Source organism: Astatotilapia calliptera, chromosome 2 (assembly GCF_964374335.1).
Source record: "Astatotilapia calliptera chromosome 2, fAstCal68.1, whole genome shotgun sequence".
NCBI classification, from domain to species: domain Eukaryota; kingdom Metazoa; phylum Chordata; class Actinopteri; order Cichliformes; family Cichlidae; genus Astatotilapia; species Astatotilapia calliptera.
The window spans coordinates 38,268,765-38,325,071 of record NC_137423.1 but is presented as its reverse complement, the minus strand read 5'-3'; the positions used below and the strand labels follow the sequence as shown (position 1 = coordinate 38,325,071).

The 56,307-nt window shown below is 40.4% G+C and overlaps 6 protein-coding genes, 1 long non-coding RNA gene and 1 other non-coding gene across 9 annotated transcripts; 6 read left to right on the top strand and 2 right to left on the bottom strand.

Moving 5' to 3' along the window:
• Positions 1-1,823: 1,823 nt before the first annotated feature.
• LOC145432124 (uncharacterized) lies at positions 1,824-5,402 on the bottom strand. The gene is made up of 4 exons (XR_013912399.1): positions 4,691-5,402; positions 3,496-3,548; positions 3,143-3,238; positions 1,824-2,605 (listed from the first exon to the last, which is right to left on the bottom strand). It is a non-coding gene; the product is annotated as an uncharacterized LOC145432124 (long non-coding RNA).
• A 1,466-nt stretch (positions 5,403-6,868) lies between these two features.
• mcm7 (minichromosome maintenance complex component 7) lies at positions 6,869-15,127 on the top strand. 2 transcript variants are annotated; one of them, XM_026146987.2, is made up of 15 exons: positions 6,869-7,152; positions 9,203-9,282; positions 9,762-9,926; positions 10,031-10,155; positions 10,242-10,422; positions 10,770-10,907; positions 10,991-11,140; positions 11,233-11,347; positions 11,435-11,566; positions 11,803-11,886; positions 12,148-12,359; positions 12,474-12,739; positions 12,861-13,029; positions 14,092-14,201; positions 14,529-15,127. In XM_026146987.2, the coding sequence occupies exons 1-15, from the start codon at positions 7,122-7,124 to the stop codon at positions 14,740-14,742; spliced, it is 2,172 nt and encodes a 723-aa protein (XP_026002772.1). In that variant the 5' UTR covers positions 6,869-7,121; the 3' UTR covers positions 14,743-15,127. The 2 variants fall into 2 exon arrangements, with proteins under 2 accessions (XP_026002772.1, XP_026002763.1); XM_026146978.2 differs by lacking the exon at positions 6,869-7,152 and adding an exon at positions 8,166-8,569.
• A 721-nt stretch (positions 15,128-15,848) lies between these two features.
• On the top strand, positions 15,849-18,567 carry and4 (actinodin4). Its single transcript, XM_026146954.2, has 5 exons — positions 15,849-16,241; positions 16,561-16,624; positions 16,720-16,764; positions 16,859-17,019; positions 17,589-18,567. The coding sequence occupies exons 2-5, from the start codon at positions 16,570-16,572 to the stop codon at positions 18,369-18,371; spliced, it is 1,044 nt and encodes a 347-aa protein (XP_026002739.1). The 5' UTR covers positions 15,849-16,241; positions 16,561-16,569; the 3' UTR covers positions 18,372-18,567.
• A 438-nt stretch (positions 18,568-19,005) lies between these two features.
• cops6 (COP9 signalosome subunit 6) lies at positions 19,006-23,925 on the bottom strand. The gene is made up of 9 exons (XM_026146966.2): positions 23,608-23,925; positions 23,369-23,500; positions 22,336-22,424; positions 22,017-22,079; positions 21,882-21,929; positions 21,661-21,775; positions 20,788-20,880; positions 20,471-20,571; positions 19,006-19,486 (listed from the first exon to the last, which is right to left on the bottom strand). Exons 1-9 carry the CDS (start codon positions 23,717-23,719, stop codon positions 19,346-19,348), a joined length of 894 nt encoding a protein of 297 aa, XP_026002751.2. The 5' UTR covers positions 23,720-23,925; the 3' UTR covers positions 19,006-19,345.
• A 1,374-nt stretch (positions 23,926-25,299) lies between these two features.
• Positions 25,300-29,529, top strand: LOC113008959 (uncharacterized). The gene is made up of 3 exons (XM_026146941.2): positions 25,300-25,550; positions 25,686-25,761; positions 27,272-29,529. The coding sequence occupies exons 1-3, from the start codon at positions 25,450-25,452 to the stop codon at positions 28,313-28,315; spliced, it is 1,221 nt and encodes a 406-aa protein (XP_026002726.1). The 5' UTR covers positions 25,300-25,449; the 3' UTR covers positions 28,316-29,529.
• Positions 29,530-31,506: 1,977 nt separating this feature from the next.
• Positions 31,507-37,134, top strand: aurkb (aurora kinase B). The gene is made up of 9 exons (XM_026146930.2): positions 31,507-31,635; positions 33,049-33,087; positions 33,342-33,420; positions 33,788-33,833; positions 33,925-34,113; positions 34,689-34,827; positions 34,927-35,075; positions 35,160-35,334; positions 36,409-37,134. The coding sequence occupies exons 1-9, from the start codon at positions 31,630-31,632 to the stop codon at positions 36,580-36,582; spliced, it is 996 nt and encodes a 331-aa protein (XP_026002715.1). The 5' UTR covers positions 31,507-31,629; the 3' UTR covers positions 36,583-37,134.
• Positions 37,135-39,077: 1,943 nt separating this feature from the next.
• Positions 39,078-39,159, top strand: trnal-aag (transfer RNA leucine (anticodon AAG)). Its single transcript has one exon. It is a non-coding gene; the product is annotated as a tRNA-Leu (tRNA).
• A 594-nt stretch (positions 39,160-39,753) lies between these two features.
• Positions 39,754-55,645, top strand: bod1l1 (biorientation of chromosomes in cell division 1-like 1). The gene is made up of 30 exons (XM_026146924.2): positions 39,754-40,003; positions 40,602-40,726; positions 40,803-40,993; positions 41,106-41,600; positions 42,358-42,507; positions 42,620-42,786; positions 42,952-43,048; positions 44,382-44,508; positions 44,607-44,667; positions 44,762-47,378; positions 47,453-47,523; positions 47,644-47,749; positions 48,760-48,870; positions 48,950-48,993; positions 49,108-49,159; positions 49,252-49,316; positions 49,403-49,472; positions 49,660-49,718; positions 49,827-49,902; positions 50,144-50,175; positions 50,297-50,447; positions 51,075-51,163; positions 51,331-51,442; positions 51,782-51,840; positions 51,926-52,004; positions 52,119-52,198; positions 52,325-52,421; positions 52,601-52,748; positions 53,059-53,130; positions 54,791-55,645. The coding sequence occupies exons 1-30, from the start codon at positions 39,887-39,889 to the stop codon at positions 54,918-54,920; spliced, it is 5,850 nt and encodes a 1,949-aa protein (XP_026002709.2). The 5' UTR covers positions 39,754-39,886; the 3' UTR covers positions 54,921-55,645.
• Positions 55,646-56,307: the final 662 nt, after the last annotated feature.

The window sequence follows — 56,307 nt, the reverse complement described above, 5'->3', positions numbered from 1 at the left end:
TGTGGTGTGCCTCAAGGGTCGGTTCTAGGCCCTGTACTTTTTAATTTGTATATGTTGCCTCTCGGCAGTGTCATCAGGAGGCATGGAGTGAACTTCCACAGTTACGCTGATGACACGCAGCTGTACATCTCCGTGTCTCCTGATGACACCAGACCAATGGATGCCCTTTTTAACTGTATCTTGGATATAAGATCTTGGATGGCAGAAAACTTTTTACAGCTTAACCAGGACAAAACCGAAGTTTTAATCGTCGGTCCTGAGGCTCAGAGAGAGAAACTCTTGTCTAAATTAGAGGCATTTTCACTATGTCCTTTGCTACAAGTGAAAAACCTGGGTGTTATTTTTGACTCTGAGCTTGGTTTTATCCCACATGTTAAACATGTAACCAAAATTGGATTTTATCATCTAAAGAATATAGCCAGAGTCGTCCTATTCTCTCTCGGGCCAACACGGAGATGCTGATGCATGCCTTTATTACCAGTCGCATTGATTACTGTAATGCCCTGCTCTCTGGTCTTCCTAAGAAGAATATTTCAACTTTACAACTCTTGCAAAACTCGGCAGCTCGTGTGCTGACGAAGACCAGAGGGCGGGCCCACATTACACCGGTTTTAGAATCGCTGCACTGGCTCCCCGTGTGTTTCAGGATCGATTTTAAAGTTCTTTTATTGGTTTTTAAATGTCTTAATGGTCTTGGGCCTTCTTATCTCTCATATCTGCTTTTACCATACGAACCCTCGCGGACCCTGAGGTCCTCTGGTACTGGCCTTTTGATTGTCCCTAAACTCAGGACACATACTCACGGAGAGGCAGCTTTTCAGTGGTATGGTCCTCGTCTGTGGAACAGCCTGCCGGAGGAGCTCAGGGCCGCAGAGAACGTACATGTTTTTAAGAACAGGCTCAAGACCCACCTTTTTAATTTAGCTTTTACTTAGCGTTTATTTATTTTTTATGCTTATTTATTCTATCCGGTTATTCTATTATTAATTTAGGATTTACCTAATATTTTTTGATTTTATTCTTATTCATTTTTTAATCTTCTTACTCTATTTATATTTATATTTATATTGTATCCTGTTCTTATTTATTTTATCATTTTACCCTGTATATATCGTATTGCGTCATATCTCCAGTGTTTCCTCGGAGGGCGCTCTCTGCACCGGGGCTGTTATTGACCGTGGCTGCTGGGTCTCTGGGGTCCTCTCAGCCTGGTTGGGGGTCTCCTTGGCTTCCCTCCTGCTGTGTGCCCAGCCCGGAGGCTGCGGTCTGTGACCGGCTCCCGGTGCAGACGGCTCTCTGTTATAATGTTTCCTCACTTGGCTCATGCGAGCCCAGCCCAATTTTTACTCTTTAAGTGTGCGCGTGTGTGTATGTGTGTGCACTGTAAAACCTAATAAGTTCACAGAACTCAAAAATTGTTGTGTAACAGATTACACAACAATTTTTTAGTTGTGTTTTTAAAAGTTTTAAGTTTAACTAAAATAAAAATTATAGTTGCAGTTGCCTTAAATTACCTCAATGTTAACTCATAAATGTTGATATTCCTCAACTTATAATTAGGGAGTAATAAACTCAAAATGTTCAATATTTTTCAACTTAATTAAGGTGGGAAATACACTCAAAATATTTTAGATATTGCAACTCATACGATGTGGGAAATAAACTCAAACTTTTTCATATCTTCTAACTTATAATATGGGAAATAACCCTTAAAATCTTCAATATTTTTAAAATACGGTGTAAAATACACTTATAAATAATTCTAAACTGCCCAGTAAATTATAATCAGCTAAAAGTGTTAGAAAACATGAAATTACACATACTAACAATTTAACAACTTTTTATTAAACACAATGTGCTTTTAAAAAGGCACAAACAACAGAGCTCACTCATAAAAAAGTGCTTCATAAATAAAACAAGAGAAAAAGACTCCAAGGGTCTCCATCTCAATTCTAAAATTCAATAACATTTTCAGTATTAACAGCAATTGCAGCTATTAGAACATTGAGGCATTTAACACTTACTGTACCTTGACAGCTGCAGCTCACTTTCTTTTTTAAAAATACATAAAAACAAACAGTACTGTTTCCACTGCTGTACTTATAGGGAACAAACATCAAGGCAGTGCATTTACGTGTTAGGCAACAGAACATTAAACATGAATAGTGCATGAACTGAACAGTCATTCATCTTAAATGTGAGGTAGAAGAGGCAAATGATTAGGAAAAAAACAAACAAAAAAAGCTTCCTCAATACTCAGCTCAACAAGTAGTCAATTCTGAGTGATTCACTCATTGAACAAATCATTCTTCAGCATCAGTAGATGCCCTTTCAGTGGTTTGTTGTCCTCAAGGCACATCACAACCTTCTGGATAAATGTGAATGTAAGCTCAAGTTTCTTTGGGTATTGTAGGTCTAGTGCATAGATGTACCCAAAGAGCAGGAGAAATGACTCAGCCAGATTTGTGGGACCATTCACAAGTATTTCATCCTCAACGACAATGCAGATGCTTTCGGGACTGAAGAGGGCCGAATCAGTAGAGTCATCCGTGACAACTGTCAGCAGAGCCACAGGAGTGTCAGTGAGGTCTGGACCATCTGCTGACTGCAAAACAAAAATAATACAAGAATGAGTTCAGCCCCACAAGGACACAAATCATGCTACTGATTAGAGGTGTGAATCTTCAGAAGTCACACGTTTCTTTTAGGATTATAATGTCAACGATTTAATTTGATATTGCGATACATCATGATGCATTACAATAATCTTAATTTGGGTTTGGTTTTAAATGTTTTCAATAAATATATGCCAAGATATTTGTTTTTGTTATTTACCAAACATTTCTCTGACCACAACATGGCACCTCCAAAAAAATAGAACACTTGAATTTTAAAAGGGAGATAGTTTTTATCTGTGGATTTGTTTTTGTTTAATAATCTTTCAACTATTTTCATGTTTTCTGGTTTATGCGTAACAATCTTATTCAACAATAGTTGATATATGGGAGAAAACAAGTCAAATGAGGACTGTGTTGAACCTCCTTCCTGATATACACCCTGGTTCTCCTTGAGTTCTGAGTGATGTCATATGTTTGACTGAACAGCTAGGCAAAGGGGTTGATGCTGAGGCCAGTACACTTACATCACAAGTCCTGAATAACGTGGAGGCATCTTCACGCAGGTACACAGGAAGTGCACGAAGGACGAGGGCCCGTCTTGTATTTACATCATGCTGTTCCTAGATGAACATACAATATCTATTAGAATAGTATTTACACAAATGCAGAGTAAAAACAAAGTGTTGGATAGCCATGTTCTGATTGTCATTGTTATAGATCAGGGGTGTCCAAACTTTTTGTGTAACGGGCTAAACTTGTCAATCTAGAAGGGTAACCCAAAAAAATCTAAAAAATTTGAATTTTTAATTCAGGGCAAAATTCTCTAATTTCTTTGTATTTATTTTTTATTTAAATTAGGACAAATTATAAAACTCACCCACTGACAACTGGTGAAATGTTGACTCTCTGTAGCTCTTTGCAGTCTGATATCTGTAAACAATATGTGCACAAAGATGACTTATTAATGTTCAAAAACATTTTTTGCACAGCACACACGCATGTAGTCAGCTGATCTCATCTGATGCAGATCTGCTCCTTGATCAAGTGACATTTGTCCGGATTTTTGGCACGAGTGACGTCGAATCAGCATCGCAGCTGGATGGCCCGATTTACATACCCAGCGCAGCTGATACTCACCACAATAATTTACTAAGATTATATGCACTCCTGTTATTAAGTCCAGTTCAGTCTGTTAATGTTAACCGTTTCGAACTAATGTTGATAGGTGTGTTGCTAAGCTTAATAACTTAAATAACAAACTTGAAATTTACCCGTCCTATTTTCCCCTTTATTGTTTTTTTCTCTGTGCTGTAAATCTTCTGTCTAAGAAGAAATCTGAGGCTGCTGTTCTGAAAATAAGCTACCAAAGCTTTTTCTGAATGAATCAATAAAGATCCATTTATGGAAAGCTGTGATGAAGGCAGTTTTGTCTTTAATTATATTCAACAATATAACATATTCGACCACTTTTAAGTGATTTTGTGAGCTTTAATACACTAAAGTTAAGGGTATTTACCTAATTTCTAGTAAGTGGCCCTCAGTGAAAAAAGTTTGGACACCCCAGCCTTACAGGTTAGGGAGTATTTGTGATCCGCACAGTCTGCATCAATGATTCTTTCTTAGCCTGGGAGCAGAACGCGGCTCTTTATTTTCATTTCAATTTATCTAGCAAAGATCGATAGGGTCTGGCTTAAAGGTGTCAAGGAGGCGCCTCAGTCTGGTTGAGCCTTGTCGAATTAGCGTGAACAATTTAGCTGAACTTCGTTCGTAGCACCGAGTTCGACCAGTGTAAAATGTTAGGCTGAATCAGGCGATGCATTTTTCCGCAAGCCTTGACTTGTAGAGCTCGCTTAGTGGAATACCCCTCTAAACTGTTAAAAGGATTTCGAGATTATCTCACAACCACACATTTGAGACTACGAAAAAATACAAACGTGTCTAATTACCATAATGATAACACACTCACGTTGTTTATTATTGTTCGCTTCATGCTAGCACACACACACACACAGCTCAACAGCGTAAACTACTGACTGTGTAACACGGACACTTATTGAAATAAGTATACTCACAATACGCACGTGCATTACCGGCGAATACGACAACCGGTAGAAACGGACAGTAGAAAGTTTTAGTAGAAAGTTCAAACGCATGGAGCTAGAACTGCCAACCGTCAACTTCCCGGGCAAGAATACAATGCATTATGGGAAATGTTGTCCCCCACGGAAAACCGCCAAAACGTTACACCATTCTAATTTGAAATAACATTACGTATTTGTCACATTCGAAAACTTCTAAAATTACAATTACTTGGATTCGAATTCATTTATAACAAACATTCACTGTGCACAAAGTACGAATATATTTCCAGTAAAAAATTAAAAAAGAATGTTTATCTACATTAACTTTAAACAAAACAAAAACACGTAGACTTACCAAATTTAGGGCAGTTGATGAAAAAAAATAAGGTGGTGGGTTGAAGTTGGGGACTCTTAATCCACACGGGCTGGCCAAATCTTCCCCGCATCAAGGTAAATTCAAGATGGCTGACTCAGCTTTCCTGAGGGAGCGACAAGACTCCACCCACCAGAACGTCACTAAACTAAGCTTCTTAAACTTTTTGAGCTTTCCAAAAAAATTAGCTAAAAAATATTGAGCCCTATTCAATTAAAGCTGCATAAAAGCCAACAGAGCTCAATACTTTATAGTTTGCTCAACTACAAAACGACATTTGAGTGTTATGAGCTTATTAGTTATGAGCTAGGACAACTGTTAGGGATTACAGTGTGTGGGTGGGGGGATATATGTGTATTGAGAGTGTGGGGAGTGAGTTGGAGGGTGGGGTGGGCTGCTTTTAACTATGTAAAGCACTTTGTGCTACATTTTTTCTGTATGAAAAGTGCTTTATAAATAAAGATTGATTGATTGATTGATTGAAGATATACGGTGGTATTTTACAGTGATCAAAAACCTTAAGAATCAGCTTTAGGTTTTCTCTATTTAATTAATCAAAACTTGAGGTTATTTATCTAGAAATTTTGACTTTCTCTGAAATGGCTTTAAAGTACTTGTCTGTCTTCCTCCCCTCACCCTCAACTGTTGTGATAAATGGCTAATTTATATAACTACTGTTGTGATTCAGCACTGTATACAGAAAATTAATTGGGAGGGGGGGTGATTATTAGGCGTCTCAAAATTTATTCCTAGTTGTAAGTAACTTAAAGTTGAGCTGCTCAATAAGTCAAAGTTTTAAGACTCATCAAAATGTTGACTTGGCTATGACAGGCACTTTTAAGCCACAAACAAGCTTCCATACAACCTAATGACAATTAAAATGTGCGACATTTTCATTATATTTCCATATGTGAGAAAATGTCAGAAAAACATTTGCACATGTATGTTATAAAATGGGGAAATACTACTGAAGCGTAGAGCTGCCACCCAGGCAAAAGAAAAATACAAGTGTATCACGTTATAACGTGAAAGGTTTATTGTTCTAACAAGATACTTTTCCTGTTTGTACAATATACTTTTCACGTTTGAACAACATAATATCACGTTATTACAATATACATAATTATCACGTTCGTACAATATAAATATTATATTGTACGAACGTGATGATTATGTTCGTACAATATAATAGGAGATAAGATGTACCACAATGTAAGGAGTGCTCTGACACGTTGATAAATATGTTTTTTTTCCTTTCTCGCAGTCGATTAGATGAGATGATAAGGCTGTATGAAAAAATGTTCCTATTAAGTTTTGAACTGAACTGCCAGTAGCTTTTGGTGTACAATTCAAACACTGCAGATGTATTTGCTAAAAACAAACACAAATAATCTGTCACTAGAACAAACAAACAAAAAAGAATGACCATTCATATAAGGAAGGAATCAATTATCACGTTCGTACAATATAAATATTATATTGTACGAACGTGATGATTATGTATATTGTAATAACGTGATATTATGTTGTTCAAACGTGAAAAGTATATTGTACAAACAGGAAAAGTATCTTGTTAGAACAATAAACCTTTCACGTTATAACGTGATACACTTGTATTTTTCTTTTGCCTGGGTGGCAGCTCTACGCTTCCGTAAAATACAGCTGTAAATCATGACATTATGTTGGGTTCATTCGTTCCACGCTCACCCTGTTGACACTGGGTTGCGCATGAATCCAATCATCGCATTTCGCGCCATTCCTGACAAACGGGGCGGAAGTTCGCACAGTCAGGTGACACCAGACTGCCCGCAGTTTTCGCGCCACCACCGAATCCCGCCTCTCCCCGCCGAAAGAAGCGACTCTATTGGCTGAGGGAGACGTCAGACTCGCGCCACTTCTTGTACAGAGATAAGGGAGAAGCGCTGGCTGCTAGTGTCCGGTGTTAGTGAATTTTTTTTTTTAAAAAGACCGAGCTTTGAGATAAATTGCGTTTCTCCCCTCGCGTTTTTGGAAGTAAGTTATCTTAACTGAAGCGCAATACCTGCAATCATGGCTCGCAAGGATTACGAAGCAGAGAAAGGTAATGTTTCATCTTTAACGTCATGGCAGCAACAGGTTGGCCGTTTTAGTCAACTTTTTACCAAATGACTTCTAAAATCCCACACGAAAGCTTGGTGAACGTATATCACGGGGTGTACTGGCTATGAAGTTGGATATAATATAAAATTTGATTTCATGTGCGAAAGCGCAACATTACCGCTTCGTTTCATTACTAACTCAACTTGAAAGAAAACAATGATAGAAAATAAATGAGTGCTTGCACATGGTGTCAAGAAACGCGCGACACACGGGAGCAGTGTTAAGAATAAGTTGCACAAACTTGTGTGAACATTAGCTATCCTCTTGATAACGACTTCGGTACTGTGTGTGTGTGTGTGTGTGTGCGCGCGACCGACAGAGGCTGTTGGCTCCACGGTGACCCGGATGGATCCTTAAACAAAGGAGCAGGCGCCACTGTGCAGCAGCAAGCACATGTCTCAACAGTTACACGAGCTGTTCGACTAAAGATAATCATTAATGTCGCGAAGTTTTTCATTTTTAATGTGTAACATTTAAAGTCAAAGATAAAGCACTAGGCTGAAAAGTTGATCATCTTTTCAGATAACTTTATAAAGGCCACTCAAATGCTAGCTAAGTTCATATCAAACGCGAGCGCAACCTTAACATTTAATGGTACACAATGGCAGTAAGTTAACCCCTACTTCGCTTTTTAATAACTGAATTTTATAATGTCCACATTTAGAGTTTAGTTGAGGTGTTTAAACGTCTTCAAATCGGGTTAACTAGTAACCGCGAGCTAGCTGCTGTCAGTTAACCTGTTAACGTGCTGTTCTGTGTTTAGCACGTTTACGCTGAGGGTCACTATGTATATATATTTCTAAAAACGTAAGAAGACTCTAAATGATTGTTTACTTTGGGTAAACAAACTTTATTTCTGTTACACAAACATCTAAAAGGGCAGGGTTTTACTAAAAATCGACCATTATAACAACACCATCAACGTTACGTTACGGTAAGTTTAAATTTGCAGCGGTGCTTGAGGCACTCTAAAGGTCCGAATAAACTTCACAAACACCCGAGTCATCATTCGTGAATCTAACCGACCGCTTAAAGGCTGAAGTTTGTGGTGCATGAACCATCGATAGCATTAAGAAAGCTACTTCCACCGCCAAGAGATTAAGAGCAATAAGCTCGCAGTGATGGGGCTGCCTGCGCCTTGTGTTCAGTACACCCCGGCTAACCCTAGGCTAACATTAGAAGATGGCTGGCTGTGGTTTGAAAACAACAGCCGGGACTGTTTTTAAGAGCGGAGGGATGGCGGAGGGATACCGCGAGTGACTGGGCACAAAAAGCCATGTGCTGCTTTGTTTACAATAACATCCTCGAAGAGAGAAATAAAAAAAGCAGAGGTGCGGATTTGCTGCTACCGCGTCAAAGTAAGTGGAGTATTTTATTTATCACGGCCAAGAGTAGTTTCGTTTCTCGAAGCGCTGAATTAAATATTGTTAACAGTTGTGGCTCTTTCGAGAAGTGGGGGATATTTTCAAAAAAAAAAAATGGACCCTGAACTGAGCGCGCCTGTTGTTGTATTTACATTATTGCCCAGAAGCTATCTGCTGCGTGTCGCCAGTTATTTCGCTCTAAAACTATTATGTGGAAACGTCAGAGCGGAGTTGGCATCATGTAACACATCAGTGGCAGTTTGTGCTTTACTGTAAGGCAGTAGTGACTCATCGAGATTACAGGATGCCATGTTACTCAACAAAGGGGGTCGTCGCAGGACAACAAATTAGCTCACAGTGTGTAGGCCCATTGCCGGTGGTGTTAATCAACAATTTAAACAGATTTTAAGCTCAGAAATAAGATTTATTGTTTAAAGGGAACTAAAGTAAACAGCCTTTTCTTTGTGTGTGTGTGTGTGTGTGTGTGTGTGTGTGTGTGTGTGGGGCTAACAATCAATCTCCACCTAGTGTTTGCTGCATGTGGCCTGTCTGGGTTTTTTTGTTTGTTTGTTTTCTCGTCTCCCTCCTGTTAAATTGTACTGAAGGTATTTTTTGGTTGTTTTGCAGAAAAATGCAAAAGGTTCCTGCAGGAATTTTACACAGAGGATGACAACGGGAAGAAGCTGTTCAAGTATGGAGCCCAACTTGTGAGTATACTACAGAAATAATGAGTATAGATTTAGTTTTCAGAGTTGGTTCATTGCAGATTTTTGATATTATTGCACTTAAAAGAAAAAGTACAAATCTGGTGTGCTAATGAGCGCTGATGCGTCACTGGTCAGTGAATAAAACATTTTAGCTACACTGTTCTTTGACACCATTTGTTGTCTTTACAAGCAGACATTTATGATTTGACAAAATCATAAATGTAAATGTTTATTTGAACTAGTTATTTTTGTTATAAGTAGAATAGTTTTGGGTGGATTGCATTAAAATGTAAAAGTGAAAGCAAAACTAAATGGCTCTTAATCAAGCTTCCATGTGAAAGATGGAAAAAGGCTCTTACCTATTTACGAAATGCATAATTCCCTTTTTGCTTCTAAATGTAGATGAAGGTGTGTTTGGCGTTAGTAGTAGCTGCAAAGATGGTTGTGTAATTGTTGGGTGATCATCTAATTAATTGCAGGTGGCGCTGGCCCACAGGGAGCGGGTGGCTCTTTTTGTGGATCTGGATGATGTGGCTGAAGAAGACCCCGAGCTGGTCGAGAGCATCTGTGAGAATGCTAAACGTTACACAGCGCTGTTTGCTGATGCTGTCCACGAGCTGCTGCCAGAGTACAAGGAAAGAGATGTATGTTGATCAGTTTAAGAAGTGCCAAAAATGAATTGCTATTGTGATTTTTGCCCAGGATTAATGCGTCTATTTTTTATTTTATTTTTTTTTTAAATACATAGATTATTGCCAAAGATTCTCTGGATGTGTACATTGAGCACAGGCTGATGATGGAACAAAGGGGTCGTGACCCTGCAGATACAAGAGACCCTCGTAATCAATACCCGCCTGAACTCATGAGGAGATTGTAAGTTGAATCGGATTCAGAGCTGAGCTTTTACTGCATGTCTTTATTTGTCCTTTGATTATACAACTGTGAACTTCTTCCCACAGCGAGCTTTACTTTAAAGCTCCAAGCACCTCTAAACCCAAAGTGGTGCGTGATATTCGAGCCGACAGCATCGGTCACCTGGTTGCAGTTCGGGGTATTGTGACTCGAGCGACTGAGGTCAAACCGATGATGGCCGTGGCTACATACACATGTGACCAGTGTGGCGCTGAGACCTACCAACCAGTAAGACGGTTTTTAATCATCTATACCATAGGTGTCGAAGCCATACCAAATTACTATCAGAGCTGGCCTACTGGTATTACACAGCTAATGTATATATTGTTTAGTATTAAGCTTTGCTTGTTCCATATTCAGTTTTTCAGCAAAACGTGTTTTAGTCCATAAGAAAAGATTCATTCTTATATCTGGAGGAACAAATATATTTCAATAAATATTAACGTTAGCCCGCGACTTGGTTCCAGTTTTGAATTTTGGCCCACTGTGTGTTTGAGTTTGACACCCCTGATCTATACATCTATATGCTTTCACAGGAACAAAGTTTTTCATCGTATCCTCTCGTTTTCCTTCAGATCCAGTCTCCTTCCTTCATGCCGCTTGTTATGTGTCCCAGCCAAGAGTGTGTCACCAACAAATCTGGAGGGCGACTGTACTTGCAGACGAGAGGCTCCAAATTCATCAAGTTCCAGGAACTGCGTATTCAGGAACACGTAAGAAACTCCCAAACTTGTTATGTTTGTATTCAGTTGTTTTGGTTAACATTAGCTCACAAGTTTTGTCTGGTATTACACAGAGTGACCAAGTACCTGTTGGAAACATCCCAAGGAGCATGACGGTGTACGTGCGTGGCGAAAACACACGTCTTGCCCAGCCAGGAGACCACGTAGCCATCACAGGAATCTTCCTCCCTCTGCTGCGCACAGGCTTCAGTCAGGCTGTTCAGGTATAATCTGCTTGTCAAAGTACACATGGGCTACTGCAATAATCTCATCTCCAGAAAGAAACTGAAATGTATTGTGGTTTTGCTCTTTTCAGGGTCTCCTGTCAGAAACCTATCTGGAGTGTCACAGCATTACACTCATGAACAAGACTGAGGATGATGAACTAGGTAACGAGGAGCTGACCGATGAGGAGTTGCGAAGCATCACAGGTCTGTTTGTTGGACATCACTACAATAGGAACACATAAACTGAGACCTTGGTCTTTAGTGTCTGAGGTGAATTTTTTTTCTTTATAGATGAAGGATTTTATGAGAAGCTAGCTGGCTCCATAGCGCCAGAGATCTATGGACACGAAGATGTGAAGAAGGCTTTGCTGCTGTTGCTGGTTGGAGGAGTGGAACAGGCTCCCAAAGGCATGAAAATCAGAGGTGAGGACAAACAAGATTATAACGGCAGAATCCTTTTCTTCTGTTTCATCATATTGTAACATAGCTTTCTAATACTAATTTGAATGTATAATTTTAATATAATTTATGCTCCTTTATCACGCTGGCACAAGACCAAACTTTTTTATTCCATAGGTACATTTCTTTGAAGTTGTTTTTCCTCATTAAATGTTGTAATCACTGCAGTGCTCTTACTCCGTTGTCTCTTCTTCCTCAAGGCAACATTAATATCTGCCTGATGGGAGATCCAGGAGTCGCCAAGTCCCAGCTGCTGTCCTACATTGATCGTCTGGCTCCTCGAAGTGAGTCCTGTTTGTTGTCCCCTATCTGGTTTAATGCTTTATCTAGTATGGCGTTTACTTTCCATTAGGTCCTACACTGTGACGGCTTAACTTCTGGTGGGATAGTTTGATTAGAGCACTCACGTTTTGTTTTAATGCAAAGTTTTGAATGCCAACAGCCTGTCATATAATTGGAAGTTTTATTCTGAGTGAAGCTTGAAGTAGTAACCGTTTGATCAACAGCTAATTGTAGCTTTTTCTTGTTCCCTGTCTGCTGTTCAGGCCAGTACACAACAGGTCGTGGTTCATCTGGGGTCGGTCTGACTGCGGCAGTGATGCGTGACCCCCTAACCGGTGAGATGACTCTAGAAGGAGGAGCCTTAGTTCTGGCTGACCTGGGCATCTGCTGCATTGATGAGTTTGATAAGATGGCGGATGCAGATCGAACCGCCATCCATGAAGTCATGGAACAACAGACCATCTCCATTGCTAAGGTATCCTTAATTACTGCCAGTACTCGGGGGGGGGAAGAGTATTAGGGGAAGTATCTGGAAACATTCAATGCCTGTTTAACATCCACACTCAAGTTGATTTAATCTCCCTTCCAGGCTGGCATCATGACCTCCCTCAACGCCCGCTGCTCTATTCTAGCAGCAGCTAACCCCGCCTATGGCCGCTACAATCCCCGGAAGAGCATCGAGCAGAACATTCAGCTGCCAGCTGCTCTGCTCTCCCGTTTCGACTTGCTGTGGCTCATCCAGGACAAACCAGATGCTGATGCTGACCTGCGTCTGGCCCAGCACATCACCTACGTGCACCAGCACTCCCGCCAACCGCCCTCACACTTCACCCCTATTGACATGAAACTGATGAGGTGAGAATTTGCATGTTTAAAAATGAACACATGAAGGTTATTGTTGTAGCTCAGATAATTTACTTCAAATAGGTCTGCGTAATAGGCAATATTAACTAATGACAAATGTAATTTCCATCAGGCGTTATATATCTCTGTGCAAGAAGCGGCAGCCTGTGGTGCCCGAGTCACTGGCCGATTACATCACTGCTGCTTACGTGGAAATGAGAAAAGAGGCTCGGGTCAGCAAAGACACCACCTTCACCTCTGCTCGTACGCTCCTCTCCATCCTGCGCCTCTCCACTGCACTGGTAAGAATTCCACATCCACTTGAGTAGTAGTGGGTGGCTGGAAACATTTAGAGGCCAATCTCACTGATTGAACTCCTGCAGGAGGGTTATAATTTTGTCAGACATTTGTTTTAAGAAGTGAAACAGGGTTACAATTGTTTTTCATCAAACTTCAGTGGAACTTACATTTGCAGACAAGTGTCGTATGGGGTTCGGTTGCACAACTTTTGTGGAGCTTTTAATGGAATTAAATTGTCTTGATCGATCGTCCAGTGTGGGATAAAGTGCTTACAGTGCAGGTAGTGATGATAATCTGGCCTACTGCATTGTGAGCACTTCTTTCCCACGCTGGACAAAAATCTCTGACTGCCAAAACCAGTCCCAGTAGCAAAAACGCTACACCCACTCACAACATGAATATTATTAAAAAAGCTTGAATTAAGTCTGTCTTGTATCATCTCTGCCTCTGGTTGTCAAAAGTGCTGTTTGTGCAGGTAGCAGTCATCCACCTACTGCAAAACCAGCACTTCAGGTTAACAGGTAGGCAATATGCTGCACACAGATGTCCACAAGGGGGCAAAACACAGCCACAAGCAGTATTGGTGCCACAGCTGCACATCAGCTTATTTGTGTGTTTTCAGATGACTCATTTGGTATTTTCCTCTTCATGACCACGAGGGAGCTGCTTTAATGTCTTTGCTGATCCTGGCCAGCTTTGCAGGGTGGGCAGTCAGCCTGTGTGCATAAGGACCAGCTGTGCAAACCCATGCAAAACTGACCATGGCCAGGACTGTCATCAGTGTATTCTACAAAAATCCCAAATTGATCATAACAGTATTCAGATGGGATCTTTTGTGTGCTGTTTTGATTTCATGCTATAGAGAGACTAGCTGGTGTTGAGAGGCGGAGACTTGGGCAATTGCCGGGCATCCCAGAGGGCATTGCACTTGTCTCGGTCTGACAGTGCCGGCACAGCGCAGCCTAAGTTGAGATGGATATTGTAGGATTATTTTTAACTCTTATTCGTGCATTCACTCAAACTACAGTCTTAGCATTATCTTCACCTTTAACTCCCTACTTCAGGCTCGACTTCGCATGATGGACACCGTAGAGAAGGAAGATGTAAACGAGGCCATGAGGCTGATGGAGATGTCCAAGGATTCATTACAGGCTGACAAATCCAGCACCACAAGGTTAGAGCTAAAAACCAGGCCTGTTTTTTAAATATGGCTTTCAGTGAGCTCAGACTAACATGACTGGATGTCATCTGATTCAGAGCTGTTTTATGAGTTTCTTGCATGTCCTGAAGGAAGCTGTAAAACTTGCTTGATTTTTATGGAGCTCTGTTCACACGACAGCATGTTCAAAACGAGCAGGAAATGTAGTTTGTGCATTCGTACGTGTACATGTAGTATGTTTACATGCCTTACTTTGTGCCATTTCTGAGTAGGTTTATTCAAAATTCCTTGAGGCTTTAAAGTTAACTTTTTTTTTTTTAATATCTGCTTTCTCATCTGCAGGACGCAGCGACCGGCCGACGTCATCTTCTCTCTGGTGCGCGAGCTCGCCGCAGAGGGCCGTGGAGCCGGTGGGTTGGTTCGCATGGCTGAAGCAGAGCAACGTTGCGTCTCTCGTGGCTTCACGCCCGCCCAGTTCCAGGAGGCCTTGGAGGAGTACGAAGAGCTGAACGTGTGGCAGGTCAACCAGGCCCGCACGCGCATCACTTTCGTCTGAACAACCCGGGACACGCCTTCATGCACATTTTGTTTCAGTCACCTGAGGGAGGGTGGGGGACTCTTTGTTGTGGGTTTTCTACAGACTTGTAATGAGGTTAAGCATTTTGTAAGTCCAGCAGATGGAAGATTCTTTTTAAATATGACTCTTATTGCGAGAATTCCAGCTAATGGAAACCCAGAACTCCCGAAGAATCCTGTTAACAGTACCTTGCTTGTAAATATGTACGTCAGAAGTTAGTATTGTGAAGTATTTCCTGTGGTTTGGCTGCAAGCATCCGTTTAACATTGAGCATTTCTGTACATTTTATACTTGATGATGCAAATCAGACAAATTTATATTGAGCCTTGTATTGTGAGAGTTAAAATAAAATGATGGTTCAATACTCTGCCTGGTGCCGAGTCTTCTGTGCACATAATGTGGGATGAAGAAATGTGTATGAACACCTGGTTTCACAGTGGGGACGCCTCGCTAATCCTTTGAGTAACGCCTGCCCACAAAACATACAGGTCTGCAAGTCACAATTTTCATGTTGAAAGACAAAACCCGCACGACTTTGGGTTTGTGAGTCACTGAACCAAAGATTTCAAAAGGCTTGGATATTCAGAAAAGGCAACAAATGTTTAATGCTGCCAAATCTAGCTTTCAAAACCGCAAGCTTCCAGCTGTATGATGAATGATCCTGTAACCCACTAACACATTGTATGCACTGTCTCGGTAGAGTAACTAGTAATCATGTGTCACCTAAATGTTTTGGTCTACTGATGACATGTATCTAAATAATTGCATCTAATACAGCAAGAAGCTAAAACAATGTAAACTTGGAAATTATATTTTCATCATGGACATTATTCACAATCTATTTATCACATTTGACATCGTTATGATTGGGGAATGTGGGAGAATAACATTAAACTGACCAGTGTGTGTTATTGCATGTATGTTTAGTATGACGGCCTTCAGTAAGAATGCAGTCTGAGTATTGAACATGCCGAGACAAAGGCGGCTTTTTCTGTAGATAGCTGTCCTGTGTTCAAAAAGCAGGTGTTCACTGGGTAAAAATAACCTTTAGAAACCGGTGGTGTTTCAGAAATCTGTGAAGTCTCATTATGAATGTATGTTTAAGGCAACATGGGTTGTCATCTATGTTTTTTGTAAGCTTTTCTGGCATGGATATTGTGTTAGTAGGCAGCATTTTCACTACGGTTGCAGTTGCCCCAGCAGGTGATGCTTCACTTCCACACTTAATGGGGAGTTTCCATTTGAAGTCTGTTTTGTTTTATGGCTTTGCTGCAAAGGTCCTGAGGCTTTCTGTTCTTAATTGGCGCCAAAGGCCCCACATTAAAGTGTATTAAAAGGAAGGTGGAGACAAGATTTCAGTCTCAAAGTCGGTAGAGTCCGATTGGATAGAAGATAATGTTACAGGGTAACTGACGCTGAGATGTGTATTTAACCCACTCAGCCTTGTTCAGACCAGTGAAGACTGCCTCCCGAGTCAGGTGAGTAAAACGGGCAGATGTGTTTTCTTTACAATATTGGGTCGTGCAATAAGAAGCAAAAATATAATTTGAATTAATAAAGTTATTAATTGCAAGCCACATTTATATTCTACAGTCTATATTAATCTTTGCATTTAGCGCATCAGATTGCAGAACAGTTTTACCTGAAGACATATTTTTATGTCTTACAATTGAATTTTGGTATTAGACACATACCTTTGTTAAATGTGTAGATGTGAAATGTAATTGATTCAGAGTTATTTTGTACGAACTAACAGTTTTCCTCAAAATGATCATTTCCTTTTCTTCATGATCACAGAGGTTCAAGATGATTTCTTCATCGTGCTTGGTGGGGGCACTCTTCTGTCTTGTGTTTCTCCCAGGTCTGCTCTGCTTCTTTTACTTCACAATGTCACAGGTTCACCTCTCAAAAACAATCAAAATCAACATCCACAAATTATTTTTCATCCTCTTTCAGGCCTGCTGGAGGCCAAATCTTTGTTGAATGTCATAAAGCAGGAACGTAAGTTAAAAAAGAACAATTTTCTGAGGCTTTATGCAGCGGTGCTGTTTTTCCAACTGTTTTTGAAAGACTCAGCTTCATCTCCTCTTTACAGAGATGGTCCCTGTAGGCGATGTTAGCATTGATGCAGAGAAAGCAAATGATTTTCTGACTCACTCCAGACCAAAGCGTAATGCGGACCCTCGGTGGTACAGAGGAAACCCAGACTTCCAGGCTTACTACAAATACTACAGCAGCATCGGACACACTGAGGGGGTAAGAAACACTTTGGGCTTCCTGGGGTAGCCCAAATATTCACCGTCTATATAAGCACCTCAGAATGTGTCACTGTAGGTGTTCTTTATTTTAAACATTCTTTGTAGTAACAGAAAACTGTGACAAGTCACCTTTGCAGACCAGCAAATGTAAGATTTTAGCTAATAAGGATGTTAAATTTTGAATTCAGTCCAGGTTCTGGTTGTTTAAAATCAGCACCAACATGTTGTATCTGGATGTGGAAGATTTTAAATCTAAACCTTCATAGTTTAAAAAAAAGCAGGAAGAAAAAAGATTTTTCATTTTGATCTCAGAGGGTCGGGATTTTGGGATTCAAAACACATCACCCCTCGGCTTAGTCGAGAAGTGCGATTACAACTGAGCTTTTTAATTTAAAAACACATATAATCATGAACGATTTCAGATTTTAAATGTGTCTCAGGGTTTCTTTCTTAACCAACTGAAGATTATAAATCTACTTGTGGCAGCTTTTTTTTTTTTTTTTGCAGTTTGATGCTACATAAATAAACCCGAGTTTGTCTTTCCTTTACTCTTTTTCCGCCTCTCAGCTCTATGAGATCGACAAGCTGCGAATGCTCTACCAGCAGATGAGGTACCTGGAGCACACCTACGGCCCTGATGCTTCCTATTTCCAGAGCAAACTGGGAGTGCCTATGATCATGTGTGACCCAGCCACAGACAAGAAGTGCAAAGTTGTTGCTCCTCCTCCTCCTCCACCGCCAATGAAAGGGGTCCCAAGACCCACAGAGCCTCCTGCTCTTCCTATTGCTCCAGCCATTTCACAGGCCGATGTGCTCTACCTGTGTAACCAAAAGGACCCCCTCTGCAAGCCTCACATTGTCTACATGCCCACAGGTGCAGTACCTGTGCTCTGTGACCCTCGGTACCACCCCCACTGCACTCCCCAGAAGGTTGCACCAGCTCCCGTGGCAGTGCCTCAACCACCTCCTCCTAAGAAATCTGGCCCACCTCCACCTCCCCCAGTCTTTGTCAAGAAGTCTCCCCCAGCTCACATCCGCACCTTTAAGGGCATGGAGTACGATTGTGACCCCTACTGGGATCCCGACTGCCTGATTGACAACCCACCCAGGCCCATCAAAGGAAAGGTTGTGGTCCCGCCACCCCCTCCGGTCGAGGAGGAAGAAGAGGAGGAACATGTGGAGGAGCCAGCACCTCCTGCACCCATTAAGAAAGTAACCTACTACCCTCACCCTTACTACTACCAGCACCCTCTACCCTACAACCCCAGGGATGATCTGTACGATCCAGCCCGCTTCCAGTACCCACGGCCTGCTGATGCTGCTGATGAGCCTGCAGAGGAGAGCCAGTAAAACATCCAGAGGGAGCAAAACAGACTATGAAAACATCCAAGTTGCACACTTTCACATCTTTTATATGTAATGTCAATAAAACCAATGTCTTAGCGCATTTTTAGATGCAGTGTAATTACATCGATGACTCAATGTGTAACTGCCAGTATGTGAAAAACCAATTTTCTTTTTGACAAGAATAAATTGTAACAAATCAGTTTTTCACCAGCGAGTAGCATTTTGAGTTGGAATATCCTTTTTGAAAGGTGCAAAGTAGCCTCAAAGGGAAAGCTTTGCTCCACCCATCGCCACATGGCAGGTAAAAATCACTTGTGAAGTACCAGCATGCATGCTGGGAGGCCATTATGTCTGTTCTGCTGTACATTTAATAGCCAAATAAATGCTGACTCCTGTTATTTTCCATACACTCTGGAGCAATAAGTCACCCTGCAGTCTTTTTCCTGCCTCTCTGTCCAAAACCTATAAGGGCAATCAAACAGCAGGAACACAACTTCAGTGGGTGATCTGCAAACGTGCTGCTACTGCCAATAAACCTCCAGCTAGGCGAGCTCCACGTAGCAGACTTTCATGTGCTCATTTAAAAGTGCAGCTCTGACTTTTTTTAATGTGCTTCGTTGACAGAAGATTCAAAGTCTCATGGGGAAAAAAACGAAAAATCAGCAGATCATTTATTACATACAGGAACATGAAACAGTAAAACAAACTGGGTAAAATAACAGAACGTTCATGTACAGTGGACTCATTGCTGTGCAGACCCACCAAACAGATGAGTGACTTTGTACATAGCTTTTAATGATCGGTGCTTTTAGATACACTTGTGGTTGGAATTTTTTAACTGCTCTGAAAAGCTACGGTTGGTTTAAGAACTGCTTTTTAGCTAATCAAAGTAGAAACAGACAAAAAAAAACAAAGAAAAGAAAAAGACAGAACAGAGAATAATAAACTGCGGTGCTCGTTTTGATTCTCTGCTTTGCTCAAAAGAAGAGTCCTCTCATCCTCCGGCCGATGCCCTGTCTGTCGTACAGGACGTTGAACTTGTTGATGAACTGATTCATACTGTTGCAAGTCTTGGTGATAGTGCCTAAGTAGGCCATGAGGCCGACGTCATTACATTGCTGCAGGGTAAACAGAAGAACGGCGTCAGGGAGTTCTCACTTTTACAGCACAATGAACAGTAACATCATCACAACAAGAGATATTTAATCATAAATTAATTTTTCCTTGTGACTCAGACTTCTTATCTTATCTAACTGACCATCTTTTATTGCTGCTTTCATTTTATTATTGTAGTATTCGATGTCGATGACAGCAAAACGTGCAGCAAAAAGGGTGCAGCTACACTTTGATAAAATGAGATGTGAGCTTTGATTTTAGGATTGTGTTTGTCTTCTGTTTTTGGACCCAGTACTTGGGAACACTGGGAAAGATTTATGTAATGTGGGTAAAAGTAAAGAAATAGAGAGTGGAGTACACTGTGTAAAAGTGACTAAATAATCACCAGCTGTAAAAATACATCCCACTGCTCCGTTAATTTCTTGTACACTGGCAGATTATTAAAAAAAAACAATGGAAAAATACCTAAAATGACTTCACGCGTCTTGCATAGAACTTATCAAACTGAAGATTGGTGACTTTTTGCAATACAGTTGCACGATTTAGGAGCTGCTTTTCATTTATTTTCTATCTCATCAAAAATGATCCACATGCTTTATGTGGCTGGTGCAGCAATGGGGTCAGTTTATAAACTGACGCATTTGTCTTTACATCTTTACCAACTACGGCAAATGCTTGAAAAGTACTTTGAGCATTTTATGTGTCTCGATACGCAACGAAAATTTATTTGGCTCTAAACTGTCCACTGAAACACTGTAGTTCCATCTTTATAATTACATGTAAACACATCACATTTGAATACACTGATCCCTGAATCGCGTGTTTCCCTGCCTGTTAACTGTTACAATGCTGCTAAATATTAGCTATATTTAAAAACTGTTACCAAAGAGAGGCAAGTTAGATTATTCCTTTTCTCATTTTTCCCGGGATTTTGACCTGCCTTGGTCCATCTGTGTGTGTGTGAAGGAGCAACAAAGATTACTTACATCATAGAAGTCAGTTTTGAATTTTATGGTGCTGAGGACTGGCAGTCTGTGGCACAGGGCGTTTGCTTCTCGAAGGATCTCATGATTAAATGGCACCTCGCCTGTGAGAAACAAATAAACAGCACGCTGGAAAATGTTGAGTTTGTCAAGAAACTGTCAAACAGAAGCTTGTAATTACAGAGGGGCATGTTTGAGGGGCCTCCTTTAAAAAAAAATGAAGGAGAGGAAACATCTCATTTAAAAACATCTGCTTTTCAGATTTATTTTCACATTCTTCGCTCTCACTCAGTCATTAAACGACCCCCTCATCCTCTCACCTGCTTCCACGGCTTTGACGTACTCTAGAATGATCTTCACTCGGCTGTGGAGCATCTTTATCGCACTGTGCTGGGCTATAAGGTGTTCAGCAACTAACACAGAAGAAAGACACCAAACAACACAGTTAAACCCCGATTCATTTTGATGGTGACCAATAAGACGCAGGTCACAGGACAGCTGACTGATGGAGGAGACACCATGTGACACCATGCCCTAACTGACAGCTTGTTACACCTCATTTAAATCATTTATTTCTGGGTTTACATGGTTGTACAATGTAAAAATTTCCCCCCAGTGTGAGGCAGAAAGTTTGGAGAGCTACTGTAAAACCCTGAGGGAGAAAATTCAGCTGAAAGCATCTAATCCGTGGATCCTGCCACCATGCATGTGGCAGCCCATGGCCTAGGTTCACCTCTTTTTTGACTTTGCCCCCTTCCTAACATGACTTTAACACTTGAGAAGCTCTAGTATGCATCACAGAGGCATGAGTGCAGAAAGACAAAACTAGAGAAAGGCCAAACTGAAATTGTAGAAGGTGTTTTTGCTGTTGTTGTATTTTTTTTAGTCATACCTCGTATCACAAATCATTTGTATATTGCATTTTTTAAAGGAAACACATTTTCATAAAAAGTAGTCAAGTCTGCCTTTAATCTTTGACAACAGCGCCTCTAACCGTTTCTAAGCCTAGAAACTCAACAAAGCTACAAAAGCCATTTCCTTTGGATTTGAAGCTGGAGAAAAGCTCTGATTTACCACCTTTTGTGGCTTATTGTTAAATAAAGAATGCTTAATTGGCAACAATTCATGACTATGATCAGTGTGTAGCTAGTAGAACATGTACAAGTAATTCTTGAGGCAACAGCTTGTCTTGCCTGTTGAGTTTTCTCCAGTGCCGGTGGCCGTCATACGAGCTACGTGGTCAACGCCAATTCTCTCCGCTTCCTCTGTGGCCAGAGTGTACGTCAGCTCAGCAAATAACATGGTGGCCTGAAAACAAACAAACAAACAAAAACAATACATATCAGATGAAACTGAAGCATCTGTGGCAATCAAGATTAGACGTGCACTAGATAAAAGTGGAAGTAAACTATACCTCGCCACTGATGATGTCAATGACAGATTCATAAACGCTAACAGGAAGCTGTGGGACAAAAGAACACTGTTTAGAGCAGAGGCGTTTGTGTTTGTACCAGTGACATCGTTGCTGAAACAATGCAAATGAACTCACGTCCGTGTGTTTGGTCATTGGGTTAAGCTTCAGGAAAAGAGGGCTCTCAATGATCTCGCACACCTGCCAGGAAGTAGAGAAATGAGGGTAAAAGCAAACGATCTGAAATATCCAGCATCATGTACTTGTGTGTAGACTCTATAGCAGTATAAAGGCATGTGTTAACGTACAACACAAGTGGAGCAGGTGTGTATGGGGTTTTAAGATATTTAAAAGCTTAAACGTGATACATTTTGCTTCTGAAACATTCATGGTCACAGTACACGTGTCAAAACATCGACATCCTGCCACCTGTCAGTGGGCTTCAGTGTCTGCCTACCTGCTTGTGAATGTGGATATCTGACTGGTCTGGAGGACCACCTGTGGTGTACCAGCCCAGAAACTCCATGTCTTTGAAGACCTGTTTGACTGAGAGACCAGAGGACAAATGTAAAAACAAAATGATCTGATGACTTGACTTACTGATAAATAAATATCTGAGAGGGGCTTGGAGAACATAGTCATCAACGAACTCTCTCACAGTGACATGAAAACTGAAGAGATTTTTTTTTTCTCATGCTCCACTTTTTTCAAGGTTACAGCAGTTAACTAAACAATATAGTGAACTTACGAAACAAACTACAGGTTTAAGTCTTTGTCATTTTAATAAAATGTGTTAAAAAATACAAATTAAAAAAAAACCCTGCTTGATGAGGCTTTGTTGCAAATGCTTACAGAGGCTCGGGATGTCTCCACGACTGTGAGTCAACTGCCTTCATAAAGAGTTGTGTTTTTGTTATAATCACTGTTCTGATTTTCTGGAAATTAACAGGAACTGACTTGAAAAAAAAAATTACAAAATCCAAAGCAAGAGGCAGAGATCGAGAGTTTTGGTAGTTTTTATGTCATTTTGACCAAAAGACTTGTGTGTAAATCATTTACTTATGGCTCAACAACTGGATCCAATGCTGCCATCTTTTGGTCAAGTGTCAGGAATCTCCCTTCACGTGTTTTACTCCTTGCACATCCAAACATATTAACAATGTATCTGTACTCTTTGGGAACTGAAACTCCAAAACTACAGAGTCCCATTCTGGCGTTCAAGACTTATCAATTGTTGTACTGTTTATTGTTCTTCGTGTGGGAAGGTCAGAACACAGATAGAAAATGTCTCAATTTAATAAAGGAGGCAAGGACAAAACTAGAGTCTAAGTCTAGAAAAACAAATCACGACAAACTGACGTGTGAACTGATTTTCCTGAATGATGATTACGCCAGTGTTACTAACTCCAGCTACCGAACAACTGAGTCATCAAAGAAGATGCACACACAAATATGTGCATTATTGTCCTTAACACTTGAACAAAGCTTACACTGTTCCTCCTTGGTGTAGTAGTACTCCTTGTCAATGTGCACTTTGTCGTCTATGGTGTGAGACAGCAGCTCAAAGGAGTTCATCACCTCGATGTTTCGACCCTCCTGTTTCCCAATCAGAGCTCCTATCACTGAGCAGAGACAAACACAACAGCATATGTTTATCTTTAACTTAGACTTTTATTCCATAAGCCCAATATATATGTGATAGGATAATGTGTTGTTTTTTCACACATACCCTGCATCGGTCGGCCCTCCTGCGAGCGGATGCGTATCCAGTGATCGGATATGTTTAGGATAACCAGAGGGTGTAAGGCCACAGAAACACTCCCAGTGACCCCTGAGGCCATAACACTGGGGCTGGCTACAATCACACAAAGACACAAACATGATTGGGATTAACAGTATGTCAATGACAATATATAAAAAAGTCAAAAAACTTGTTAACTGGAAGCACTTTGTCAAATTCAAACAATTACCGGAAAGCCAGACAAAGAGTTTCCATCTCAAATCAACCATCACAGAATTTTATCGTCACAAACTGTAAAATTTTACCTTCGTATGATATCAATGAAAATGTGTCGATGGACCATTTTTGAAAAGAATACATCTTGAAAAATGTTTGATATATGAAGCTACAAATTCACAGCAACCAATATATATGTATCCAATCTGTGGACCATAGCCTTTTTAGGCAAATCTGAGATAGTTGTGCAAAAGGGCAACAGTGACCCAGGTACAAACGGAAATACTTCTTCAAATCCAAATAATTACTGGAAAATTAGGAAAAAAGCAACAGTGATTAATATGGTCCAATCAGATTAACTGGAAAGTTCATCAACAATGGATCAGCCCTGTTTCGGTATACGTCTAATCAAACTGCATGTATATGTGGAACACAAGAAAATAAGCAGAGACACATCAATAGCGGTAAATCAGTATGGACCCAAAACAATCAATAACGTTTGACCAATGCATAACAGACAAAATAATAAGAGAGATTATTTACACTCGGATTGTAGCTGATGACAATAATCACTGAGCTCCAGAGCCAAGCAACAGTACACAGTTTTCTTTCCATTCAAAATAAGTGACTGGATATATCCTTTTGGCATTAATCATCTGTTTAGTTTGGCACAAACGATCATTCTCAGGATCGTTCCTAAAAGGTTAAATAGCATATACAATCATAAAACGAGTTCCACAGTTTCCCAACAGGACACCTGGACAGGTAGATGAGTCAGCGAGGTGCCCAATGACAGTTTATAAAGTTAATAAAACGCGACTCTGAGCGGTCGCCCTATGCTCGCTACATACAGTCATTTTAATGTATATGTAACTATTCACACAGATATAGGCCTGCATGTCGGTTTCTCTCATGTATAGCTAATGTTGACGTGTTTGGTGTTGCAGCACTGCCACAGCATTTTAATCAACTGCACATGATGTTAGCTTTTACTTCAAATTTCTGATGCAAACTCCTGTGGCAAAGCAGAGGGAACTGCCTGAAATATCCACACAGTGATGAATGTACTGACAGCTTCACAGAGCTGAGTACGTTAACCTGCTATGTCAGCGAGCAAGCTCCTTACGACCCTTTAACACCACGGAGTCGCCACTTCCGCTCACTTATAACACACAAAACAACATATACGGCAACCTGCGCGCAGGTTTTGGTTGGTGTGGACAGAAACGATGAGATGAGGGATAAATACTCGCCTGCCCCATCCACTTCCATTCCTCCACCATTGCTGGTCGCCATCTTGTCCGGTAATCCGCGCAGGCGCAGTGGACTGTTGATGCAAAGGACGTTAAGTGGCTCTTCGCGGGGCTCTTTTTTAAAACAAACCATGCCGCATATTCACGGTCATAAACCTGATGGGAGTTTATAGAAACATAGGCTCTTTGGGTCGGGGAACGTTGTGTTGAGCTTAAAGCCGCTGATTTGATTTAACTGCCCAGCGGCCGCTCGGTCACACAGTCAGTGGACCGGTGTTTCCGGGGGATTTCTGATTCGGGCGCAACCCGTGTGCGTTCATGTACCATTCCGTGTGTGAGGTTTGAGAGTTTTGTTTACAAAATGGAAGAATTTAGGGGCTGCAATCTGGACTACTTTCCCGAAAACATTTTAATCGATGTGTTGTCCTACCTGAACGTACGAGAGGTCGTCAAAGCCGGGAGGTAAGGGGATTTCAACTTTGCTCTCAATGATTTACTAGTTAATCGTCGTTTAAAACAAAACTCAGGTTTTCGTTTGTTTTGTCTTTTGTTATGTGATTTGTGCATATGTTTATATATTTTAAATTGTGGTTTTAGGGTATGTAAGAGGTGGAAACGCCTTGTTAAAGACCAAAGACTGTGGAGAAATGTCGACCTGACTTCATGGAAAGGGGTAAGGATGCTGTTGCCAGTGTGGCTTCATCATTTTTCGTTTCTTCTGTTAATGCAGGCCAGGCATTTTAGTAATCTAGTCTGTTACTTGGGGATAATAATAGAAACAAACCCATAGCGATAACTTTTTTTTTTTTTTGATAAAGATGAACGACTGGGAGCTGTTGACTCATGTTTTAATTTATCCTCTCACATTAAAGCACTGGTTTTAACTGTATCATCAAATAAAAATACAACACCGTGATTTTCCTGTCTCAAAACGGGCCCACTTATACAGTTGTCCTGAGATATTTATAGATGCATCATGGGCATGAATGCCACAGGAATTTGGGTCTGTGTAGGTTCTCAGTCATCCAGGTCATGGTAATCCAAGGCGCTTGGAAAGAAAAACGACTGGACCACACATTCCTTTTTCCACAATAAGCATGGCTTCTCATGGAGTCGCGTGCCGACACCGGTGTTTTCAAGGCTGCACCCTTCACCACTTCAGTCTGTCTGTACAGATCTCCAGTACCGGCCAGCGTTGGTTCAGACCAGAGGTTTTAAAACTTTTTAAAAGTTTCTTGAAGACATTTCACCTCTCAGTTCTAAGACCAAACGACCCTCTTAAGGGACAACTCCCACTAGAGCTGAAATACCTGGGGCTTTCCACCATTTGGTCTTAGAACTGAAGAAGCTTCTGGGGTGAGAGGTGAAATGTCTTGAAGAAACTTAAAGAAGTCCAGCCATTTTTCTTTCTAAGCTCTTTACATAGGAATTTGGGGCTTTTCGTAATTTCTTTGAACTGTTCTTTGTCCGGGGTGGAATAGAATAGTACAGAACACAGCTTTAATGGCTTTAAAGAGGAAAAAGTAGATGCACAAGTTTGAATCAAATCCACACATACAACCCCAACTAATATTTGGTTAATATAAATATTGGTTGCACTTCAGTTAAACACTTTCGGTAGCCATCAACAAGCTTTTGGTGCAACAGTAGCTGGGTATTTAACCACTCTTCTTTGCAGAATTGGTTGAGTTTAGTTAAATTGGTTGGTTTCCACATGGAGCCAGCTTTTAAACATAGTCTACAAGTTTTCAGTACAATTGACGTTGGAGCTTTGGGAAAGCCATTCCAGGAGCTTAGCCTGGTTTATCCATCCCAAAGCCAGTTTTGACATATCTTTGTTTCAACAACCTAGTTGCTGATTTGAGTCTTAGGCCATCTATTGGCAGTTTCTGAGCTGTTACTAGTCATTCTTAACAGCCATCCACTAATATTTTCTCTTGGCTGGTATGTGTTTTTCTATTGTATGTGTATTTTAGTTTCTTTGATAGTGAATAAAATTGTGTATTGCTTTTTAAAGCCCCTTGTAAAGCATTTTGAAATGCTTTTGTGTGTAAAATATGCTCTAAAAATAAACAATGAGCATCATTTAATAACACATGGGTTGTGTGTTTGTGCAGTTATTGACTGTTATTGTTTCTCTCTCTCAACACACACATATTCATGGACTGTCCACTGTGTGTTAGGTGACATCCCGCATCCTTTGGGTCCTGCTGCGTCAGTACCTGGGTTGCGGACTAAGGTGCCTTCGCTTGCGTGGTTTGCTGCTGTCCGCACGTGGCGGAACCTTTCTCTCTGAGTCTTGGCTTAAAGTTTTGTCCACAAAATGCCCTCGACTGAGTAAGCTCTATCTTCTGCATGCAGACCTGAGAAGCCTGCCCAGTTGCCAGATCCTACCTCCATCTTTGCAGGTGCTGGAGCTGCGGGGTTGTGAGCTGCCTCGTGGCTTCTTCAATCAGACCCTGCCATCAGCTAGTCCCCAAGAAAGAGCAGAACCCACATCCAGTGTTGGTGCTCAACTGAAAGGAAGGAACCAGAAAGGAAAAGGGGCTGGCTCTCCTTCAGGGATTGGTATTGAGAGGTTAGTCCTTAACAATGTGCCCTCTTTTACAGACCAGCACCTGCAGGGTCTGACATCATGGGAGAGGCTCTGTCATCTAGAGCTACGTGACACCTTTCGTGTAACAGCTAATGGGCTTAGAAGCTGTGCTGCCAAAGATGGTGTCTGTGGTGTAGAAGGGCTTTCCAGGCTCAAGTTTCTGGAAATAGGCATTACAGGGCGGCAGGGCTACCAGTTACATATGGCCTCCCTTGGCTTGGGGGCTGGCTGGCTTGGGCTGGAGGAGCTAAGTCTTGGTGGAAAAGAGGTGGGTCCAGGTTTGCTCTGCGCCAGCCGCTTGAAAGACCTGAAACGTCTGCGCCTGTGGGACTGCACACTCAGCGAGCTGCAGATAGCCCGGAGCTGCAGGATGCTCCGTGGACTTCGCCAGCTGGAATTTGTGGACGTCAGGTTCCAGCCTCGTCAGAATCCACCAGCAGAAGAGGGGGAGGGCGGTGAGGAAGAAGAGCAGGACAGAGAAGAAGCTGCAGGTGCAGATGGCAGCAGCGACGAGAACAAGATGGCAGATATGAATGATCCTATTCCAGGTCTGCGTCGCACACTGGCTGTCCTGCTGCCATCCTGCACACTGGTGTTTACCAACTGCTCTGTTCAGAATAATGAAGATTGAATGAAGCTATATGCTGCTATATACAAGCAACCCACATGGGATTAAAAATAAATAAATAAAACAATAACAACAAAAAACTGTTACATAGGCTTTTAGATCATGTTGATATAAGTAGAACCCGATTCAGAATGCTCTGTCAACTTTTTCTGACAATGCCACAATAAGTCCATAAATAAATAAATAAATAATTTTAAAAGTCTGCTCACAATGATCCATGTTTATAGTATTTTTAGGCTTTTAGAATGAAGTAACAAAAACTGAATAGCTGTACACAGTAATGTATTCAAATGTATTAAGGGTTTATTGAGCGATTAAATTAAAAAAAAAAATAGTATGTATAAAAATAAATGACTTCCTCGACAGAATTACCTTTGAGTGCTTTAGAGGAGGATTGCAGTTTTCAGCAGTGCAAGAACAACAATAAATGTTTTGGCCCTTTATTTAGCTTTTTACAGTATTATGTTCAAAATGTTACTTGTCTTGATTAAAGCTGACTTAGAAGTAAGAGATATATTGTGATATGGTGTTTTCTGAAAAATCTGATTGGTAACAGTTGCATAAAACTTCCAAACTGAATTGTCTGTCGTTGACAAATCAGATTACTTCATCACATTGATGCAAACATCATGAAAAACATCTTTCTCGTCAGTTTGCAAGGTTGCCTCATAAGCTGAGGTTACTACATTATGAAAGTTAAGAAAAAACATCTGTCGTCAAAGACACAAATTATATTGTCTTAAGGGATATGTCATGATCTCCTACAATACTCAGTTTCTTTGAGGTAAGTCGGTGGGAAGTCTCTCCTTTTTAGTGCTTAGAAACTCTAACGGTATGAAATAAAATGCAGAACAGTTGCTGTTGGACTGTAAACAGATAAGCAGGTGTAAGCTACAAAGACAAATAAGTCATGATCCACCTGTTTCCTGTTCTTTACCACTTATCAACAGCGTATACTGTCAGAAAACATATATTTTACTCTGTTTGGTTGGGTGATGCACAGGATATTGTTGGGTGTTGCATATGTGTTTTGTAGAAACTGAGAACAAAAAGCAACCGCTTATCCTGAATGTGTGTATATTGTCTCAGTTTTAGGAAAAAACATGGAAGATTTGTGTCATCATACCGAAGTGTGTTGCATTTAAAGCAACCATTCAATGAAGGTTCATCTTGTGAAGAACAAATTGTTCTGAATAAAGCTATTTTGATGAAGTAAACCCAGAATTTGTGCTTGAATACAAATACGGTATGTCGACTGCACCTTTAAAGATGACTGATCAGTTTGTCATGAAACTGCATGTATCATTTTTCAAGGTCAAATACTACATTTTATCTTCTTTTACATAGGTGATTTCTTGTCAGCTTCAGAAAATTGTCACGGGTCATTTCTCTTGTTTTGAGTGTTGGAGTGGCCAGTAACGGTTTTTGAAAAGTGGAAAGACAAGAATTTAAATGAGTAAGTATTAATCCTACACAAGTAGCTTAATGGTACACAAACCGTATAATCAAAATTAAAAGCATCTTAATTAAAAGTAATTATGGGATTAAAAGTTTGGATTCATGAATTTATATATGATATGCAGTATATTTTGCAGCTGGAAATTGTTTTAATTTTTTATATTCTACACAACAAAGAATTTAACACCTACATACCGTTGAGTTCAAATTTGTCCAGTGTGAACATTTCACATTGAAAGTGACCCAATATACACATAGATTAAAATGGTTAAAAATGTTATACTCTTGTAAGGGTGCTATGAATTTTTGTACATTACGGCTCTTACTGGTCAAATTTGAGCCGCAGCTATTTGGATACATTTTAGATCCACCATAGGTCAATAGGTCAAATCAAGGAAGACATTGGTTTTAGAGACTCTTGAAACTAAACATGTACTGTTAGTAAAACAGCATAGATGTGATCATATATGGTGCACCTGTTTTACCCATTTCAGAACAGGTGAGTGGGAAAAACATTGAAGTCCTACATACAAAGTTTCCTACCACTGCCCTGAATGCACAAACTATTTGCAATTAGCTTTTTATGTGCTCCAAGTGTCGATTAATGTTGAAGTAATGTTGCTAATTATATATAATAGTTATGAGGGATTGTCTGCAATAGCAGTGAGGACACTATTAAACAACTGAAATTTCTTGCCATTTTCACTTTCAGTAAATTAATAAGTATAGCTAAATCAAAATAGCTTTTATGGCTGTTGTGTTACTGTATGATGATTTTCTGCAAAATAAATGTTGTAAATTTGAAAATACACTTCCCATACTCTTTATTAAGGACTAATCAACCATTTATTATTATTGTCAGGTAGGCTATTTACCGCATACATTTTAATTGAGAGAGCCAGAGAAAAATGTTTTTTAAAATGTAATTGTTACTTATAACATGTATGTAACTTTGTAATTTTAACATGTTGTCGCCTCTTGGCCAGGACTCCCTTGAAAAAGAGGTTTTTAATCTCAATGGGACTTTTCCTGGTAAAATAAAGGTTAATAATAATAATAATTAGATCAGTGGTTTAAAAAATGGTTAAAATGTATGGAGTTATTTATGAGGGAATTTTTGGGCCAATATAGACTAGAACCATACCGTGAAGGCATTAAATCTTCAGTATGAAATAATAAGTATAAAGTAAATGACGTATAAAGTAAAATATTTGCATTTGTGAAGTAAGATTTGAAAGTAGCATAACATAGAAATGAAGTAAAATACATTCAAACCGTACCAGGTGTATCAGGTACTGTTGGTTTTCTGTCACGTGCTTGAATTTTGTAGATTTTAGCCAATGAAAAATTAGGCCTTTATCAAATCAAATCAAATCAAATCACTTTTTATTGTCACATCACATGTGCAGGCACACTGGCACAGCACATGCGAGTGAAATTCTTGTGTGCGAGCCCCACAAGCAACAGAGATGTGCAAACACAACAACACAAACGAGCAAAATACAAGAATGGCCAACCTGAAACTAATAAATATATGTACAATATATAATAGTGTATGCATGGACGCAGACAAAGGATATAAATGCTGTATACAGCCTACATACATCACATACCGTGGACGTTACTCCTGCTTTTTAAAAATAATGTACAGCATGTGGGCGGGACCACATCCACCGCTCACCAATGACACGCTGCCCCTTGCAGCGCTTTTATCCAATGACTGTTCTCTAAGTGTGCGAAGCTCACCAATCACGTTCGTGAAGATTAGCTTTTTGAAAACGCTGGCGGCCGAGGAAGTTCTGGGTTACAAGATTGAGGTTTTCACGCTGTAAATTTAATACTGTTTTTCCTTCACTACGATGCAGGTAATTCGATATTTATACATTTATGTCCAAGCGTTACCGAGTAACAGTTGATAACAATTTAAACTCCGTATATAATGTTTACGTAGACGTAAATTTTAGCTTAATTTAGCTAACCTTGTGCTTGCAAGCTAGCTTAGCAGACTAACGTGTAACGTTAACTCGAGGTAAAAAGATCACAGGTAGTATATTCTATGAACGAGGCAGTGTTTTCTACTTCGAGTTAAGTTAATGTTTTCCTTAAAGGTGATCAGTACAGTGACTTGTACTGCAATTGTTTGAACGCTGACTTTAAATGACAGAGGCCCGGTAAACCTTTTTCTTTGTTTAACGATTAATTTAAATGTTTAACTCGTTGATCTTCAATCCAGTAAGTGTAATTTATGAACACTATATAAAGCATTGAACCAGCATATCTAAGGTCAGTGTGGCGATCAAGTCATGATAATACAAGGCGTCTTTACCTCTCAAACCGGGTAAAGAGTTGTGGTGGGTAATTCAGCCACCCACAGACAGTGTTTCCTTCTCGGTTTTGTATATGATAATGAAAACCAGCTGAAATCAAATATATTACTGTCTCTGGCACTAGAAAACGCTTTAGATGTGTGCACAATTTAAAAAAAACGAGAGGGGATGGAATCTAGAAATAATCTAACCATCGGTTAGGTCGCAGTAATAGCCGTGTGTGCTCGCCATTATATTACTTTATTTTACACACTAAGTATTAACTTGAAGTGGAGGGTGGCTCTCCAACTTTAGGAACGTGTTACACCCTGTGCTATTTTGGCGTAAAACAGGAAGTGACAGTGATTGTAGAGGTGGCCCTTCCAGTAAGTAAAAGCATACAAATTCTGTTTTGCCTCTAGAAAGATTATTGGCGACCTGAACCTAGTTTAGATGCTGTTGCATTAAGTGAAGAGAGCTGTTAAATAAAGATCTCCAAGAAATACTGATGAACTGAAACAGTTTGGTAAGGAGAAATACTCCACCATTCATGTTTGTCATTGTGCATGCATCATAAGTTATACATGAGGAAAGTTTCTACAATTTACATAAATTCACTACAGCTCAGTGTGTGTGTGTGCACGCTAAGAAATGAAAAGAACATCTGGTTGTGCTTAATGATTGAAATCAGAATGTAATTGTGACTTGGATGAACTTCAGACCATATTTTATAAGTAATCTATTCAGACATTGAGTTAATTCCAAACTCTTGGTTAAAGTCACCATTAATGATAAACAGGGAAAGCACTGAGCCTTGACACAACATCCTAGGTTATGAGTTACAAAGTGTGCCTTAATCTCTTGCTTGCTTCCCTTTGTTGGTTGTCTAAAATAAGTATAAAGCTAAAAGCAAGGGGGGCACAAAATAGCTCAAATGTACTGTTTTAGTGAGTTGTATTTATTTCTTTACAGAATAAGGAAAATTACGAGCCCAGAGGTCTTCAAAGACCAGTAAGTATGGAAATTGTAAAAGATTATGTTGCTTGGCCCATTACTGTTAACTGTGCTTAAATCTAGCAAGCACATCTGATTCAGCTTGGACTGAGGTGTTATTAAAATACCGAAAGTCACTTTGAGCAAATCAAAGAATATATGTAGGTAAAATTTTGTAGTAGTAGTTGTAATATTAATAAATGAGTGATTTAGCCATAGTGCAATGAATAAATCACTTATAGCTGTGTTTTTGTGTTTGCTCTTGATGTCAGTTTGCCACACCGAACCTGTCAGGCCCTCAGCGAGTTGTGGTGAAGCAACGAGCAGACACAATGAAAAATACTGTCACAGGTAAGTCTTTCCTTCTGTGCAGATGCTGATAAGACCAAGGTTATTGTAGTTAACTAAACTAAAACTGAATATTGGGGGGGAAACTGATTAAAATAGAAATGAAAACTAAAGTTTTAAAAAATCCATATACCTGGAAAACTACATTTAGAGAAAAAACGAAAACATAACTAAATTAAAATTAAAAGACAGAAAATTAAAAGGTAAACTGAAGTGTTCATATCCACTCTGGAAACTGACTGAAATTGAATTTGAAACAAAGTAAAAATGAAATTTAAAAACTAATCGCAAAACACAAACCTATGATAACTGATTGAGACCCCTCAGGAAATTTTTAATTGCTAAGTTTTAATTGTGGTGTTATTTTTAGGTCCTGCGAGAGAATGCATTGGCTCGTCCTCCAGCTCAGCTTCAAAGTAAGTGTACTACCTAAGGCTAGTTCTATATTCCTGATATGTTGTCTTTGTCCTGAATATTTAAAAGAACTTTTATTTGTTTTTATTTCAGGAAAATTTCCATTGATGACTTTGACATTGGTCGGCCACTTGGAAAGGGAAAATTTGGAAATGTCTATCTTGCGAGAGTGAAGAAACTCCAAGCAATTGTGGCACTGAAGGTGTTGTTCAAGTCTCAGATGGAGAAAGAAGGTGTGGAGCATCAACTCAGGAGAGAGATTGAGATTCAGGCCCATCTCAAGTTAGTATCCTGCTTCTTTGTTTTTTTTTTTTTTTTTGGCTCTACTCCCTTTTGTCATCTTAGGCACACTGAGTTTACAAACACAAGTTTAATTTGTTACACAATATGTGTTCAAATAATAAGTGTGGTGATACATTCATTGAAATGTACAAAATAACCTTTTGTAGGACTGTCCCGTTTTAGGGCGATTATAACAACCGTCCTATAATTCACACACGTTTGGCAGGCTATGTGCTACCCTCCACTGTCTCCTGCAGGGACATTCAAATGGTCGAACAATGCTGAGAGCTGTGTACTTCTATATCTAAACATTTCAATGATTTGGGTAATTTCAAAAAAAATCTTTAACTGTGCCATTGCTATACACTGAGAAATGTAGTTAATGTCTGTTAACCAATGATTTACATGTATAATGCCTCTGGGGACAAGATATACAAAGAAATGGTGTGTTCTCAGTGGTTTATTTGTCTCTTATAGATTAGGCTGATATTGTATAAATGCATACTATATAATGGCTGCTTATATTTGGTGCATTTAGCATGCTGATTTAAATCTCTTCTGCTTCATTTCCTCAGGCATCCAAACATCCTGCGCTTCTACAATTACTTCCATGACCGTAAGAGGGTGTTTTTAGTGCTTGAGTACGCCCCACGTGGTGAAATGTACAAAGAGCTTCAGAGATGTGGCAGATTTGATGATCGGCGTACTGCCACGGTAAGAACTCAACCAGAATTGTAGTGACAAAAAATTCTTTACTCTGAACTGCAAAAATAGTGAAGTTATAACCTAATGCCAACCTCTTTAAAATTCTAGTACATGGAGGAGATATCTGATGCACTAATGTATTGCCATGAGAAGAAAGTAATTCATCGTGACATCAAGCCTGAGAATCTTCTTCTCGGTTATCGTGGAGAGCTGAAAATTGCTGATTTTGGTTGGTCAGTCCATGCACCTTCTCTAAGGTGAGGAACCACACTGTCACTACTTCACTTTCTTTACGATGCCTGTTCACCCTGCCCTGCTCACCTTTTTTTAAACCTTCTCAGACGTCGCACAATGTGCGGGACACTGGACTACCTTCCTCCTGAGATGATTGAGGGACACACCCATAGTGAGAAGGTGGACTTGTGGTGCATTGGCGTCCTCTGCTACGAGTGTTTAGTTGGCAACCCACCGTTTGAAACAGCAAGCCACTCAGAAACGTACAAAAGGATTATGAAGGTTGGTGTTTATCTGCATGTGTAATGCACTTGGTCAGTCAAATCTCATGATTAAGTTACAAGTTTCAGTCATAGAGAAGAAGCTGATTTTACTGTAGTGAGAGAAGCCATTTAGGTATCACTCTAGTCGAGCACTTGTTTCCCTTTAGCTCTTACTTTATACTAAAAAAGGAAAATTCTTGTAGGTTTTTCATTATTTCTTCTGGGAATGTAATGTAGTACACAAGATAATTTACCTTCTGTAGCATTATGCTTACCAGATTTAGTACACACATTTTGAGTTTTAGCTCCGATTAAAGTGTTACGCTGAGCGGACTTTCTTGACACTCAAATGTTCCCAGATCTTAACAATTATTATGAACAAAATAAGTCACAAGCAAAGGTTTAATTTAAGCTCCGCTTGTTTTGAACTTATGCATTTTCTGAAATGTGCATAAGAACAGTAGCTGACTGGCAGATGTGGATGACTCTGAAGGGCACAACATTTGACTGCTTATTCCTTTCACAAGTTTTAGAAAATGCATAAAAATACTTTTATCTATATGTTTAATTTTCTGGTTATAAATTCTTAAAATGGTAAATGGTAAATGGCCTGTATTTATATAGCGCTTTACTAGTCCCTAAGGACCCCAAAGCGCTTTACACATCCAGTCATCCACCCATTCACACACACATTCACACACTGGTGATGGCAAGCTACATTGTAGCCACAGCCACCCTGGGGCACACTAACAGAGGCGAGGCTGCCGGACACTGGCGCCACCGGGCCCTCTGACCACCACCAGTAGGCAACGGGTGAAGTGTCTTGCCCAAGGACACAACGACCGAGACTGTCCAAGCCGGGGCTCGAACTGGCAACCTTCCGATTACAAGGCGAACTCCCAACTCTTGAGCCACGATCGCCCCAAAATGACACATCTTGCATCGTTTTTTCAAACTTGACATTACATCTCATGTATCAGGAAATGATTATCAAACTCGACTGTACCTGGCAGTTTGTGAGTTGGCTAAGACTTTAAGAATCCCAGCATTCCCCTTTGCTGATAAATGCATGAATCAAATCTTCCATTTGCAGGTGGACTTGAAGTTCCCTAAAGTTGTCTCTGATGGTGCCCGAGACTTGATCTCCAAGCTGCTTCGCCACAACCCCATCGATCGCCTCCCACTACAGAGTGTCATCGACCACCAGTGGGTGCGTGCCAACTCTCACAGGCTCTTGCCTCCAACCTGCCCTGTCAAGAAATCCTGAGCCTGCCCTATGATGGGTCTTTTTCCTTCCGCAAGAGACTGTGGCCCAATATTTTTTTGGTTTCACTGCCATGGGCTTCAAACTGCCATTATACTGGCAACTTTATACATGAAAAGGGTTCAGAGTATTATGTCATGCATGACAAAGATGAACAACAAATTCTGAGAACCTGCAAATGCAGAAAATCTTTCACTTCTTTTGCTTTAAAATGACTTCGGTTAATCAGTTTTTGCTGTTTGTCTATTCTCGCATACCCTTTTTTTTTTTTCCCCCCAAATGTACAGTCCTTATGTATGTCCTTATCTATGTATAGTGCCTTCACTAGAAGTGTGTTTTGTTTTTGGTAATTGTGATTTCTTTACTTTTCAAAATTGACACAGCTTTGTTTTGGATTGCTGCCTCAGATGGTGTTGACATCAAAATACTACTGTTAGACTGCCTCATTTATATTCTTGAATAGTTTGTGCCGAGGGGTTTGGGGCTTGTGCAGGAAAGCATGTTTTAATTTCCTTCAAGATGTACTTTAACTTTCTAATAAATATTGTAAAAGGATTTGTTTGCATCAAATGAGTAATTGATCACAGAGTTTATATCTAGCTGCTTGGCAAACCTGGTTAGTGTAATGCAACTATAAGTCCTACCTTTGCTAAGGGTTATATTAAGTTGCTTATACAACATTTAAAAAAATATATATTGATTTGTAGTCACAGACTTTTATCAAGTAAGGGTAAGTAATTTGGGTTTTTTTGTTGTTGTTTTTTTTTTTTTTGTTGTGTAAACCGCAAGAGCAAAAGTGTATATATACACCCTCTAATATTTGGTTGAAGGTGCACCCTGAAAGGGGCTATTGGTAGTTATCATCAAGCTTCTGGCATAATTCTGGCTGGATATTTGAACAGTCTTGGCAGGATTATGAGTAGAGTTCATTTAACCCTGGAGAACCCATGGGGTCAAATTTGACCCCATGGGTTCTCCAGGGTTAAATGTGTTGGTGTCCTGGTACAGACCTGTGTGGGTTGTTTTTTTTGTTTTTTTGTTTTTTTTTTAAAAAGCGTAATCCACAAATTTTCAATAGGGTTGAGGTGGGGAAGGCTATTCCAGGAGCTTCAAGTTGACTTGTTTTATATGTTCAAAACCAGCTTTGATATGTGTTTGGGTTCACTGTTCTGTTGGAACACTTAATCGTGTCCAAGATTCAGCTTCACTGGAAAGTTTACAGTTCATGGCAGGGTAGCTGATCCTTGATGCAACACACTCCGAAAATGTTGGGACAGGGGAACTTTACCACTGGGTCGCATCACATTTTCTTTTAATTACACACCAATCTTCTGGAACTGAAGAAATTGTTGCAATTTTACACACAGAATCTTTGCAATTCCTGCTGTAAGTAAGTAACAGCCTGTGGTCGGCTATCTGATTTTCTTTAATGATGCACCAGACAATTTCAGTGGGAGACGGCTCTGGACTGCAGACAGGCCAGTCAAGCACACAGACTGTTTATGAAGTCAGACTGATATTCTCCTGGAATACACATGGAGTTCCTGGGAAGAGATTGTCTTAATGGAAGCATATGTCCCTCTAGAAGTCCTATGAAGTCTGCATCAATTACGCCTTCAACCCCCCCCATGCCATGGGCAGTGTTGCACAAACCATACCATCCAACCTTTCTTTTTCATCTTTGGAATGTAGAATTCGACGCTAATCCTCTCCCCAGCGTGGAGTTATTTGACCACAAAACACATTTCTATTGTCACTCGTTCCATCTCAGATGAGCTTGATATAGCAGCAGATTGTGTTCAGTGACACTGATTTTCTGAAGTACTTCTGAGCCCACTTGGCTATGTCAGTCTTTTAATACCCAATCTTGATACCCACACCTGTTCTAGATTAACTTGCTAATTGAGAATGTTACAGATTGTTACTTGTTACTACATTTAAAGCAGGGGTCCCCAATCCAAGTCCACGAGGGCCGATGTCCCTGCAGGTTTTAAATGTGTCCTTGATCCATCACAGCTGATTTAAATGGATAAATTACCTTAACATCTCTTGAAGTTCTCCAGAGGCCTGGTAATAAACTAATTATGTGATTCAGGTGTGTTGACCCAGGGTGAGATCTAAAACCAGCAGGGACACCGGACCTCATGGACTGGTATTGGGGACCCCTGGTTTAAAGGGTTATTTTGCCTCTGCCCCAGCTCCTTTTGAATGTTTTGCAGGCATCAACTTATGTTTAAAAAATGAAATGAGTTGGAGAAAACACTTAACATATCTGATTTGTCCTTTTCCCTGTAAAATGTTCAAGTGCATTACCAAATTGCAGAAAATGAGGTAGCTATCAGTACCAATATAATATACAAAAATGGTTAAAATCCTAAAAGGAGTATTCCAGCCTGTCCTAAGAAGAATGAAACGGCAGAAGAAAAAATGGTTAAAAAATAGTTAATTTCAGTAGTATTGTCGTAGGTATATGCTAATTTCAAAACCTAAATTCACACGGTAGCGTGGCCGAGCGGTCTAAGGCGCTGGATTAAGGCTCCAGTCTCTTCGGGGGCGTGGGTTCGAATCCCACCGCTGCCATTACTTTTGCTCTCACACAATTCTCTCACTTCGAAAGAACAGTCCGCAATAACAGCTGGACTTTAATTTTTTTTCTCTCGTGTGTCAAATTTTGTAAAATGAGCGCTCTAACTTAAACTGCAAATGTTAATTAAAAGTAACACAAAATAATCTCACTGATAGTTAACCGTTACCGCAGAAATTATTATGTTTGGAAACCATCAGTTTCGTTGCTATATTTGTCACTCGGAATCACAAATTACACATATAACCTGCAAAACGTCTGGGTTTGAATACACCTTGCAGTTTCAAACCGCTAGACAGTGCCACACAAAGTGTTCAGTGCCTAGTTATATCGGCAGAGATGCACAAAACATGTCAGATAACCAAGAGTTAGCTCAATACATTTCAGTAGCTGTATGCCCCGCTAAATATTACAAGGTTCATGAAAAACTGAGAACTCGAGATTTTAAACCTGGCTAAAATAATAACTAATTCGCCTAATGTCTATTTTTTTTAACCGTGGCGCTTTTATTTTGATATAGAAGAATGCTTTCATAACTCTTCCGGTTCAACTGAAGCGGCTAAGGTTTTCTTTTGACAGGACAGGCGGTGTTTCCGGGTCACCCTTGCTTCGAACTTCACAAACCATAAACAGAAGGCTGGTGCTCTGTGATCGGAATTTACCTGATGTATTGACAGCCTTATCGCTTTTAGTCACCAAATTCTAAGCCAACTAAATTGAGACATGGCTGGTTTACCACCGGGAGATCCGCAGCTGGTCTCAATGATCGTAAATCATTTAAAAACCCAGGGACTCTTTGACCAGTTCCGGAGGGACTGTTTGGCAGACGTTGACACAAAGGTAAGCACTAAAAGCATGCTCATAACACATTATTTGACGGTGTTTTACTTAATGAGTGTAAAATTCAGTTTAGGGGACTATCTGTTGTGCGTTATCTGTATTTTTGTTGAAGCTGTTTTGACACTGGGGTCTCAGCTTGGCTACAGAAGCTACCTTTTAATTGAGGCTACTAAATGTGTGTACTACTGTATGTCCACTTTCGCTACATCCATTAAACTTCTCTGTGGTTTCTCCTTTCCTCCCCTGCCTGGCAGTTAAAAATTCAACATCCTTTGTCCAGTGTATCCACTATCCCTCTGTGCATGTCCAAACCATCTCTGTAACTTTCTCTCCAATACACTCAACCTGAAATATCTCTCTAATATACTCATTTCTGCTTGTCCGTCCTTGTCACTCCCATCTACGGTTCTGCCACCTCCAGCTCAGGACTCCTGCTTTTTTTGTTCATCTCCAAGCCATTCCTAAAAACCTATCAATTTCAACTGTTTTTAGTCAGGTCTGAAGTCTCATTTCAGCATGTAATGTCCATTTGCAGTGATGTTCTCCTTTGTGTGCCTGGGAGTGATATTTGTAATGGCAACATTCAAATCTTTTACAGCCAGCCTACTTGAATCTGAAACAACGAGTGGACAACTTTGTCTCCAATCACCTCTCCAATCACACATGGAGCCCTCATTTGAACAAAAACCAACTGAGAAACAACATCAGACAGCTTGTCCTGCAGTAAGTGAGACATAGTATTCCTTCTCGTTCTGGCTTGTCGACATTAACTAAACTTACCGCAATCTGTGTCTCTTAGATCTGGGATGCTGGAGCAGGGAGTGGACAGGATTGTGGCACAGGTGGTGGATCCTAAAATCAACCATATCTTTAGGCCGCAGGTGGAGAGGGTTGTCCGTGAATTTCTGTCCCCTGGCAGCTGCTCTGAGGAGCCACCAGCCCCTCTGCTTTCAACAGAGGTCAAACCAGACAGCAGCATTCCTGAGCAGGGTACACAACATTTTATGATTTTTATCAGCTTGCAAATGTCACGTGTGGATTTATATCTTTGATTACTCTCAAATATTTTAATATTTGAACAAGTGTCATTTCATGTTTACAGCCTCAACATCGACTCCAACTACCACTGCCAGCGACGCCATGTCCATCCTGGACACTATAACTTCTCTAAACCAAGAAGCTAGCGTCAGAGCCAGCTCGGCACCCGAAAAAGCACGTAAAAGTCAATCGGCAGATGACTTCATGCAGGTGATGGTGGAGGATAGCGAGCAGGACATGAGTATTGTTGAGGAAGGTGACAGTCACCAAGTGGTAAAGCCACTGGAAGAAGAAGAGGAAGCAAAACTGTCAGCTGAGGTTCAGGCATTAGAGGTAAAGACAGAGGAAACACAGGAAGAGGTGGAACTGGGAAAAGAGCCGTTAAAGGAGGATGTGAAAATGGAAGATGAGGAGTCTGTGGCTCAGGAGCAGACAGAGGATGAGAAGGATAAAACAGCAAGCAAAGTCAGTGGAAAACCCTCAGAAGAAAAACAGGATGATGATCTATTGAAATCTACAAGCAAGGCTAAACAGAAGGCCAGAGAGAGGATAAAAGAAGGTGAGCTGCAGCATCCTTTGTTTGTTTTTATATTTATTTAGCATTAGAATAGAATAGAATAGAATTGAATAGAACAGAATAGAATTCAACTTTATTGTCATTGCACACGTCACAAGTACAAGGCAACAAAATGCAGTTTGCATCCATCCAGAAAGTGCTTTGTGCTTTAGCAATAATATGATGTGTTATGAATATACTATAACTATAAATGGTAAATGGCCTGTATTTGTATAGCGCTTTTACTAGTCCCTAAGGACCCCAAAGCGCTTTACACATCCAGTCATCCACCCATACATTCACACATTGGTGATGGCAGCTACATTGTAGCCACAGCCACCCTGGGGCGCACTGACAGAGGACTATAAGTATGTACAGGCTATAACTGAAGTGAATGTACAAGCTATGAACAGGTTATATGTATGGTTATAAATATGAAAATCTATAGCAGATTATAGATATACAGTTGTGAGTATTAATAAACAGTTTTAAGACCATAATTATTGTATTGTATGATTGTCTATACAGCATTTACATTCCCTACTTCACATTACTTTGTACATTTGTCACAGGGAAGGGATTTATATGCATTTTCTTATGGTGGACATGGCTTTAATGCAAATTTACTTTACATGATTCTGTGCTTATTTGGACAAGTGAAGAATTTAAAAGATATTCAGGTTTTCACTTCGTTACCTTATCTTATCTTACACTTACACTTAAAAGAAGTTTAAAATCTCTAAGTACCTTTTTCCTGCAGAGTATTCTTTGGAGGACTCTGACCTGGAAGGCCTGAGTGACATCACAGTGAGCTCTGTCCACACCAGCGACCTGTCCTCATTCGAGGGGGAAAGTGAAGATGAGCAGCAGCTGTCTGATTCTTCTGAAGAGGGCGAGCTTCCACCTGATGGTCTCTGCCGGCAGCAGGCTTTCTATTTTTGAATAACATCACCATTAGTTGGAGCACTTTGAAAATATTTTAAAATATTTTTTCTGTATGTACTTGCTTCTTTTTCTCCCAGATGAAGGTGAGAGGGAAGAAAAAAAACACAGCACTGGAGACACAGGAGATGAAGACAAAGAGCGTAAACCTCGCCGCAAGGCCTATGTTCACAAGCCCTTCCTCTACTCCCGTTACTATAGCGACTCAGATGATGAGATCACTGTGGAGGAACGCCGTCGTTCTGCGGTGAGCTATTTAAATGTTAACATGTTACGTGCAGAGATTTAAAACTTTTTCTAGTTAAATGAAAAGCTTAGATCAATGGACGGTTATAGACTGAACACATTATGTCTTATGGTGTCATCTGCTGTCTTTTAAGTACATTTATTTAACAAACTGGGGTCCTTCCAGGCGAAGGACAAAGAAGAACGGCTGCTCAAGAGACAACAGAACAGAGAGCGAATGGAAGAGAAGCGCAAACAGAAAGCAGCACAGGCTGAAGAGCAAGGTTTTTATGTCATACACACTTGTGGCCTTCAGTGTTTCTTCATTTTCCTCATCTTGTGTATTCCACTGTTTTAGTTTAGTTATATACTCCCTGCCCCATGCTTTCACGGGACTGCAAAGAGTCCACCCACATATAAAATAGCAGAGGACTTACCAAATTGCTGGCCTGGAGGATTCAATGCCAGTGCCAGAATTTCACCCTGCGGTCAAAGTTCAGAGGAAATGCAAAAACTAGACTCTTCGGGCCTCAATTAGCATGTTAAACATTAAAATTAATGACAGTGCATTTAGAAAAAGGCTGCACAAGTTTGGCTCTTGTGGAGGAACGGTTTTCAAGAGAAAGCCTCTTGCCCCTAAACCACAAGACTGAGGTGGAGGTGTTCAGCCCTAATGCATTGTGCCATTCCTGCAAAAACTAAATGCATCATATTAGCTGTCAAACAAGGCGATGGAGAGGTGACGATTTGGGCTGCCTTGCAGTCATTGAGTTCAGCATGAACTCCTCTGTATACCAAAGTGTTCAAGATTTAAAATGTTAGGCCATCTGTCCGACAGCTGAAACTTAGCTGACACTATTTCATGCAACAGGACAATGATCCTAATCACCGCAGCAAATCTAAAAAAGAATGACTGGAAAAGAATCAAGGTTGCAATGTCAAAGTGCAAACTTGAGCCTCACTGGAAGACTGTGGCGGGATCTGAATGAATGCCTGCAAACCGCAATGAACTGAAGCAATGCTGCAGAGAACAGTGAGACAGCATTCCTCTAGAATAATACAGTAGGGTTTCTACCGTACAGTATAAAGTGCTATATAAATAAAATTGATAAATGTGAGACTGATAAAGTCTTCCAAAAATTAGAATATCAACTTATTGCTGCTAAAGGTGGTTCTACAAGCTACTGAATGACAGGGTCTACTTAACTATTTATAGGACAGCATGGAGTCCTGAGAAAACCATTTTGTGTGTACATAACACTTGGGATGTGCTACATTTTTACAGCACAACCCCCCCCCCCCCCCCCCCCTAAAAGATTAGTTTAATAAAGAGTTGTTTGTGCCTACAAATTTTGTGTTTTCCTTTGATCTATTTGGGATGATCACATGTTTTTTTTTTCGTTTTTTTTCGTTTTTTTTTTTTCTTTCAGTCGAGTTGTCTGGATGTTGTCCAAAAATAGAAAATTTATACTCATATTTAGTTCAAGCTTCACATCACAAACTCCGTAAATTGTATTCCCTTGGCCAGGTTGCATATTTGTCCTTTATTTTCTCCTGGAAATAACTTTGTGTACTTGTAACATCTGCATGACGTAAAAGTTTCAATGTCTTCCACAGATAACAAAAAACAAAAGAGCAGCGACTCCGCTGCCCTCGAAGGCCCCGGAGCCAAAGAAGCCCGCAAAGAGAGGAAAGTTCTGGAGAAAAAAATGGCTCTCAACAGGAAGAGAAAACTAGACTCAAGGTGTGTAAAGGCTTGGACACAATTTGTACAGTAGATGCTTTTTTTTTTTTTTCTTAATATACACCGTAAAAATGAACATATTAATTTTACTTTTTAAGGAAAGAGGGAGATGTTTCAGGCAAAAAGAAAGGAGACACGAGAGACGCTGTAAAGAAAACGGTATGTAAAAGCTAACGTTGATGAAACAGATTTCAGGCATCAGGTTTTCATCATGAGTTGTAACTCTGTGTTTTTCATTTATTTTTGAAAATAGGAAGTGAAATCTACCACCTCAAAGACACCACAACATAAGCTGATGAAAAATCTGTCCGAACCTTCATATTCTGATGAGCGATACAGAGGGACAAGCGGCAGCATCTCAGAAGATTCCAGCGATGCAAAGAAGATAGCTGACAAAGGAAGGACACACTCCTTCATCTTGGAGCTGGAGCTAGGCTCCCAAGAGGCTCTCAGACAACGATCGGTTGGAAAATTTGACCGTCTGTCTCACAAAGAGCTTCACTCCAAAGAACGCAAAGAGAAAGAACGCAGCTTGTCCGATGAACGTGCCAAGCTCAAACAGAAGCAGGAGAAAAAATCTGAACATCAGGCGGATGAATCTCAGCAGAAGGAAGGCAGTGCTGTTAAAGTATCCTCTGAAGAGAAAGCTGAGAAGAAGCCCAAGATCAAAAGTGAGAAGAAGATCACAGGAAGTACAAAAGAAGGCAAGGTGTCTGAAAATGTTTCTGAAGACGGAGGTTCTAAAGATCCAAAGAAGGTGAAGACTTCATCTGTGGAGGCTATCAAAACGGAGAAGGACAAGAATAAGGACAAAGATAAGATCAAAGAAAAGGAAAAGGCCAAAGGGGAGAGAACCTCGGTTAAAAGTGATTTCAAGCAGCTGCTTCGCCCTGATTCTGCAGGTTCCTCTGAGGATCGATCCGACATGGAGCCTGAGTCAAACAGCAGCAAGAAGAAAGATAAACACTCCAAGGACGTCATGAAAAAGCCAAAGAGCCACAGTGAGGACAGGCCTGGAGATAAACTCAAATCTAAAACTGACAGTAAAGACAGCGAGAAGGAAAAAACAAAAGCAGATCAAGATGGACAGAAATTACACAGGTCAAGCTCGGAAAGTGACAAAGATCCAAAAAGGGTCAAATCATCGGAAAAAGGAAGAATTTTAGAAAAATCAAAATCAAAATCCAAAGAGGAGGCGAAGACTCCAGTGCTGCCAAAGACGGAGAAGAGAGTTCACAGTCCGGATGTCAAAAGTGCAGGAATTTCATGCGTCAGCAAACCTGAAGCAACAAAAGAGAAGAAGAAAGAGGGAAATGCAAAAGACCAGAGCAAAGTCTCTGAAGAATCTTCACAGGAGAGATCTGACAGTAAAAGTGCAAAGAAAAAGCTGGAGAAGAAGGATAAAGTTTCAGAAAAGAAAGATGAGAGTCAAGAAGAGAAAGCACCAAGAGAGGAGAAACTGGAAAAGTTGGATAAATCCCCTTCGGTTTCCTCTCTGAGTCTTGAGACGGATGATCTGCCAAAGAAACGACCTCTTCTCCAAGACACAAGCACAGACTCCGATCCCGTCACCACCACCGTCACCACGTTGTTCTCAGACGATACCTGTGACGCCTTGAGCGACATCACCCCCGAGCCGCCCGAGGGAGAGACGGAGTCACGCCTGTGCGAGATGCCAGCTGTGCCTGCAGAGGCCGACGCCCTGCTGACTCTTATGGACGTCTGCACGTCAGCAGAGGCGAGACTTCCACCTGAGAACACCCGAGAGGATGTGACATCCGAGATGGAGCTTCAGGATGCTGATATGAAGATGAAAGAGGCAGCTCTGACTCTGCTCTCCATGGATCCCGACAGCACAGTGTCGACCAGCTTACTGTGCCAAGAAGCAAGAGAAGAGTCGGCGGTCAATCCGCCCGCCCCACAACCAATGGAGACAACTACAGCTGAAGAGGAGCAGCTTCCTCCTATGGAAGTGCACACGGCTGCTGAAACTGAGTCCCCGGCTGCTGAAACTGAGTCCCCGGCTGCTGAAACTGAGTCCCCGGCTGCTGAAACTGAGTCCCCGGCTGCTGAAACTGAGTCCCCGGCTGCTGAAACTGAGTCCCCGGCTGCTGAAACTGAGTCCCCGGCTGCTGAAACTGAGTCCCCGGCTGCTGAAACTGAGTCCCCGGCTGCTGAAACTGAGTCCCCGGCTGCTGAAACTGAGTCCCCGGCTGCTGAAACTGAGTCCCCGGCTGCTGAAACTGAGTCCCCGGCTGCTGAAACTGAGTCCCCGGCTGCTGAAACTGAGTCCCCGGCTGCTGAAACTGAGTCCCCGGCTGCTGAAACTGAGTCCCCGGCTGCTGAAACTGAGTCCCCGGCTGCTGAAACTGAGTCCCCGGCTGCTGAAACTGAGTCCCCGGCTGCTGAAACTGAGTCCCCGGCTGCTGAAACTGAGTCCCCGGCTGCTGAAACTGAGTCCCCGGCTGCTGAAACTGAGTCCCCGGCTGCTGAAACTGAGTCCCCGGCTGCTGAAACTGAGTCCCCGGCTGCTGAAACTGAGTCCCCGGCTGCTGAAACTGAGTCCCCGGCTGCTGAAACTGAGTCCCCGGCTGCTGAAACTGAGTCCCCGGCTGCTGAAACTGAGTCCCCGGCTGCTGAAACTGAGTCCCCGGCTGCTGAAACTGAGTCCCCGGCTGCTGAAACTGAGTCCCCGGCTGCTGAAACTGAGTCCCCGGCTGCTGAAACTGAGTCCCCGGCTGCTGAAACTGAGTCCCCGGCTGCTGAAACTGAGTCCCCGGCTGCTGAAACTGAGTCCCCGGCTGCTGAGCCATCACCAGTTGCATCTCAAGAACCCGATGAGCTTGCTGATGTAAAATCAGACATTGCAGGTTTGTGCCATTGTGTATTATTGGCTGTAAAACAAGTAAGAATAAACCAGAGCTAAACATGTGTCTCTTTACAGATGAGTCAGAAAGCACAGAGGTAAACATGGTCATTTCAGATGTTGAAACCTCTAAGACTTTGGCTCTAAAGGTAAATGTCACAGCTCCAACAAATCAAAAATATGTAGTTTAACTATACTTATACTTAATCTGAATATTTTGTCAGTGGTATTTTCTGAGTTTCTATTGTCTGATGTTTTCTCTATCATAGGAGGATGAAGCTACTGCAGATGAAATTCCTTCAAAAGAAGCTGAAAATACTGAAATATTTCCTGAAATGCAGTCGGATGAGAAACCAGCAGTACCACCTGAAGAGGGTATACTTTCTGATCTGTCATGTTCATTAAATCCAGATCTGCATAGCTGAGTTCCAGCTGTTGAATCGCTCACTCTGTAGTGCACAGTGTAGCGGGGAGCCATTTGTAGTGCACTGAGTACGTCAGAGGTGATGTATGTGTATGGTCAGAAAATAAATCCATTAGAGATAGACTTAATGTATAGATGTCTCCCCGAAATCCAAACCAGAAGCATATTTAATAATTTAGCTGCTTGTTTAGTGATTCATTAAGTTGTTATTTTAATGGTTTTGAATGACTTGAAAGATTAGTGATTAGTCTCCTGGCAGCTCAGCAGGTCAGAGACTGTTTGATGATTTCCGAATAGCATCAATAGTGTCCCCGAACATGATTTTTCACATTTCTTTTCTCATGTGTATTGATTGGCATTCATATACACAAAGTCAATATTTTCCACGAAATCTGCATTTTGGGAGTTAGAGGAGTTGGTGGTTTGGAAAAAAAATTCAAAAAAGTTCCAGTGACACATGTTACAGATTTTTCCACATCATTTGTTTTTAATATTTTATTTTTAAAGGAGTTATTCATTGTAAATACATTAGTTGTTTAAGTTAAGGCTTTAAAAATCATATGGCTATGGTTAGAAAAAGATCATGTTTGGGTTCAAATGTAATGGTTACTGCTGTTGGTACTAGTAGTGACAGTCCCATTCATCCTCGTGTAGGTGGATAGAGTTCAGCTGAAGTATTTGCAATTGCACGTGTTTGCATATGTGTTTATCCAAATGCACTGGCCAGGGTTCTGTTATTTGTTCATGTAAAATTAGTAACATTACATCCAAACGTTGTGCAAAATACCTCAGTAGCTACTGAGTCCATTATTTTGCAAATACCCACTGTCTCAGTGGGAGAGAGAGTGAACAGTTTGAACACAGACCTCACATCTTTTTCTTTTCTCGTGATAATACAGCGGTAACTTATTTCCTTTTACATCAGTGTCATAGCTTTATATTAACATAATACATTTTCCAGCTGCTGTTGCTGTGTGTGAAACCGAACAGCCCACAGGAAGCACAGAGGAAAACACGGTGGCTGGTGTTCCCAACACCACTGAAGAATTTACTGAAACTCCTGGTGAACAAGGTGAGCGCTGAAATAAGTTACTGCAGAGAAAAATACAATGGTGTGTTTGACTGACAAATAACTACATCTCATCATAAAGAACAACCAGAGCCAGATGATGTCGTCACAAAGGAAAACCTCGAGGTGAGTAGTGATCCACAATACCCTGAAACAAATTAGAACTGTTTATTTTCATACATTTGTTTGTATTTGTATGTTTTTTACAACTCAAACGCAGTCATCTTATTTCAACAACAGGCAGAGGAGGCGGCAGGTGACGAGGATGGGACCAAGACGGACATAATTAACAGTAAGTTTGTCTGCAGATGGTGAATATTTCAGATAAATTCATAAAAACACTTTCAAAGGCCGCCGTTTTAACCTCCTTGTTTTCACCACTAGGTGAAGCTGAGAGTAAGTCAGTGGAGGAAGGAAATGTCTCAGCAGAGAAAAGCGATCCACAGACTGTAAGTGTTTAGCTTTTACCCCTGCTCACTTACATGTTACTCATCCTTAACTGTTTAATCTGATCAGTTTCTCCTGTTTGGTTTAGATGGAAACCAGTGTCCCAGACAAGACTGAGGAGGCCAGAGAATCTGAGTCTAAGCTAGTCAAACAAATCAGTGAGTCAAGTGGCTCCTTTGGAAAATTACTCACACTTGTTGAGTTTACACTGCTGTATCTGGTTTGAAACATGTTGCCAGAGTAATGCTTTTAAGAGGATTACATTTTGTTTCTACATGCTCGGTACTTGTCAGCTGGTCCTTTTACAGTTAGTCTCAGCTGGTCCTGCTTGTTTGAAATTTCCAGGTAATGTCTCCAGCGCAGATAGCCAAGATGATGAGAAAGGCTCAGATCTCTCAGAAAAGGTAACTCTCAGAAGTTTTTTTTTTTTTTTTTTTTTTTTAAATTCATTCAAATGGATGTGCAGAAATATAGAACAATAGTCTGCATGCAAACACTTTTCTGTTCTGTAGGAGGAGAAAACGGAGGGAAGAGGAAGGCGGAAACGAAAGCTGTCCAATCAGAAAGCTGCAGCAGAGAAAGAGTCTGGTATGGCAGCTGAGATTTATTTCTTCACCTAATTTCAAAATACAAAGAAATTAAAAGACAAAAGGGTGATTGGTAAAAAATGATTTTTATTAATTGGTTAGCTGAAGACAATGGCTTCATCACAACCCTTCCAATAAAGTCAGTAAACAACATGTTAACCAGTTATGACCACTGAAAAGTGTCCTTCACCAGGTAGAGTCTAGTTAACTAATGCATTGACTCTGTTTCTTTAACACATCAGGTGAGGAGGCGAATGAGCAGCTGCCTGCTGAGGTAAATAACGCTTCATTCACTTCACCTTTATCACAAATACTGTTAAGAATACAAAAACAATCTCTGCTTGTGTTTAAAAATACACGTTTGCTGTTATTTTTATCTCCGGGACGCTGAGCAGGAGAAGCCAGTGGAGGTAAAAACCCCTCGCAGGGGACGATCGTCCAAACCCACAGAGGAGGAGACGAAAGACGAACCAACACAAGTGGAGAAGTTGGAGGAGACTCCGAGCCGCAGGCGGAGACGATCAGCACCCAAAGAAGCCGCAGCTGGTAAGCTGCTCACTTTAAATTAGTGTTCACTGTTAATGCGCGAAAAGGAAATGACCTGAAAATAAGAAGAACAGTTGTATTATGTAGAAATGGATTTGGCTTTGGATACACAAAATGAACACAGGCGAAAAAGCTGATGCACTTTATGGAGGGCTATATCTGCTTCTTTAAATTAATATATTATTTGTGTTATTAGATAATTAATGCTTCTTTAGCTTCTTGGGTACTGGGATCTGTTATTCTTTTTCCTGCTGAGAAGAAGAAAACAGGCTTAAAAGCGAGCGGCAGGAGAAGTGAAATGACTTGATTCAGGCAAATGAACCGAGCGCCTGCTCCTAGTATAAGAGAAATAATGTTTATTCAGTACTGTGATTTGTGCCAATCTAACTTAGAAGAGTTCAGTGATAAAAAAATGTGCAGCCTAATAGGAAATGAGCGTAGTAGGTTCCCTTTAACAACATGTTGAATAAGTATAAGATTTGTTTTTTCTCTAGATTGTAGTTTTTTGCACTATAAAGTGGTTGCTGAGTATAAAATAATGTACAACACAAGCTGTTAGTTTTTTTTTCTTTGAGTTTTGCTCTTTTTTTTTTTTTTTATAAAATACATCTTTTTTTTGAACCTCAGATAAGCAGAAAGAAGACGAAAATAAAGTTGTTGAAAGTCCCGAACAAACCTCATCGGAGAAAGTTGCAGAGACGGAAGCAGTGGAAGAGGTGTGTTAAGAAAATCTCAGCATGTCCGTAATATTTAATAACACGTGTCGTTACAGCTTCTTTGCCTTTGTTTCTCATGTGACATTGTTGGTTTACTTTGATGTTTTATCCTTGTAAGAGTGAGTACATTAAGTGTTTCTTTTGTTGTTGTTTTTTCCTATTCTTAGAGAACTGAAGAGAAAAATGAACCAATCAAAAGTGAGGTCAGTCTGCTGCCGTCTGTTCCAGAGGACGGCGAAGGAGCAGCAAGTGCCAAATGCAGCGATCCTGCTGACACCAGTGAGTCTGGTTTTTAAATGTTATATCGATAACAAGTGGGCCAAACCTCAACAGCTTCTCATATTAAGAATTTTCAAATTATGCAAGTGTGTCGATGAATATGAGCTTGTTTGGTTTTTTTGACAAGGGAAAAACAAACAGGAACTTTAAGTAATTTAAATGTAACTTGACTTTGTACTGTGAATGATTGATAGTAAATGTTTGGTGTGAACTTATCTGGTTTCTGAATTGGGCCATGAAGGAAAGGTTTGAAAACTAGCGGCTTAAAGAAAGTCTGGAAATAAGTGAGCTTTAAGATACTTAAAAAAAATTAAATGTTTTGATTAATCATCATTGCAGGTGAACAAACAGTGGAGACCAAAGAATCGGAGGAAATGGAGGTGTGTGAATGTGTGGAGGTGAGATTTCTTTATCTGTAACTGCTCTCCTTCCAGTACGCATTCAGCACCCTCCATCTGAATTTCTTCTTGTTTTGTCCTGCAGGAAGCTCGAGCTCCGGAGGAGGTGGTGCAGGACAACAGTGGACAGGAACAAAATGAGCGACAGCCTGATAAAGACAGTGGTGAGACAGCACTCAGGCTAGCTGTGTAATTACCACAGTGGTTCATGTGTTTTAAAAACATCTTCAGTTGTGAGTTTGCAGTCTTTGTATCTCAGGTTTATTTATTTTTTTCAGACTGTTCCCCTTCTGCGAGTCAGTCAGAGGCTCACGAGGATGTAAAAGAGCAGAGCTGCAGCGAGAAGAAGACACAAGACGTATGTTTAAAAATGATGTATCTGCATACTTTACTTTTTATAATGAGGCTGATGTTTGTGTAAGGACTTTTTACCTCAGTCACAGTTCCCAGTGTATGTTCACTGACCTTTTTAAACTCTTCCAAGGGCGGGGAAGAGCAACAGCAAGAGGACCAAGAGACGACTCCAAAGCGGACTGGTCGGAGGGGACGGCCATCAAAGGCAGCAGCTACAGAGGATTCAGGTAAAATGTGATTAAAATGGAGTCAACAGGCTGTAGCAGTCAATGTGAAGCTAACACGATGGTAGGATATAAGATTATTTGCTGTGGATGAGTGCTTCAGTGATTCTATAGCTCCATCTGACAGACCTTTTATATATTTAACCAATAACTCCTGCAACACTTTGTCATCTTTCCCTCAGATAAAAAGGTCAAAAAAGCAGAGGAGAAGGACAGTGAGCAGAATGAGGAGGAAGAGGAGGAAGATGAAGGTGAGAAAGAAGGAGAGGAAGAAAAAGAAACTGCAACTAGAGCCACAACACGGTTGGCTTCTCGCCGGGAAGCTGAAAGGTAATTTAAACGTTATCTGATGGTTCAAATTTCAGATTTCCAGTAACACCAAAACAGAGAAATTGCCAAAAACCTGCAGATGGGTTAAAACAACATATTTTTTTATTGAATGCTGAGCAATAAAATTCACCTGAACTGTGAAACTGCAAAGTTTCTCCAGTGTTAACGAATGAGTGTTTGATTGTTTTGGAGCTGAATATTTGCACCTCGAAGGCATCGTCGCTGTCAAATCATATTAAATAAAATCAAGGGCGATTTAGTACTAAAGCAACAACTGTTGTTTTGTATTTTTCTTTTTACTGTTCCCCAGAAACAAGCCAAGTAAACCATCCACCCGGGCAAGCAGACAGAACGGTAAAGAGGAGACCGCAGCTGGCACACGGTGAGCTTCAGCAGCACGAGCGAGCTCAGTCGCTGCTCTGTGAAAGAAAACATTTTGCCAAAAGATTTCCTGGAATTTCAAGATGTTTTTCACTTATTAGCTCCTAAAATAAAAATAAGTCTTCTGTAGAACCTGAGCTGTGTTTAAGAAAGGTAAATCAAACAGCGGCAATAGGACTTCAGTATGTAATTGATTAATATGATGATGATACTAATTTGGGTCATTTGGCCTCTTCATGTAAATAGTGTAACGGTTGCGCTGAAATCTTTTGTTTAAATTTGCAAATGAGCCATTATTTATGTAAACGTGTGCTTTTCCAGAATAGAAATCTGAAACTGCATAAAACCAGATGCAAATTCTTCTTTTTTTTTTTTTTTTTTTGTAAATTGTCGTTGATGGTTTTTAAGGCAGGGATTTTGAATCTCTTCTTAATCTAAACGTAGGATCAGCAGCCACAAAAAAGTCTGATTTTTTTTTTTTTTTTTCTTGTTTTGCGGAATAAAATGTTCCAAGATGACCTTTGTGTAAAAAATAAATAAATAAATAAATAAAAATCCAGATTATAAATTGGAAAATTCGGTAAATGTTTGTATCGTAGTCGTCGCTTATTTAATGGAAAGTAGTATTTACTTGAAAGCGTTAGATATTTTGGCAACTAGTTAAAAATAGTCACCAAATTATAAGTATGACTCATTTTTAATGACATATGCTTAGATTTGTAGAAATGGCAAACAGACACAACAGAATCTGTATTTTGACTGTTAACTTCCAAGGAAACAACATAGCGAAAAATATCAAAAACTGACCAGAGATTCAAAGAAAAACACATTTTTGCTTGCAGTGCTTCACCTTGTGTGATTTCTATTTATTTATTTTTTAATTTATAAATCAAAGGTGTCCCAATACCACTAACATAAACAAACAAGAAGAAGGTCAAATAATCATTTAACTAAATTAGCTACATTAGGAGTAAGAAATGTGGGTTTTTGGTGGAAAAAGAAAATTATTTAAATTTTTTTTTAATCACTAAATTTTTAGATCAGCTAATTATTTTATCTCTAGATTATGAATTTAAAATAAAACTTAAACTTTGTACAACTAAAATCGCTCATTGGTGGAAAAAAACAGTTGAATATATATTTTTTATTTTTCTTTATTACAAAGTAGTACATTTAATACTTTATCAAAATTTAGTTTTAAGACAATAATTTAAAAACTGTTTCTCAGCATCTATGGTGTCTAAACCAGCCTGCGTTTAACTTTAGCTTGTACACTTTTTTGATTCCTTCAAAATACAATTAATCTAGTAGGCCCCAAAATAAGGACTTCAAGTCTTGTTTCTATTTTAAACTTCTAGACTCTAGAGTTTATGGATACAGAACGAAGACCCCCCTCTCTCTCTCTACTTATTCTCCATACTTATTTTTTTTAAGGAAACAATACTTTCCTCTTTGTTAAATTCTAGCTGGCTTTTTTTTCCCCTTCTATTTTCAACTCTGTCTCCAGCACCGTTTTTCAAATCCAGAGATTATGTGAACAAGCTCCACTGTTTCTACACGTATTAGTTATTGCATTACTTTCCCCAAATAACCGTATATTTAACATGAACACGACTCTTGAACAAATGGATTGACACTTGCTCCTTGTTTCCCTCCCGCAGCGGGACGAGGGGCCAGGCGGCAGCAGCTGCAGCGAAAGGGGGCCGTAAGCGGGAGACCAGCCCTCCTGCTGTGCGAACGCGGGGAGGACAGAAATCAGAGGAGCCCCCTTCCAAAAGAGCCAAACGCTAGGATGCCTGACAGCGGCACAACGGTTTGCCCCAGCGGTGTTGTTTTTACACTCCATATTTGAAGAGCCTCTGCAGTCAGGCACGTAAAGCTGTTTCTGCTTCGCTGGCTGCAGATATCGAAGAGCTCTGGATAGTATTATACACTCTCCTCTGATGGTTGAGTGTAAACCTGAGGATCTGTGTAAGAATCCCCCAGAATACCTTCTGCAGCTCTGCACACATATGGTTTGGATCAGACTTCATATTTCACCATTTATTCAGTAATGCCCAGTGAGTATTTCAGCCCAATCAGAAGCCTAATGTGCAGCCAAGTTGTGCTTTGTGATAAAGAGGGTGAAGTCTGCAGATTGTGTCTCATATACACACTTGTACGTAGAAATCAGCAATTTGTGAATTTTATAAGTGCATTTTCATTCTGTGAATGAAACAAGATGTTTTACTCCTAGTTTTTTTTTTTTTTATGTAATAGTCAGAAGTTAAAGAAAGGATTTTGGTTTGTTTTTTTTTGTTTTTTTATTCCACATTTTAAATTGATTTAAGACCTCAAAGACGGGGCAAAACTTGAAGAGTCTTTCATTACATAGTTTACTCCTGGTTTTTACTCACTAAATGAAGACCATCTAGTTATTTTCATTGTTACACAGTTAGCCATCCGTATGTATTAATGTAAAGCTGGAATTTCAACAAGTTTCTTTTTTAAATATATATTAAAAAACCAACAAATAACATATTTGTTGTTCCCTTGCTACATTAAAAGCACCACAAATCAATGTTATATGATCTAATCTTTTTCTTCTCAAGCTTGCAACTGATCCACACCGGAGCTGATTAAAACCAAAAATGCTCACCTGATTGTTTCACTGAAGCTTAGTGAAGAAATATCCGCAAAAGGAAACTCAACCACGCCGCTGCAGTCTGTGTTTATGAAAAGATTACACACGGCAGAATATACAGATTTTTATTGATTCACCCATATTATGTCTCGGACGTTATCTCTGCTGTTTCCTAAATAGATGTGCTGTCTGTGATGTGTAAATAGCCGAAGACGAGAACCAATCGCCTCAGAGCGGAGAAGAGGAGAGGACATTCCTGCCTGCTAATGGGGGATAAAACTGACAAACTCGGAGTGAAATATTCCACCATCATTAACATGTTAGGGGGCTCTATTCGCCGCACCTGAACCTTTGTGATCCACAAAGCACAGACACAGAGAAGAAGAAGGTTACAGAAAGTCGGAGCTCTCAGGTTGAAGTTTTCCACCCATTCCTGTGGATGGCCAAAGGTGTACCTCTCTCAGGTATTTCCTGGTGCTGCAATCCAAGCATTAACATATTAGCCCAACGACTCTGCTTTAAAGGTTTGGATCAGCTTTCATTTAGCCACCAGGT

Coding starts and splice junctions, on each gene's coding strand:
- cops6 (XM_026146966.2), bottom strand. CDS start 23,719: ATGGCCTCAGGGGTCACTGGGAGTGTTTCTGTGGCCTTACACCCTCTG. Junction 22,080..22,335: donor ATATCCACATTCACAAGCAG/GTAGGCAGACAC, acceptor ACTTCCTGGCAG/GTGTGCGAGATCATTGAGAG. Junction 19,487..20,470: donor TCAAAACTGACTTCTATGAT/GTAAGTAATCTT, acceptor TTTACCCTGCAG/CAATGTAATGACGTCGGCCT.
- mcm7 (XM_026146978.2), top strand. CDS start 8,488: ATGTGCTGCTTTGTTTACAATAACATCCTCGAAGAGAGAAATAAAAAA. Junction 11,141..11,232: donor GCTTCAGTCAGGCTGTTCAG/GTATAATCTGCT, acceptor TGCTCTTTTCAG/GGTCTCCTGTCAGAAACCTA. Junction 11,567..11,802: donor CAAAGGCATGAAAATCAGAG/GTGAGGACAAAC, acceptor TTCTTCCTCAAG/GCAACATTAATATCTGCCTG.
- and4 (XM_026146954.2), top strand. CDS start 16,570: ATGATTTCTTCATCGTGCTTGGTGGGGGCACTCTTCTGTCTTGTGTTT. Junction 16,625..16,719: donor CTGTCTTGTGTTTCTCCCAG/GTCTGCTCTGCT, acceptor ATCCTCTTTCAG/GCCTGCTGGAGGCCAAATCT. Junction 16,765..16,858: donor GAATGTCATAAAGCAGGAAC/GTAAGTTAAAAA, acceptor TCCTCTTTACAG/AGATGGTCCCTGTAGGCGAT.
- aurkb (XM_026146930.2), top strand. Junction 35,076..35,159: donor GTCCATGCACCTTCTCTAAG/GTGAGGAACCAC, acceptor AAACCTTCTCAG/ACGTCGCACAATGTGCGGGA. Junction 35,335..36,408: donor CGTACAAAAGGATTATGAAG/GTTGGTGTTTAT, acceptor TTCCATTTGCAG/GTGGACTTGAAGTTCCCTAA.
- LOC113008959 (XM_026146941.2), top strand. CDS start 25,450: ATGGAAGAATTTAGGGGCTGCAATCTGGACTACTTTCCCGAAAACATT. Junction 25,551..25,685: donor GAGGTCGTCAAAGCCGGGAG/GTAAGGGGATTT, acceptor TTGTGGTTTTAG/GGTATGTAAGAGGTGGAAAC. Junction 25,762..27,271: donor ACCTGACTTCATGGAAAGGG/GTAAGGATGCTG, acceptor ACTGTGTGTTAG/GTGACATCCCGCATCCTTTG.
- bod1l1 (XM_026146924.2), top strand. CDS start 39,887: ATGGCTGGTTTACCACCGGGAGATCCGCAGCTGGTCTCAATGATCGTA. Junction 49,317..49,402: donor AGAAAAGCGATCCACAGACT/GTAAGTGTTTAG, acceptor TGTTTGGTTTAG/ATGGAAACCAGTGTCCCAGA. Junction 49,903..50,143: donor TGCAGCAGAGAAAGAGTCTG/GTATGGCAGCTG, acceptor TTAACACATCAG/GTGAGGAGGCGAATGAGCAG.